We start from the raw sequence: 55,160 nt of genomic DNA, 5'->3' as shown, positions 1-55,160 counted from the left end.
TGGTGTCAGTTTTTGTTCCTATTTTACTTGCAACCTGAACTTCCCAGCTCTCTCTGCCTCACAGGCTAAATTCCTGCCCAGGATCATTGTCTCCAATGTCAAGAGAATGGTTTCGGTGTATGGTGTTCTGGAGAGGCTGGTGAAGTCCCACTTTTCACAGCCTCTAATAGGCTGATGCTACAGCATAGGCGGATTGGGCTTTAAAAGCAGGCATAGTTTCATGAACACAAGAAGGACCCACTAGGGAGGCAGAGCAGCCTCCCCTGTCCCATCAAGGGAAGCATCTTTTTGACGCCTTCCTCTAACTCTACCCACACCTCTATTTCCTCATTTCTCTATATTCAATGTACACCACAAACCAGAGCATCAAGGGTTAAAGTGGCTGTGGCCTCAGCCTTTAGCCTTACAGTCCTGATCCCAACCTGCAGTTGCCTGGTCAAGATGTTTTTCATGACCTGGACATGGCTGCTTACATGTGCTCCATGGTTGCCACGTGTCTCTCTTTACCCACGGACATGGATGCCCTGCTGTCATTTCAGAAAACGTAGCTGAGATTCTGAGTCGCATCTCCCCGAAACTCACCAGGCCTCCATATATACTGAGATGCATGTCTGAGCTCTTATCTTCCTTCAGGTATCTCTAACAAGGCCAGAGCTTGCAAGCATCTAGCCAGAAGCTCTTGCTAGGAGTTGGTAGCTGCAATCTGAGGGTCCATAGCTCACAGAGCACAGGGGGCCCCCAAACCCTTCCCATCTTGTGGGACATCCCCCTCCTTTTGCCCTTGCACTATAAGGTGTCTTCCCCAAGGCACCCCCATACCCCAGGACCTTTTCTTTCCTAAGTATCGCTACTGTCCTCCCCAGGATGGACTCATAGCTTGCTGACACTATGTGACAGAAGCCCCCCCACCCAGATAGTGAGTCCTGCCTACAGTTCACTGCCTGTGGTGCATAGATCTCCCTCACGTCATATTTTCTCACAACCTCCCTATTGAAGACACTTTGAAGTTGCCCTCTGTGGGCAAAACATGTGCTGTTGAAACTAGCCATGTCCTAAAGCCAAGCTCATTAGGGTAAGGAGCTGGCTATGGCCATGCTGGGCCTCGGAGAGGAAGTGCCATCCCTACTCCCCTGTGCTACCCTCAGTCCATAGAGCAGCAAAACTTGTAGAGGGTCCTTTGTACCCACAAGGTTACCCTCCTTTTCCCTTTTCAGAGGCCAATTACTCTGCAAGCCCAGACCTCTCTTAACCCTGCTGAGCTGTTATGGATAGGCAGGGCTTGGCCTTGGCCTTCTTAGTGAGCAAAGTGCTTGAACTTAAACGCGTGCAGCACTTAAACACTGGAGCTAAAGTAGAACAGACCACGGCTAGCTAACAGGATCATCAGCCTGGCGTCTTCTGTGGAGCTGTGGACCAGGCCAGCCACTCCTCATGGCTTCCTTTGCAAGTTGCTGTCTGTTGTATCTCAAAGGCATCTGATGACTTGTGACTAAAGGCTCTCACACGACACGTACAAAGCTGACTAGTTACCAAGGAGACAAATGTTAATATCTGGCTCTCTCTAGAAAAGGTTGGCCGATGCTCGTGGAGACCCCTGGCTTTGCAACCTGCTACTAGAACAAAAGCCACCTGCCGGCCTGCAGATCTCCAGGCCAGGGATCCCACACTAACCCAAGAGGACAAGGAATGTGCATTGGGGTCAGGACATCAGGAAAAGCACAGTTCCCATTGTGGGAAGCTGACATGACAGAGAGATGCTCCCCATCTGCCTTCAACTGCCCTTGACCAAAGGGGGTTCTGAGGTGGCGCCTACTCTTCACTCCTCAGCTGGCATCTTGGACATGGCCCAACTCCTTTTGTGAGCCTCCTACTGCTGGCTGCCACAGTTTCTCAGCATGCAACAGAAAAGACGGAAAAGGAAAATGACACGGCTACAGACAGCACCCACTCCGACCCATGGGAAGGACTGTACCATGCTGTTCATGGATGGTACAAACCTACCTTCATTCCACCTGCTCAACAAAGACACCAGAGTACCTGTCATTCAACAGCCCCACTCTGATACCCAGCCGAGAGCAGACACCAGCTTCCTCAGACCTTAATGGCTTCACACAGCTCAAATCCTATCACAGCTAGGATGTAGCTCAGTGACAGAGTCTCTGCCAAATCCTATGTCAGCCCCACCTCAGGCTCCCACAGCAAGCCTCCAGGTAGCCAGGGTCTTTCCACCATGTTCAGACACCTCTGACAGCAAGTAGCAACCAGGAGTTGTTGCTCCTAAGACCTCCTGAGTGGTCTTGGCAGACAGGCACTGGCACTGGAAAAGGGCCATCATGCCACTGGCAGATAATGGAATCTGATCAGCGCTCACTGGTATTTCCAGGTTCTTGTTTCCCGTGAAAAGAAACGGACAGGGACATGTGACTAGTAGTAGAAGCAGAGATGGTTTATTAAGGAAGAAAGCGCCTCCAGGGGAAGAAGTCTGAAGAAAGGTCAGAAACTCAATGGTGCCAGAGACTAGCTTTTTGTGGGTCTACTATGAGTTGGCCTTGGAGGGGATGGACTCAAGTCCTCTCTGCCAATTGGTTTCTTTCATATGCTAATGCTGGCCTACCTCTCTTCCCTACTCTCCTGACACAATCACTGCTGTCACTAAGGGCCACAATGACTTTCCTTTTCCAGGTTCCAGGTCACGAGGCCAATGCCAGTAGTTCTGCATGCATATCAGCAGCAGACTTTTTTTTTTTTTTCAGTGATGTGATGAGCCGTTGGATGACTTTTGGATGACCCCTATTTGGACTGACAATGTCACAAAGACAGAGGGACTGGGGCCTGCGATTCCACAGGCACTTAAGTGGGCAGTGTTTGACACTATTTCTCAGAGGTAGCTTCCAGGCTTGGACCCATGAAGACTGGTCCTTGGGTGGGTCACTTTGGGGATCCCTGGAAAACAAATGCCTTTTCTGCCCCCTCACCCAGGCCTACCCAGGAGCCTGCCACCATGCTCAGCTGGGGAGATGGTGAGACACACAATCCTCTCTGACCCACAGTACTCCCTTGCAGAGGGGCCACCCCTGAGAACTGTGTTAGGAGGTGACTGGGCCCTGCCGTCCAGCACTGGCCCAAGCCTGAGCACTCTAGGAGCTGGTTCTTCTGGGGTGGCCACAACAGTGAGTCCAGCTAATAAGGCCACGTCCTAAAATTTTCTTGGCTCTCACCCAAGGGGACAGATGCAGGGCAGGAAGTTTCTCTCCTCTTTCTGGACATGAGCAGCGGGAAGGTGGTTGGTGGTGGGGTAGGAGCCTCTTGATCGGGCACAATGGATCAACCCCCAATGGCCCAGACACACAGTGGAAGCTGGCCTTCTGCTCGCAGAACTACTGAGACCTAATCAGGCGTCCCCAGGGATCAATGCTTTGGTGGTCAAGGTCACCACAACAGTCTGAGGCCATTGGGGAACTACCCTTGAGTGAACAGCATTTACAAAGGTAGCCTCATAGGTGAACAGTATTCATATAGGACTTCTATACCTTGCCCCTCCCTCCGGGCTGGGCTGGGCTGCAGAGGTACAGCCTCCCTGGCCCCACCCAGATGTCCCTGTGCAGCTGAGGGTAGAACAAGAACCTAGAGACTTTGGCTAAATAGCACCGATTCCTCACTTTCAAGGCCCAGGATGAGGGCCTGGCATCTACACCCTAAGTACTTAACCTACCCCAGCCGCCTTCAGGGCTGAAAGTTCAGAGATTAGTCATTGTCCTACACCTGATTCCAGGAGCAGCCAAGGCTCTCGGGACAGGCCACTTCTCAGAGGAGGGCGATGGCCTATGAGGAAGAGGCTGTTCCTTGGCCAGGACTGCTTCATTACACATAGCTCCCCCCCACCCTGCCTCCAATTCTGTTTAAACCTAAAGCTCATGTCAGAATCCCAAAGATGACTTGGGAGCTTGCTAAATCCATTCCGCTTTCTATTGTGGCCACACTGATTAAAATTTCTACTTTGTACCCCTGTTTGTTTCATTGGTGTACCAGTGATGATTATGGGTATCGGGGTTTGGTGGGCACCTCTGGAGGGCTTCCAGGTTCTTGTATCCCATAACAAGGACTTGGACAGAGGTACTCCAACACAAACAAAGCAAGTAAGTGTATTAAGAATGCATCTCCAAGGGAGGAAGTGTGCTGGAGCAGAAAGAAAGCTTAGAAGTTCAGCATTGGCTCACAAAGCATTTGCCTCACCTACCTAGGGTGAGTTTTATGGGCTTCATTACGTATAGCACCTTCTTTGTGGTTCATCTGTGGATGCTTTTTCTATGCATCCTGTTCCATGGAGATCATAAAGAGTTAAGGTCACTTTTGAATATTCTGGAATGCCTCTGTACTTGTTCCAGTAGCTTCTGCCAGTTCTAGTCAGCCCTGGTGGTGGATGGAACTGGTGAAACCTTGTTTTCACCAATGCCATGAGGTATTTATTTCTCATGTACTATCTTTGCATTCTTTTTTGTAATGCCTTCCCGATCTCACACTATACCTAACTCTCCCACCTGGACTCCTTCCTAAGAGCTGTGGTCCCAGAAATCTTTACAGGGGGCTGGAAGACAATGATACATGCCTTTTTATAAGTATTTCTTGCTGTGAAGGGGCAAAATCTCTGCCTAAAAGGGACCACAAAACTCCCTATTCTAGTCAGTGTCCGGGGAGATTTGGACCCTAGGTAGTAGGAATTTGCTAAAATCCCAATCTCCCAGTGAGCTTATGAAAACCTTAAGATAGCCTGAATATAACTCTGTTTTGAAATAAAGATCTTGACTGGGAACTGAATTCAGGTACCAGGAAATAGCACAGAATGTACACCTGGCAGAAAACAAGGTTAACTCTTCTAGCAACAGCCTCCAGAAAATATAACAGAATAAACGCTTCATAAAAAATAGAGACAAACTCCCTGGCAATAATCAATGGGAATCGGTTGAGAATCGGGTGGGAAAATTCTCCCCAATGTTTCAGATGTGGTTTAGAAAAATAGCCACTGTGATTATATGCCTTAGCCATTGTGATTGTGTGCCTCAGAAAAGGTCACCTCGCCCTGCTAAACTTCACCCAATTCTGTAACACCAAGGCTTGTTCCCCCCTGCTTGCTGCCATGGAAACCCCCTGCTCACAGACTTTCCCTTTAAAAATTCTGTTCACTCAGAACTCGAGGTCCCACTTCTCTACTGCTGCGCCAGTGAGACTTGGGTCCCGAGTTCGATCGCTCTTGTAATAAAGCTCTCTTGCAATTGCATCGAGTCATCTGCTGGTGGTCTCTGAGGGTCCCGTAAACCTGGCATAACACTTAGTCCTGTATCCTAGAAGACACAAAGTTTATAAGGAGGTTAAAAACACAATATTCAAATAATATGGTTGTGCCCATCAATGACTCCTAATGGGGCGAGAGCCATGAAGGCTATGACTGTGTATGTGGTCCCAGGAGTGCCATCCTTGTATAATGTGGTCCTGAGTTATATCCCTAGGTTGTTCTTTTTCTTCTTTAATACTGATAGTTATACACTGAGAATGTGAGAAGGCACAAAAATCTAAGAAATATAATTGTGAAATGGGTTAAAAGAAAAATAGCTGGGGTTGTAATCATTATACAAACAGTGCTAAAGAAAAAAATAATGAATGCACAGTAATTGCATATGCTAGCAGATGCATTAATCTGTCATCTTTACATTTAAAAGGTGTTTTTCTTGATTAGAGTAAATGTTTAATATTTTTTAAGTTTCCCAGTATAAGTGTCTTTCAAGATGCTCTTGAAGCTGTAGAGACTCAGAGGAAAGAAGTTGTATTCTAGGGATGAACTTTGCAGGTCTATGTGGAGTAGATGTCCTGGGAAGATGACAGCAAACATCAGAAGATATTTACTTCCTGGAAGAAGGTTGTCCTTCACATTGCTCTGGCTGCTCTAACCCACATGGCTATAGTTTATAAGCATCCCAACTATGTACATGCTGAGGGTTGAGCAATGTCCCCTAACTTTTGAGTGAGGATGCCCGATGTTAAGGCCTATTATTAGAGCAGTAGGGCAAGTCCCTAACAGGAGCGCCCCTGTATTAGGACAATTAGGCAAGATGTCAAAGCTGAACCCTCAGGAGCAATAATACCCTGAGACTGAAGCCCTTCCCTTGAGCAATAGGGACTCTGGAAACTGTCAGTTGGGGCCAGAATTGAGGCAGTGATCAAACAACACTTTGACCATTTATGCATACCTCTGATTCTCTGTTTCTCTATTTAAATTTAAAACTGGTGTCAGGACTGTAAATATGGATCTGGGACCACTAGATTTCTCTGTTTGCTTTTTTCAGCATGGCAACATTGATTAAACCTCTTTTCTCTGGCTCTTTCCATCATTTCCTATCAAGCTACCAACCAGGATTTTTGGCCAAACACTCCACTGTGAACTAAAAGTAAAAATTTCAATTTATGGGACCATTTATAAGCTACTTGGATACCATGTGAACAATATACAAACCAAACACATGTATAATACACAGTCACACAAAAACACAAGTATAGATTTAAATGCCAAAGATTTTATAGCTTTAGATTTTATCACTTTCCAGTTTTTTAGTCTATTGATCTGATTATTTCCTCTGTAACATTGAGCAATTTTTAATCCAAAACTGCCCTTTCAAGGACCTTTAATGGAAACACAGGAGGGCTTAAACCTTAATAACAGACACAAAATTGAAAGCAGCCCAGTGCTATGGATACAAGCATAAATATTTAGGAGGCAATTTGACAGCATGGCCACTTAGTAAAATTAACAACAGGTTCTTTCTATCCAGGGCCTATGAGTTCCTCAGCCATGGCTTTTGAACAGGATTATAGTACCAGGCATTTCCTCACGTAGAACAGGCCACAAATCCAGTCAGAAGGCAGTTATCCCCTATGACAATCCTGCCAATATTGCCCTTGTGGGCACAACTTGCCAGGCAAATTAAAAAAAACAAAACAAAACAAAAAAAAAACAAATGGGTAGGAAGGGTTTTGTTTCCATTTCTATACTGGACCTCTTGCTCCAGGGTGTATCTTATTACCTGGGAGAGTAAATCCACACCCTCTAGGATGGAAGAAAGTGTGAACAGTAACTGAACAGAAAGAACTTGACATATGTAACCACACTCCTTGATCTGTGTGTGGGGTTGAATTTGCAAAGATAAGAGCTGGCAGCTCATTTTCTTGGGATGTAAACTGAGGCGAGATATCAGGCCTCTTTAGGAGATGGTAACTAATCCTTTAAGGCATCACAAGCCATTAGCTTGTGGCCATGCTCCAGGCTATCAGGGTCTGATCTTAGAGAATGGGGGGATGAGGTCAGTTTTTGGTTTCAGCTTTTTTTTTTTTTTTTTTTTTTAAATCTCTATAGTCCCTCTGACAATCAGCGGGGTCACATCATAAAGATCTCCTTCCTTCTGGAACTGCTTCATAAGGTGAAGAGACCCCGCTAAGGGACCTGTTTGTTGCCTCTGACACAAAATCCTAGGACCATAAGGCTAAAAGGATTGAGCAGGTTATCCCAGGAATCTGAAGGTCATCCCAAGATGTCATCAGGAGGTCAAGGGTCCTCATAGCAGTGAGATGGCAAGGATTGATAACTCTGAAACAATCCCATCTAGAGCTTAATAGCCTGTAATCCAAAGGTATCAAACATACCAGAAGGTTAAAAAGAAGCCAGTTCTCAGTAACTTTCCTGTTGGTAAAACACCTTTACCTTAGGAGAGTAGTGTTTACTTTAGCCGACATACCCTTCCCTGTGAGGAAGTCATAGTAGAAGGCACTTGAAATTAAGTAAAGAGTTATCACAGTATGCAGACTCCACCAAACTGAACCACCAGGAAGTAAACAAATGTCACATGTCTGGGAAAGCTGAAACAAAGTTCACCAGGGCCCTCCCTGGAGTTACAGAAGCAGTGAGCTAGGAAGTGGCTGACCAGCACTCAGGTGGATCTCTGTGAGTTTGAGGGGAGCTTGGTCTACAAAGTGAGTCCAGGACAGCCGCGGCTGTTACAGAGATACACCTTGTCTACACACACACACACAAATCAGAAACCCACTTGTTCACATCCAGGAATCCCACAAAAACACTAAACTGAAAGCCATAATATACATGCAAAGGACCTGGTGCAGACCCATGTAGACCCTTTGAATGCTTCCTCTGTGAGTTCACATTAGTTTGCTTATGCTGATTTAGAGGGCCTTGTTTTCTTGGTGTCCTCCATCCCTCTGGCTCTTACATTCTTTCTGTCTCCTCTTCCTCAGGATTCTCTGGGTCCTGAGGGGGAAGGATTGAACAGAGACATCCCATTTAGAGCTGAGTGTTCCAAGGTCTCTCACTCTCTGCATAATGTCTGGCTGTGGGCTCTATACCTGCTGCAGAAGAAAGCATCTCTGCTGATGGCTGAGCAAGACACCGATCTATGAGTATAGCAGAATGTCATTAGAAGTCACTTTATTGTCTGTTGTTGTTAGAACAGTAGTATTTAGTTCTACCCAAATTCCCTGGGCTATCTAGTTTCTGGTTCTTGGTCACCCACGTAGTGCTGGGTAAGGATCCCATCTCCTGATGTAAGGTCTTACATCAAATCAGATGTTGGTTGGTCACTCCCAGTGCTTTGTGTCACCATCGCCCTAGTATTTCTTGCAGGCAGGACACCGCTGTAGAGGAAAGTGTTGCCAGATGACTTGGTGGTTATGTTTCTCATTTGCTAGTGCAGAATATCTTCTTGTACCAAAGATGCTAGAATATAGGGGTGAAGGCTCTGTACAGGCACCAGCTTGGCCTCTCCATCTTCACTGAGCTGTGTAGGTATTGGGGCCTTGCTGTCAATTTGTGGAGAACAACCTACAGTGTAGGCAACAAACTGGGTTGGGGGGATTTCCATGAGATCCCTTTGGCCAACAACTAAAATTAGTTGTGATCCTATCCCTGTACTGGAAACTGGTGACAAGAGATGACCTCTTGGAACTCTGTTTCTCCCATTATTTGGCACTTTCATTCAGATTGCCCCCATTTGTGTATATATTTTAGGAAGCTTCCACTGTCTCTGGCTTAAATACTACCTGTTAAATTGTCCTGTCTTTCCCTATGTTCCCTCCCTTTCCCCCCACTCCCCACTTGATTCTCCCATTCCAGCACCTCCATTTACCCATAACTATCTATTCTACTTCTCTTTCCTAATGGATCTATTTGTATCACCTAGTCACTTACTATATACTTATCTTCTGTGGTTCTACAGACTATAGCTTGATTATCATTCACTTAACAGCTAATATTCACATGTTTTTCTAGGTCTGGGATACCTCACTCAGGATGATGGCTCCTGGTGGGGGTAGGGATGTGCTAATAGTAGCCAGTGACTAGAGAAAATGAAGGACGGAGAAAAAAAGACCACACACACACACACACACACTAGATGGATGAAGTAAGACAAGCTCCAAGCAAGTTCCAACAAACTTCAACAACTTTACATGGGCAGACAGACAGACAGACAGACAGGTATATGTGTACCTTCACACACTGGGTGGATGGAGAAAAGCTTCAATGAGCAAGCTCCAACCATTTTGCATATATACATATACACATACACACATCCGGTGGGTTATTCACAGGCACCTATAACTTTATTTTTTTCTCTGCAGCTTATATATCTCAGCAAAATCTTTCAAGCACTACAAAAATCACAGTGTGGCTACATTCCATCTTTAAGTTAATGATTACTTACATGTTCCTCAATTCCCTCACGTATTATGGGTGAAAAAACAAATGTGAAAACAAATTATTCCCAAGAACCCATATACAACTTGTTATAGATTAACAAAGTGTAAGCAAGCAAGGTAATTGTCTCACCCAGTTTCTCTTTACTGGCAGGCTGTAATTTGCGGTTACAAAGAAAGAATCAATTAGCTTATAAAAGTAATCTTTTAAAATCTAAAAAGAATCACAAATCTAAACTTTGATATAAAAAACAATCAGCCATTTCTACTTTAAATCCTCAAGGTGCACATCTTCTCACTAACAATTTTTCTTAAATCATTGAAGCTGAGGGCAAAAACGGGTACAAAAAGTTCACCTTGAAGCTCAGCTTCAGTGAGAATAACGTCAGCTAGTTTTAATTTGAGCTATTGTCCTTGCTCCCTAACCTCAAAAAGTCCCTAGCTCAACCATTAAGAGTGTACTTTTCTGAACTTCAGATTGTGTCCTCAAGATTTTCTACATCAGAGCCACTGAGGAGAAACACCTTTGCCTAGCCTTATTAAACAATCTATTTTCCTAAATTCTTTCTAAGGGTAGTGGTCACTGATAACAATCTGCATTTCTAGGTTTTTCCCAAGGGTGGTAGATGAAGCATTAATCCGCTCCTGCAACAATGCCTGAAAGAGATCAAGCATTATTATTCTGATTACTGCCCAGTAAGGGGCACAGCTCCCACATTAGGAGGGATGTGGTAACCAGAGGCCAGCAAGCAGAACAATGCTCAGGACACACGATCCTCAGGCTCTGCCTCCTCAGCACATTCAGCAGGGTTGTGCTAACAGGTGGGCCGAATTCCATGAGTTCTAAAGTCCTTGGTTGTTGTTCTCACAGGGGCCTCAGTATATCTATTTACCTGTGAATTTCATAATGCCGTGTGTGTGTGTGTGTGTGTGTGTGTGTGTGTGTGTGTGGCTTTTTGAGACAGGGTTTCTCTGTAGCCTTGGCTGTTATACTCCATTATGTAAAAGTAGCACATTTTCTTTATCCATTCTTCTGTTGAGGGATGTATAGATTGTTTACAATTTCTGGCTATTCTGAATAGAGCCCACATTACTTACAGGCCAGTCTCACAGGCATTTTCTCAATTGTGGTTCACTCTTTGCAGATGACTCTAGGGTGTGTCAAGCTGATTTAAACTAACTAACTGACTAACTAAAACAAAACTAACCAATACACAGAGTAGGCGTTAGGAAAGTTATTTGTATAGCATGAGCTTTCTCATGAGTTTCTGTCAACTGCAGTTTTTAATAAGTCACAGGTTACCTTCCAATGCTCTGGAGTGTGCCTACTTCACTGGTCCTGACCAGTTCTAGTTGGCCTTGGCCAGGAGCGGTATGAGGTTCAGCCTTCCTTTTGCCAACAAGTTTTTCTAGTATATTATTTTTAGCATTTGTTTATTTATTTGGGGTAAGTACAGGGGCCAGAGGACAACGTGTACAATATGGTTTTCTCCTACCACCATGTTGGTTCCAGGGCTTGAGCTCAGGTTCTCAGGCTTGGTTGCAAGCACCTTTGCCAGATGAGCCATATCACTGTCTCATCATTTTTTTTTTTTTTTAACTGTAATAGTTTTGCAGCTTTTGTGCCGAGACTGTCCTTCACTTTCCGGCCATCCTTCCGCACCATCAGGACAGATGGCTAAGCCTAGCCTGTGGGAACACAGGATTTTCCCATAGAGCTGAGGTTACTTGAGGAGGGTAGAGTTCTGTCTTCGGTGGGGCTCTGCTGGGTCAGTGGGCAGGAACCTCCTACCACACACCAAGAGTGGCTGCAGGGGTCCCAAATGATCTGTTCCTTCCTCTTCTGATGCTGTCTCCTCTGACAGTCAAGCTACTTAGAATAGTGTCTGTTCTTGTCCTCCAGAGGCAAATACTCAGAAAGGAACCATAGGTTCATGCGTATATATCATATACTTTTACACTCTATAGATACATCATCCCTTACAAGGTGAAGGCTCAGAGACTATTGCAGAAGAGAGGGTGGAAAGAATGGAAGAACTGAAGGAAGAGTGGCTGAGAGAGGTAGAAAAGCCATTTCCTCCAGCTTAGGATGAGCATCAGCCATGAACAGGGAAACTGCTGCTGTGATCCCCAGCCACGGCAGTGAGACACGCACAATGCGGCTGTGGCAAATAGATTAATGTCGGTCATGAAGCTGTTAACGCTACCACTTAGCGGGACACAAGGGCCAGTGGACCTGGGGTCCCAGCCATGGCTCCCAGCTGCATCAAGTCTGGCACAAATGTCTGCGGTATGTGCGAGGTGCGAGTGCACTAGGAATTGCTAATGTAGCAGTGCGGCTTTGTGACTGTGGCCTAGGCTGAGTGCGCCTTCTCAGTGATTGAGCCACCCAGAGTCACCAGGCTTCTGCAAGTAACTCCAGTTAACTGGCTCACCAGTCTATACTTGGATGGAAGCCTTTCTTAGTGTCTACAGGGTGAGCAAACTTGGTTTCTACAGAAAAGGCCATACAAAACAGACGTCAATTAGGCAGTAAACACTGGATGAAGTGGGAGTGGGGAGGGTCAACCACCAGTTGGAGAAACTCTGGCTCTGGGTATGACTGCAGCATTTGGGCCAAGACAAAAGACAAAGCACAGAGAGAGAAGGCTATGACACCTCCAAATGTGCAACTGGCTTTGTGGCCAATCCTTGTCTCCACACACTCTGGGGCCACATCCTCAGAGAGTGCAGGTTCCAAGCCAAATGTCAACTTTCCTCACAGCCAGACTCCAGCAGACCACTCCCACAGCCATTGGCCTCATGATCAACAAACCACTGTACAATGGAAACACCACCAGGAGGCTCAGGACTCCAACAGCCATGTTACTGCTCAAGTGCGGCTTTGTGACCGTGGGGTCTCCGAGCTAGAATCTTCCTGAATACAGAGCCAGAGCAGCATCGACAGCCATGGGCCTTAGAGGACAGACTTCCAGATCATGGCTGCTTCCCTCTTGCCCAGTCCTACACAGGCCATGAAGTTTGGAGGTCCCAAAAGGAAGCAGCCATTAGAGGGTCCTCTGAGATAATGTCTCCTGGCTCCTTGTTCCTTCTTTGCCTCTCACCACTTGGATCTGGGTGCCACTGAGGGTGCTTTCTTCACTCCAGGAAGAGCTCTAGATGAACTCAGTGGCTGGCCATCAAGGCCCCACTCTGTTGCCCCAGGGGGTCTTGATGTGGGATGGCAGGTATGTGGTCTTGTTCCAGGGCCCTTCAAGTTGGACTTGAGAGTCTCAGTGCTCTGGCCCTTTCTGGATGCAGCCTCTCTAGACCACCTGGGTTTCTCGAGTGTTCAAAACCCACAACAGGTTCAGGATGATTTGGGAGGGTCCTGACTAATATCACAGGTTCCTCTGGCCCATGGCACTTGCTTACTTCTTCTAGGTGAGGGTCAGGCTCTGAGAATCTTGGCTCTTGTGGGGTTTATTAGAGAATGTGGCTGGCATGGATGCCTCTTGGAACTCCTTGGCCATGTAGTAGTAGCAGATGGCATCCAGACAGCAGTTGACGTCTGAGATCTTGCCTGTGATGGCCAGGGCACGGCTGAAGGTGTCACGGGCAGCACAGGTGTTCAGGCCCAGGGAGACCTGCACTGTCAGGACCACATGCAGTGGCAGGAAGCAGATGATGAACACTGCCAGATTGGCCCAGACCATACGGGTGGCCTTGTGGGTGGCCTCTGCCTGCCCTACATCCGTGGCTGGCCTCCGCACCAGCGCAGTCACCACCTGTAACGAGCAGAAGACCACTATGGCCAGCGGTAGGTAGAATCCCAGCAGCGAGAAGATGGTGGTGAAGTTGTGCCTGCTGGGGCTCCTGAAGCAGAAGCCACCCTCCTGCAGCCCCAGGCGCCAGCGCACCACGAGGGAGGAGACCACCACCACCCAGAGGGCCACACACACTGCTGCGGCCTGTCTCGGGGACCGCAGCTCACGGGCACGGATCGGATGCCGCACTGCCACGTAGCGGTCCATGGCGATGGCGGTGACCAAGCTTATGCTCATGTACCTGTTGGCCAGGTAGATGCCCTGTGAGAGCTGGCAGACGGGTGTGTCTGAGGTGTGTCTCAGGGAGTACAACATGAATGGCAAGGAGCAGAGCAGGCAGAGGTCAGCCACAGCCAGATTGGTCATGTAGACTCGGGTCTCTGTCCACTGGTGCATGCGACAGCAGAACACCCAGAGTGCCAGGCCGTTGAGCAGCAGGCCCAGCACCAGCAGCAAGACGGAGTAGGTGAAGAAGATGTAGTTGACTGAAGAAGGCCATGTGAGGGCTTTACAAGTTGCATTCATGGTTCTAAGGATGCAAAAGGGACAGAAAGTAAGGGTAGGTGGAGGGAAGAGTCCCAGGGTAAGGCCCTGCCCCCGTGCCAATGCCTGCCCATCTTTCTGTAGTTATTCGGGAGCAGGCATGCAGCACACTGTGTCCCTCCTCCAGACATCTGAAACTCCCCCTTTCAAAGAAACCATAGAATTTCTAATATCAGAGATCAGACCTCTACTCTTGCCTGATGCGTCTAAAACAAAAAGGGGGAACTGTAGAGAGCTGCGGAATGCTGTGCCTTAAAGATGGAGCTGGTTTCCGCCTTCCACCTTCCCGATTTGAGTGCTCTCTGTCACGAACAATTCCACATTTGGCTAAGGCTGAGGATCTGGCTTGCTTCCATGTATGTGGACCTATCTGCATTGCCCACGTGGCACGCTGGGGTTGGCTACCCAGAGGCTATTTAAGCTGTGGGCTGGCTTTCCCCAGGGTCAGATGATTGTTCAAGGTTCCTGAATAAACTGCATTGAAAAAAAAAAAAAGAAACCATAGAAACTGTAAAAACCTCAAATTCACCCTCAAGGCCCAGCCTCTGCTCATTGGACAGGTAAACCAAAGCCTCTAGAAATGATGGGAAGACCTACTGCTGCTGTGACCAGCCCAATGCTAGAGGCAGAATGACCCCTCCCATCTCCCTAGCCCTCCTCTCCTTCACCAGCCTGTTTCCGGGGAGACAGGGGCAGGCAGAGTATCTACAGGTCTTGTCCAGGAAACACCCAACTCTCTAGAGCTCAAGTCCTACGCAGAGACCAAAGCCGACCAGCCTTACCCAGCATGCAACTCTGAGAAGGAAGACCTCAGAGGCAGCTCCACCTATGGGCCTAAGGATCCCAAAGCGGGACCTTGTAGTTTTCTGCTCCCAACCTACATCCAATTCACAGACGTGGCCATCACTTAATCTGCTTGGCCTGTCCCCCAAACACAGGACACAGTATTACAGCTCAAGGTTGCCTCTGGAAAGCTGTGGGAAATTCTGCTCTGCCACCAATAGGTCTGCAGCAGGTCGAGGGCCCATCCCAGGCTCATGTCTGAGATCAGGGTGTCTACCTGAGCTCAGAGGTACACATTTCCTAGTGTTAGAAGCCCTGTCCTCCAGGACCTGGATATGCTCAGAGGCTCCTGCTACTGCCATTGTCAAGAACATCCCAGGGCCACCCTCTGCTGTCCACACTGGCCCCTTACTTCCTTGTCCACTCTCTACAGTGAGGCCCAGGAGGATTACTGAGCTCATTAAACCCCGCCCAGGTGGGTTGGGCAGTGGTCTGACATCTGCACTCAGATGGTGGCACAGCAATCAAATGCCCTCACCCATCTTAGTCTTGGGCCAGCCTCAGCTACCCCACCATAGGGGTGCTGCTGTGACTTCACAACACTGAGTGGAAACTGACTCAAGAAACTGCCAGCAGGCGCTGAGTCCAGGCATACTGGACATGTTCCTTGTTGAGTACCAGGACCAGGAAGGGCTGCAGGATTGGGTGGGTTGTAGGTCTAGGGTTTACTGCAGGGGCTTTCTGCTGGGAAAGATGACAGAAAAGAATTAGGTTCACCAGGGAGAGTCGGGGCCAAGCTGGCTCTCTGCCTTGGAAACATGGGAGGCATGTGTCTTCCCCAACACAGGAAATGGACAAGCACCCGATCAGTGACTGAAGACAGGAAGGGTAATAAACACTAAATTGAGCCAGGGCTCATTTCCTCTTTGGTCCCCAGGGAACGTACAAGCCCACAGTCCATTAGAGAAGCCAGGCACAGATTCCAGCTGAGATGAATATTCTGCTATCATATTTTTGTGTCTAGATTCCATATCTGCCAGATTAGGAAGGCCTATTTGCCAGCAATCACAGTTTAATGAGCCCTGTTTTTCCACCCTTCAATACTACCCAGAGTCCTGAGGCCCCTGGGGGGGACCCTGAGCCAGGCTGAGCTCTAAGGACCTCCTCAGAGTCTCTGACACGGACTACTACGATGTTCCTTTCTGCTCCTCACTCCCAGATACCCTCACCCAGAAGCAAGCTGTGGAGCCTCCAGGTTGATGGCTGGAGTTTGTTCAGTATCCGAGAGGAGCCCCTAGGAACCTGGGCTGCCTATGGGGAGGGGCCCCATCATCCCTCCCATCGGAGGCCTCTGCTCCTGAGAGCGTGGCACCGCACACACGCCTCACTCTCTGTCTCTGGGCTTGGAAGAGGCAGCCTGGCTTCTGAGCGGCCTGAAGCCCGTGGAGGTGAGCTGTAGGACCGCTGCTTGGCCTCTCTCCCACACGGCTGCATGGAGGCCCCCTGTGACACACCCAAGCTCGAAACTGTCAGGTTGGTCTCAACATGGCCAGCACTTTGTAGGGTCAGGTCAAAACCTCTGTCTACTTACGACAGCACAGAGCTCCAAGGAAGAAAGACTCGGACATTCCAAGAGGCCAAGGTGTGCACACAGCCTGGAAGAAGCACGCTGCTCAGGGAGCCTTCAGGACATGCTACATTCAGGAGTTCAAGTCCCAGGGCCTACAGCCAGCGTGTCCTGGCCTTGCCTCAGTAGAGCACAGGGGACTGCAGCCAGCACACTCCCAACTGCCTCAGAGTCGGAGGTGGGTTGCCATCAACAGGCACTTGGCATTCATCACACAGCCAGGGCTTGGATGCTCACAGCTTCTTCTGTTCGGAGAAGCTGCCAGTGGCTGCTGGCTGGGGAGATGGCACTTTCTGGCTATAGTAACTTCCACCCGGTGTGAGCTATGAGGCTGATGTGGGGAGGGAAGCCAGTGTGCACAGGGCAGTTCCTTTCCTCCACCTCCACTGGCAAGATCGAGTTCCCTCATGTACAGGTGAAGCAGACGCCTGTCCTGTAGGTTTAGCACTGACCACCTATGAAAGAAGCCTGTAGAGGCAGATGGAAAGCCTGAGCCCACCTGAGCCCATCCCTGGGCCACTCTGATGTCTGAATAGGGACCCACAGACCCCCGAGTGCTTGTCTGCTCATAAGCAGGCCTAGGGGCCCACCCACTGGCTGGGGACAGGAATAAGGCACTGTCAGTAAGATGCTGCAGACGCTCTGAAACCACAGGGGCTCGAGCCTGGACCCCTACAGAAGTGCCGCAGGCATTTCAAGTGCAAGACACCACATATAAAATAGACTTTTAGGTCTCAGATGCAGTCGGCACTAAGGCCTGGAAACATCCTGAGCATACCACAGCCCAGTCCCTACTGTGCCCAAGCATACCCACCTGACACAGCCCAGCCCTACCTCATCTGACAGACCCCATCTCTTCCTCACCCTCACCACACCAGACAACCCCATCCCAGCCCCACCTCATCTGACAGACCAGCCTTACCCATTCATCCTACAGCCTGCAGCCCCGCATCAAGTGATAAATCTCACGCAGCTCTGACCCCTGTGGAAGCCTCCGGTGACATCTTGTCACACACCTGTCCTCCCTGGGGCTGAGGATGTCGAGCCTCACAGCTGTGTGTCTTAAGCCTGCCCCTGACGTAAGTTGAGTAGGCTGTTGGGCTTATTGACGGCAGCAACAGGGAGGCGGCAGCTCCCCGCCCCCACTGCCTGCGCTGCTTTTACCAGTCCTGAGGCCAGCCTGCAAAGTGGGGATTTCTGGAAGGGAAGCTGATACCTGCCACCTCTGCTGACACCTACAGAGAAGCAGCAAAGGATGCATTTGCTCTGGAAACAACTTGAAATGGCTAGCCAGGCATCTCAGCCCCACCCAGCTTCCTCTTCCTTTGGCTCATTTCATTCTTTCTCATCACCACAGGGTGGGCCCCTGCAGTATCAATGATTACAAAATGGCACCCTGCACCCTGCTCTCCGGCTGGAGGCAGCAATGCTCCTCCTCTTCCATGCTCACAAAGATGTTTTTGACAGTCACGCCACACATTCCTACCTGACAGATGACCCAATCAACATGTATAGCTATGATAGAGGTAGGTCTGGCTCAGATAGCACAGAGACAAATCCAGACAGCTTACTCCTGACGGGCTACCAGCCTAACCCAGTTCCTCAGAAGCCGTTCCAGGGCTCACTCTCTTAGACCAGAATATTTCCTTATGCCTGTGAGCCTTGGCAGGCTTTCTTTGCCACAAACATCTTCATCCAGAGTTCAGGGGCCACATGCCAAACTCACCTTCCCAGCCCCGACCAGCTAAGTGCTGATGACCCACAGCCTCTCTCCACAGATAGTGTTTCTGTCCCCAAAGACCCAAGGGGCTAGGAAGAGCTTCATTTCCACCCTCCCCATTTTCCAGAGGCGGGAACTGAAACCCAGAGAAGGAATTTATTAGTGTGTCATGGTTGGTGGCAGGTTTGGGACCAACACCCTAGGCCCTCGTCTCTCAGGCTGAGATCTCTGCACAAAGGGAAGACAAGCCTTAGTTTGGCCTCAACCACTTCTTCCACTGTTTCTACGGGCACAGCCTATGCCATTGATCACCTTTCCAGACCTCAGCCCCACCACTCAGCCTGGTGTGGAGAATCCTACCAAGGGCCACAGTGCTTCCAGGAGAACTGTCTCTTCTCTAGGCATGGGACTGGGTTTTCATCCTCGCCATCTGGCCATAGGATCTGCCCTGTGGGTCAGTAGAAGGTGCTGCTGGGTGGAGGCTTGGTTCCCTACCATCATGCGGACTGGCTCACAGGGCAGGACATCACTCCAGGATAGTTTCTCCCTTTGGATAGAGAGCTGAGACAGCAACAAGCAACATCAAGACCTCTGCCCCCTCCCCACTGGGCTTCTCCCCAGCAGCAGCCTGGTGACCTAGATGGTTCTATATTCCGGAAAGACACTGACCATGCGGAGGTCATGCTGGGCTCTGAGGCACCATTTTCTTTTGGATAGGGCACAAACTGCCCTCAACCCTGTCTCCACACCCCACCAAGCCACCACTTGTACTCTAGCCTAGGCTCTCAAAGGGACTCAAGGCAATACATTCAGGCTGTTCATGGGGCTGCCCAGCCCTTTTCTCAGAGGACTTAGATCTCCAGGTCCCAGAGACCTGGCCATTGCTGGTCAGATTTCAGTCGAGGCCAAATCCATACTCGCCCTGCTGGACAGCCTTAGAGTCATATCTGACTGGTGCCTCTTGCCTCTATCAGCCTCTGATCCTGGGTGGCGCTCTCTCCCTGAGGCCTGCCTGCCCTAGCTGGGGTCCTGCCTTGGCTGTCCTCACCTCCTTCTCGTATGATGAACCTGCTAAGCCCACACCAGGCTCAGTCTCTCTTTCACTGCCTGTAAATCAGGTTGTAGCTCCAGCTACTGCCCCAGCGTTGTGCGTGCTGCCATGCTCCCTGCCATGGTAATAATGGACCCTCTGAAACTCTAAGCAGGCCCCAGTTAAATACTTCCTTTTCTAAAAGTTGCCATGGTCGTGGTGTCTCTTCACAGCAAAAGAACACTAGCTAAGACAGGTGCTCAGGCCTGCAGGATGTTGGAGCACAGTGCCCTCCCCTTGAGGATACTGTGGCCACGTCCAGAGCCTGAGGCTGAGGCTGGATGGCGCTTAACTTCCATCCATCTCCCTGGGCTGACCTAGTCCCTAAGGCAAAAGAGACACTAAAGGCGACCCTGTCTCTGTCTAAAATGTTGACATGGATCTACACAGACGTTTTCACATTTGTCTCACTAACTCAATGCCTTAAGCATTGTTTTTCTTTCTTGAAGTTTATTTGTCTTAGGGCTTCAAGTGCTGTGCCCCAGCTAGTGACCATTTGACCACACAGATATGACACAGCCACAGGAGACATGATCAGAAGGTAGGACTCTCTGTGTCCTTGACCCTGGCTGTGCAAAATAGGGCTAGCAGGAGGATGTGAACTATCCCCCAGTACTATGCTGGCACTTTCAGTTCTCTCTTCACAGAGCCAGGTCTTGAAACAACATCTTCCTGAAAGTGCCCCTCCCCCACAGCTGTCCCAAAGCCAGCAGCCTCTAACCTCTAAGCCTCTATTTTGCTGAGGGGTTCATGGACTAGGATCCATAAGGGGTGGGTGTGGAGTGGAGATATACCCTCCGCTGTGAACCTCACTCATCCATTGGCCCTGGATGGTCCAGCCTCTCTCATTTTCCATTCTGCACTCACTCCAGGTCCTTCCTGGAGGACACCTGTCCTCAGCCTGCCAAGGCCACTTGCCTTTACTTCACAAGTCATATCCCCATTTCACAGGACAACAAGGTGCCAGAAACAGCAATACCCTTGCGCTCCACATAGACTGAAGCCCCTCTCCATCTCAGGACCCCAAGCTTTCCACCTCCTCAATAAAATCCCATCTGGAAGCCTTTTCTGCTGCCTGGAAGCCCCCAGCATTCAACCTGGTATCCTTTCCAGGAAGTGGCAGTGAGGCACCCTGGGCACACCCTTGCTCCATCATTCCCTCCATTGTGAACCCAGCAGTCCCTCTGCAGGACGAGCTTCAGTGACCCCTTTGAATCTCGGTTGTCTGCTCTCTCTCCAGCTCTCCACTGGGGCTGCCGGGCACGTGCTCTGGGTGGTTTTGGCCCCTGCTGCTGTCCTCCTCTTTGGGCTTGTGCGTTTGTCTCTCTGCAGCGTGACCCTGACAAGGGGCAGTTAAGCACCAGGGCAGGCTGTAACTTTCACCTCCAACCCCAGAACCTGGGAAAAGCTGCCATCTTGGTGCTTGCTCTATAGGTCTTGTCAGGCAGCTGAATGACATGGCCCAGACTTTTGTCTGGGGACAAACTCTTACAAAACTCTTATCTGCTAGCAAGGAGGCACTCAAGTATCTGATAACAGTGGCAGGATCTGGGATGCTCCTGAAAGCCCCTGGTAGAGTAAGGCTGGGGGAAGTTGGATCTTCGTTAAGCAGATGTGACAGCGGTGACCCTGTAGGGATGGGACATTGTTATCTCTGCCTTAGCTCTGAGTTTTCTGTGTATTTGAAAATTTCCATAAGTTTACATGAATAAAGAAATGAGTATGCATACATGAGATATGAATATGAGATATGAGTCTGTGAATAGCGAAGTCTGTCTGTTATTTAGACAGACAAAGTGGTCAGGCAGTTGAGGGACATGATAACACAAGGCCAGTAACTTTGTTGTGGGGTCCCTTCAGTCTGAGACTTGCTCCATATGGGCTCTTGATGGCTGAACCCCAGCCTCTCTTGGCCTTCCTTAGCAAAGAAGGCCCCTCTGGCTCCCCCAAGTTCCTGCTATGGCAGAAACTAGACCACTGAAAATGGTTTGGGTTGTGAGTGGCAGGAGAGGCTTCCTCTGAGTGTGAGGTGACAGGAGGAGGACTGGTTACACAGGAGCCACGTTCTGTATCTTTTCCTAAACAAAAGTGCCCTAAGGCCACCGAGAACTACGCTGACCACACATACAGTCCTGATTCCATGCCTGCCGACCACACATACAATCTTGTATCCATTCATGCCTTCCACAAAGCTCTGGAAGACAAGGGTGGGAACAGGGAGCTGAGAGCGCAGGGTCTGGCTAGGCCTGGATTCACTCACCTTCTTAGGTGCTGCCATGCCACACAAACACGAGTACTGAACTGTGGCATCAAGTTCAGTCTAAAGGATTCTGGTGGGACAAAAATGCCAGCTCATGCCGGGTAACGGTGGGGCACACCTTTAATCCCAGCATGTGGGTGGCAGAGGCAAGAGGATCTCTGTGAGTCTGAGGGTAGCCTGCTCTACAGACAAGACAGCCAGGGATACACAGAGAAACCCTGTCTCGAAAAACCAAAAAACAAAACAGTAACGACATACCTCTGCCCTCCAAAAAAAACCCACCCCAAAACCAAACCAAACAAACAAAAAGCAGGCGCACGAGAGTTGTGCAGTGAACATCCTACTCTGCTCCAAGTTGAATGATCGCACCAAGAAGCTGACACTGGGCAGAAGGGGGCCAGTCCCTTGGTGAGGGACTTTCTTCCATCAGGGTACAGGTCTTCTGCTTGGGCAGACTAAGGGGATGTATCTCAGGTGGACCAGGAATTAGCTTAATTGGTTCCCCAATTAAGCTGCTGGGGCATACTGGGGCAGCTCTCTTGGGAAACCCAGAGCTAAGGGTTCTCACATCACCCCTTCCTCCACCCCAGGGCCACCAGTTCACTGAGATACTTCCCTTGAGGTTGAGCAAGATGTGGCTGATGATATACTTAAAAACAGAAGAAGATATGTGCATAGACTGTTAGAGATATGAAAAAAGTATCCATCGTAATCAAGACAAGACAGGCACAAATTACAGCTCTCTACAGCACCATGACTACTTTATCAAACAGGCACACATCCAAAAGTCTGATAATCTCAGAATAACCTTCCTCTGGCACGAGTCATTGCTCGCTAAGATGTTACAAACACCAGTGGGGCACTTGACCATGTTAAGCAAAATGAGAGCTGTATTTATTAGTTGACCCATTAACCCCATATCTAGGAATCTACTACAGACAGTGAGAAAATGATGAGCATATGCTTTAGGAGCAGCACTGCAGTGCAGACCTCCAGAGTGGCAATAACCCCTAAACCTCAAACTTCAGCCTTCAGGGCTCTGACTGAAGGAAGGATGCTGGCTCCGTGGAGGACTGCATAGCTATAAGAAGCAAGAGAATATTCTGTGTCTAAAATCTACTTCTAAGCCAGTTGTGCACACTTTTAATCCCAGCACTTGGGAGGCAGAATCAGGAGGATCTCTGAGTTTGAGGCCAGCCTGGTCTACAGAGTGAGTTCCAGGATGGCTAGGGCTACACAGAGAAACTTTGTCTTGAAAAACAAACAACAAAATCTTTGTAAGTGAGAGAGAGAGAGAGAGAGAGAATGCTAGAATCTCATGCATGTTCAGTGTTCTACCATTGAGCTATAATGCAAACCCTCTTTTTATCTTTTATTTTTATACAGGATCTTACTAAGTTTTCCAGGCTAGTCCTGAACTCACTCTGTATCCCAGACAGGACTTGAACTTGTGATCTTCTGGTATCAGCCTTTAGGTCAGCCTGGGAAACATATCTGTGACACAAGATCCAGACAACTTACGTACTTTTATTTTTATTTTATTCTTTTTCTTAATTTATTTTTTAAAAGACAGGATGGCAGTGTATAACCTAGGCTAGTGTGCTGGCTGGTCTTATGGCAACTTGACACAAACTAGAGGTATTCTAAAGAAGTGAACTTCATTTAAGAAAATGCTTCCGTAAGAGCTGGCTGTAAGGCATTTTCTTAATTAGTGACTGATGGGGGAGGGCCCAGCCCACTGTGGGACCACCCTGGGCTGGTGGTCCTTGGTTTTATAAGAAAGCAGGCTGAGCAAGCCATGGGAAAGTAGGCCAGTCAGCAGCACCCTCCACAGCCTCTGCCTCAGCTCCTGCCTCCAGGTTCCTGCCCTGTGTGAGTTCCTCCCTGACTCCCTTTGATGATGAACATCAGTATAGAAGCCCAATAATCCCTTTCCTTCCCAATTTGCTTTTTGGTCATGGTGCTTTGTCACAGCCAACAGAAACCCTAAGACAGCTAGCCTACAACTAGGAGCCTCTGCCTCAGTGTGCTGAGATTGTAAGTGTGTAGCACTGTGCCCAGATAATTTACACCTTGTTTATCTGGAGCCAGGAACATGTGAAATTTTCTTGTTTGCTTGTTTGGTTGGCTGGTTGGCTTTATTTCTTTTTTGAGATTGGATCTCACTATGTAGCTCTAGCTGTCCTGGAATCTATAAACCAGGCCATCCTAGAACCGAGATCCACTTGCCTCTATCTGACTGCTAGGATTAAAGGTGAGTTATCGCCATGGCTGGCTTTACAAAAGTAAATTTTAAGGATCCCTAACAGTGAAAGCAAAACAAAGCTAGTTGACTTGTATTATCAGTAGACAGTATAACCTTCCCACTCTTAAAAGTGAGTATGGATCCCAGTCATTTCAGCCTGCTTGCAAATAAATAAATAAATAAATAGATAGATAGATAAATAAATAAATAACTGCTGTTTTCAATAATCATTTCCAAATATTTTAAAATTATATTTTGCCTATATATGAACGCATTCCAAAAACTAAAACATTACCCAAATCTGCACCAGTTTCAGCAATCATGGTTGGCATGTGGCCCTGTTACCTAGCGCTGTTGTGACTGAGAATGAGAGAATTGAATGACTGAGTACTGCTGAATATTGGGGTGGAGAAATCATGTATGAGGTTAAGGTCATTGTTTAGACATGAATTTGAACCAAACGTGTCTGTTTATACTTATCTCATCTTAAAAATAATCAAGATATTTCTTAGTTCTGTCCACTGACAAGACCTAGACACAAAGGCTTAACCCAAAAGTAACAAGTACTCCTGAAGTCTATACGGCAATCTCTGAATACCATATTATTTGTGGAGCAAGAGAAATTCTCCTGAAAGGTAGCCTAGGATGAAAAGAGAGTAAGATGAGCCTGGAAGGTCTTTCTGAGAACCAAATGGTCACAAAGATGACAAAGGCAATACCCATAGGACTCAGGCATCAACCCAGATTGGCTGCATCAGACAAAGAAGGGACGGTTTGGGTATCAACAGGGTACATTTAATGAAGTGGAATATAACAAGTTTAAATCTGTGAATCTGCGATCACCCTTTAAAAAGCTGTCACTAACTTTGGAAGATGCTAAGAAAACAGTTAATTTTGAAAGCTAGTCTCTGAAAATGGTGGCACACACCTCTATCCTGCCCACAACACTATGACCAAACAGCTCCTGAGGAGGCTTCCTTACACACTGTGGCTAGCAAATGAAGGAGGATGTGGGTGTGGCCGTCTTGCAGACTGACTGACAAATGAAGCTGGCGTCAGCACTGGTGTCTTTCAGAGCAGTCACATTGCTACACTCACACACACAAACTACCCCTAAAGCAAGAATCTGAGGACAACAAAGATATTATCACCCATTTTTTGTGGGTAAGGAGTCAGGGCTCAGGCAATTCAGGGTCTCCAGGTCTCATCCAAAGCTCTGCAGGAAGGAGACCTGCTACGCTCACTATGGGACTGCCTGCTGGGTCTCTTTCTCTACAGGCTGCTGGACATATCCTAAGGCAAAGAAATAATAAACAAAACCACTGCCTCTGCTACAGAAGCAGCTTGATAACTGTTTAAAACTTTTCTCCAGTGATGTCCCTTTGTCCTCCCTGTGGCGATGGGGGAAGGTGGGGGCGGGTGGGAGTGGAATAGTTTTACTCCCCAACCCCAGCCCTTCCCTGGAGAAAAGACAACTTCTCTGTCCTTGTCATCAGCTGCAGAATGGATGTTTCCAGGAACTAGTTCCTAGTAACTCTCATCAGTAGTCTTTGGATTAAACAGTTCCCACTCGCAATGTCAGATGTGACCAGCTGTCACCTGTTATTGTACCTCTGATCCTCTATCTGATTGCTTCACACAACTCTTTATAAGGCAGTGCCTGGAGTTTGTGGCATGGAGGCATCTTTCCTCAGAGGGCCTGCTGGACCAGGCTCATGGCTGTTATGGATCAAGCTGGAAAGATCACACCAAAGATTCTGGCCTGAAGCCAACACCCCTGGTCCTGGCTAGACTATAGAAATTGTTCTTTCAAATTTAAGATAAGACTTGATCCCTGCCTCTTTGTACTCTGCTACAAACATACAAGGTGCCCTCTTCCAGCTATGGTAGCCATGGTTGTGAGGGTCATGTAATTTTAGAAGTCTTTCTCTTTTCTCATTCTGGGCTGTTTGTTGGTGAAATGATTAAAATAATCTGAGCTAGTAGAATGAAGGCATAGAAGTAACACTGGTCATGATTTGGTCATCACCAACATGAACTTGTGGGGTGCTAAGCATGACAGTTAATAGTGGCTATGCTGGGGCAGTGGTGGTACACACTTTTTAATCCCAGCACTTGGGAGGCAGAAGCAGGTGGATCTCTGAGTTCGAGGCCAGCTTGGTAAACAGAGTGAGTTCCAGGACAGCTATAGAAAACTCAGAAAACACAGAAAACTCAGACTCAAAGAAAAAAAAATAAATGAAAACAACAGCCTCTCCAAAATATTGGTGATCAACTTGACATGATCTAGAATCACCTAAGGAACAGAAGCCTCCTCAGGACCCTGGCTGGGTGGGTCATTTGGGTGCTTGTGTTTGTACTTGTAGCCTCAAATCTACATTGTACAGTGGGGAAGAATCACAGACCAGGAGAGCCAGACACTGGCTCAAGTTCTCAATGAAGTGATAGAAGGCAGAAATGCATGACCAGCCCAGGCTTCCTGGCTGAGAAAGGAATAACAAAGGCAGTGGAATACAGCAGATTTTACAAACTATGGAGAAGTGAAGGTAGCTGTGTGCTGAAGGGAGAACAGGTTGGAGTCCAGAGACAAATCAGAGATAAAATTCATCCTAAATGTGATTAGCTAAGGGGCAGGCACTGCAAAGTGCTACTGAAAATGGTTTTGTTTGTTTTTGTTTTGCTTTAGATTTTGGAGACAAAATCTTGAGTTAAGATAGAAAGACAGGGCAAAGTATAGACGCAAGAAGGAAAAGAAATCCCTCACCCCAGAGTCTGGTTGAAGCTTCTCATCAGCTGAAAATCAAGAATTCTAACATAGTGTCTTAGTTTGGATCTTATGACTGTGAAGAGACATCATGACCACGGCAACTCTTATACAGGAAAACATTTAATTGGGCCTGGCTGACAGTTTCAGAGGTGTGGTCCATTATCATCATGGTGGAGAACATGGCAGCATGAAGGCAGACACGGTGCTGAGAGTTCTACATTTTGATCCAAGGGCAGCAGAAAGAGACTGTGTGTCACACTGGGTGTAACCATATATGAGACCTCAAAGCCCACCCCCCTGTGACACTTCCTCCAACAAGGCCACACCTCTTAATAGCACCACCCCCTATTTGCCAAGTATTCAAACACATGAGTCTATGGGGGCATAACTATTCAAACCACCACATTCCACTCCCTGTCCCCCATAGGCTTAGAGCCATAAAAGTCCAAAGTTCAAAGTCTGTTCTGAGATTCACACAATCTCTTAACTGTAATCCCCTATAATATCAAAATCAAAAAATGGATCACATACTTCCAACATATAATGGCACAGGATATACATTACCATTCTAAAATGGAGGAAAGGGAGGATATTGAGGAAATACTAGACCAAAGCAAGTCTGAAAACCAGCTGGGCAAAATCCAAACTCTGTATCTCTATGTCTGATGTCTCTTCAGATCTCTAACTCTTTTCATCTTTGTTGATTACTCATAGTAGCTTTCCTTGACTCCTTGACTCTGGCATCTCTAACATTTTGGGGTCTCCAAGGCAATCAAGGCTTCACCTTTACAGCTTCACACAATAGCCTTTCTGGGTCTCCATGAGGGACACTCCTGACACATTCCTGGCCTCAGTGGCTTTCCTTGTTTTCAGAGGGAGATTCTATAACCCCTTTCTTCTGTCTTTGGTTCTAAAGCCAGAACAATGTGGCTGAAACTGCCAAGTTGTGCTGCTTGCTAGGGCTGGAACACAGCCTCTTGATTCAGCTACATCTTCCCCAGCTTTCTGTTTTCCATGGTTTCCTTCACTGCTTAAACTTGGCTGACCTCAAACTCAATCTGTAGACAAGGCTGTCCTTGAACCCAGAGATCTACCTCTGTCTCCTGAGTGTTGGGACTAAAGGCACGTACCACCACACCTGTACCTAAAACTAGTCTTAAATTCCTTTCACAAGATAGAAGCTTAGCTGGGTGGGATCTTGCCCTGAGGTCACCACTTCCTTATTCCATTTAATAACTTTAATCGGTTTATCTCCTTGATATATAAATTTTGTAATTTTTCTTTGCTCAGCTTGCTTCTTTTTATAAAAACATTAAACACTAATAACCATACTACAGTGTCTATACCAGGCTGTTTTGACATTTTCTTTGCCAATCTAATTAATATAAATTAATCTAAATCTCTTCTCTTTAGCTTCAGGTAGTCTTTGGACAAGGGCAAAAAGCACTCACACACATTCTTCACCAAAATATCACAAGACCAGTCTCTAGGCAACATACTAAAATTTTTCTTCTTTGAAACCTCTTGAGCCAGTCCACCACAGTTCAAATCACCCTCAGCACCATTGTCTCCAATGATTCTTCTGGTACAGCCCATTAATCAGCGCTTAAAGCATTCCACAGCTTTCCTAACCTAAAGTCCCCAAATCCACATTCCTCCAAAAAAAAGCATGGTCAGGCCTATCACAGAAATACCCCACTCCTGTTACCAACTTCTTAGTGACAGTGAGCATCTGCTAAAGATGTTCCTCTCTCTCTTGTGACTTTTTAGGAATCCTACCAGAATTGCCCTTTCCAGTAAAACATGTCCTAACTGTTGGGCTTCAGACCCAATACAAGCAGCTGAGGCAAATATTTAACATACCAAAGTGAACCTGGCCTCCAAGTTCTCCCAGAATCCTTCAGTCCCTACCTATTGTTTACAGGGCATAGCTGGCATGCCTTGCCTTCCACCCTGAACTTTCTAGCCCTTGGGCTGGCCTTCCCTATATAATTTTGGTTTCCTCCCTCTCTCTGCAGTTTCTCTCTCCCTGTATGCACACACTCTTTCTCTCTTTTTCTTCCCCTTCCTCTCTGTCTCTCTCACCATGTTGACTTCTTTGGCCTCATTCCTTGGGACCAATGAACCCACCCAAAAGATGCATCCAGTAAATCTGTTTTTATGCTTTAATCTGATTTGAATTGGCTCATTTAGTCAGTGGAAAAAACCTACTACTAACGCCCTTGTGTAACCCTAGTAGCTACTGCTTTCATTTCACCATCTTGTATTCCCATCCAAGGGAACATTCAATCATATAATCCCGTTTATTAAAAACTAGGAGAAAATAATTGCTTAGTAACCCTTTGGAACGTAACTTGAAAGCCACCAAAATAGTAAGTATGGCTAATGCTCAGACACTTAATTGCGACTTTCTCTTGAACAGTCATGTTTGAGTGCTTTATCCCTTCTGTGTCTCTTGTCTTCTTAATCATGTGCTTAAAATCTATGCTAAAAACTGCCTTTAAATAAACTGCAACTCCTTGAGAAGCCCACACTCATGCTCTCAGGTGTGTCTTCTTGCCTTTAGCACCTTTCTAGCTCCACACCTACTAGATACAGGCTTGTCCTAAAGTTCCTTTGTGTATCAAAGCCAATGAACTGGTTTTTACCTGCAGCTAGTCCCGGAACTCCTCAGGCTGCCACAGGTGACAGATCAGCCGATGTCTCCATCCCAGCTAGTTCTGACAATTTCACTCTATAGCCCAGGCTTACCTGAAACTCAAAATATCGCCCAGGACTGCCTTGAACTCATGACAATCCTCCTGCCTTAGCTTCCCAGGTACTAGGATTATATGTATGAACCACCCACCATACCTGTCTCTGTGAAGAATGTTAATTCTGTGACAGGTATATATTGTTTGTGTGTGTCTAGGGAGATAGCTCAATAGAAGAGTGCTTCTCTTGCATGTGAGATGCCCTAGATTCAACTTTCAATACAGCAAAACAAACAAATACCATTTGGCTAGAGTTAACCAAGGAGTCACTTCTTTGACAACAGGCCAGATTGTCAACAGGGCAGCACAGCTGCTTTGATCCCTTCATGGATGCTCCAGCTACAAACTCCACCGCCATATCTTTTGCTTTGGGGCTTGCTCCAATCATGAGTACTCCAGCAGCCTGTAGTTGTTCTGGGTCACTATATTTTGGCCAGGAAAAGTCTTGGTTGGTGTCTCAGTGACTCTGTTCATCTTTCTACTAGAGAAGCTTAGGGAGAACTCCCTTCCTTGTTTGCTCCTGAGTTGCACACACTCAAGGCTAATGGTTGGTATATATGTTGGGTAGTGACAATAATGGTGGGTTTGAAAGCTGTACACAAACATAGCACATCCCTTTACTGTCTAGATTATACAGCACTGTTTCTGCTTTTGGAGGTCAGTCCTGGAGACTTCTCTTTCATTACCAACCACTGGTGTTGTGTTACAATATGAAGGCCAAATAAAAGTTTTTAAAAATGGTCTCTTGCCTACTTGTGGTAGAGTAGTCTGAACTGATTACTTGGGGCAGACAAAAACTCACCTTAATTCACAAGGTCCATTTCCTCAACTCTTTCAGCATTGAAATGTGGATTGCATCACAAACCCACTGAAGCTTCAGTCCTTAAGGTCCCTGTGGACTCCCAGGTCACTAGCCCTCAGTGCATGCCAGGTAGACACTACCTTCTTTCTCTTGAAATAGCATCTAGCAAAGTTAATATGGCCTCACTTTGGAGACTTTTTGATAAACTATTTTAGTGAATCTCAGGATTATACAAGTGAGTCCCTGTTACCCACCATGAAAATTAGGGATAGAACTTAAAGTGACCTTGGAGTCTCTCTTGAACATTACCCTGAAATCCTCTGATGCCCTCACCACCACAGAGCCACTTCCTCTGTGGTAACCATGACACACATGGCACCTCGATTTATTCTACTCTCACCTTTCTGATGCCCACACCACCACAGAGCCACTTCCTCTGTGGGAGCTATGACACACATAGCACCTTGCTTTCTCCTTCTATGACCTTTCCTCTCACATTGCCACTGTCTTCTCGTGAGCTCCTCTGGGTACTGGGCCCTTTTCTTGCCATAGCATACTCTCCACAAGCAGATTCTCCTGTTCCTATTAATCTCACCATTACCTATGCTTCTGGCTTGAGCTGGGTCAGCCTAGATTCTGGCTTGAGCTGGGTCAGCCTAGATTCTGGCTTGAGCTGGGTCATGCACAGGTCTGCCTAACAGGTGTTTTCTCTCAGATGCCTCCAAAGTCCTTTAAAATCAATTGGTGAGCTAGGCATGGTGGCACACACCTTTAATCCCAGCACTTGGGAGGCAGAGGCTGGCAGATCTCTGTGCGTTTGAGGCCAGCCTGGTCTACAAAGTAAGCCCAGGATAGCCAGGGCTACATAGAGAAACTCTGTTTCAAAACGACAATAGCAACAAAACAAAATCAGTTTGTGTCCAGATGACCTCATCATCTATCCTTTTCATCTCTCAAAAGCTAATTTTCTCTAAAATTTGCCAACTCAGAGTAATGTCTCTACTGCCTACACCAGATATGTGAATCTGGTTCTTCAATCTTCCTTCCTTACCTCTTTCCTACTTCCAATTAATCATCAATAAATTAAAGACACATGTGATAAATCCTACAATAATCACTGAAAATAGGACAAAAAGGTAAGAGGACCTGATGAAGGAGAAAAATGGAAGAGAAAACAAGGTACTAACTATCCAGAATAGGGAGAAAAAAGAAGGGACAGGGCAAAGAAGGTAGATGAGACAAATAGAAAGCAAAGATGCTCACCTTAAACCAAGTAATACCAACAATTACTTAAACGTAGCCTGGTATGAACAAGCCAGTTAAAAAGCAAAGATAAGCCAAGGAGATGGATCAGCAGGTAAGAACACTCGCCATGAAGCCAAGAAAGCTAGATGATCTGGGTTCTCTCCCATGCAAAAATCCAAATGCAGTGTCACACGTCTGTATCCTAGAACTTCTATGGGAGATGGAAGGTGGAGACAGAGGAAGAGCCCAGAAGCCCATGGACCAGCCAGCCTGGAACACGCAATGAAGCAACAAGAAAGATCTGCCTCAGAAGAGGGTAAAAGGAGAGAGCTGATCCTAAAAGTTGTCCTCTAACATCTGTGCATGGCACATGTTCACCTAACAATAAAATTAAAAAATTATAAAAGTGCATTTAAAAACAATATTCTGGCTGTGTGATACACACTTTAAATACAAAGAAAAGTTAAGAGTAAAAGGAAAACAATATAAAACAGTGGAGAAGTTGTAAGATTTGAGCATGAGTTGTAAGAAAGCCAGGTTGGGTGTAATGCCAAATAGACCAGCACCGAGTTTTAACGTTTTCCACAGGAACTCACCAAAAGTTAGTCAGGACATGTGTGGCACCAACTGACCTGTCACAAATAGATTTATAGGACACCACACCTAGCAACAGCAGACAAACAGGACAAGGATTATCTTCAAATGCATATAAAACATTCTCAAAACAGGCCACTGTCAGGCTGTAAGGCAAGTCTCTGTAAAATTAAGGCTTTGAGTCTGGCTCTGTGGCATATGCCTGTAATTCCTCACACTCAGGAAGCTAAGGAAAAAGGACCACAAGTTCAAGGCCAACCTGGGCAACAAAGAAGAGCTTGTCTCAAAAACTAAACCAAAAAACACTGAAAAGGCTTTCAGTGGGGCTGGAGAGTTGGCTCACAGGTTAAGAATATGCACTGTTCCTTCAGAGGACCTGAGTTCAGTCCCCTTGTTGTGTGGCGCATAACTGTCTGTGCCTCCAGCTCCATGGGGACCCAAACCCATGCAGTCATACACACATACATGCACATGCATATGTGCACATGAATGCATACACACACACACACAAACACACAGAGTCTTTTCTAAAAGGCTTTAAGTTATACAGAGTATGTTTCTGAAATATAGCAAAACTTAACTAGAAATCAGTAACAAAGCTATAACATCTAAGGAAAGCTCACAAAGCTGGGTGTGATGGCATGTTTGCTATCCCAGTACATGTGAGGCTGAGGCAGAGGGATAGCTACAAGTCCAACACTAACCTGGGCTATGTAATGAGACCCTATCTCAAAAAAAAAAACCCCAAAACATATATATTTATATATTTAAATTTTAACTTGAAAGCTCCCAAAACAATACATTTAGAAGCAATTCAAAGATCAATGATAACTGAAAGAACATTAGAAAATACTTGGAACTAAATGACAATGAAAACGGAATTCATCAATGCTTGTGAGAGAAGTTAATGCCATGCCTACAGAAAAAAAATTATACCTTTCATGTTTATTCCAGAAGATAAGAGATACAGTCACTGAGCTGAGATTCCACTTTAGGAATCTCCCAAAGAAGCAGAAGAAAGGAAACATGAAAGAAAGAATGGGAATTTAATGTGGTAGAACAAAACCAGAGCTGGCTGCAAGCTGGGCCTGGTGGTGCAGACCTGTAACCCCAGCTTGCTTGGGACTTCTAAAGGAAAGTCATGAGTTCTGCCCTGCACAATTTCAACAGCAGCCTAGACAACTTAGTGAAAACTTGTCTCAGAAAAAAAAAAAAGCTGGTTATTTATGAAGGCAAACAAAACTGGCAATCTTCTGGCTAGACTGGTCAAAGCAAAACAGTTACAAATCACTATGAGAAGTGGAAGAAACAATGAGAGACTTCCAACATTAATAAGAGTTAAAAGGGTATCAATAGCTTTAACCAAATACAATTGACAACTTTGATAAAATGATGAATTTATTAAAAGTCACCCCTTGCCAAAGTTAGGATCAGAAATACAAAATAGATGAGATCGAGTGTGTTCAGAGTGGTATGGCCATAGACCAGAAATATAAAATAGAATAGCTTACATCCATTAAAGTTCTTACGTTCATACTTTTAAACCTTCCTACAAAGAAAACATCCCACTTTGACAGTGTCCTTGGTGAGGTTCATCCTGCACTTAAATATAAAGGGAACTGGATCTTATTCAGAGTATCAGAGAGGACAGTCCACAGAGCACCTTCCATGGCAGTCTCAGTCTTCTCACTAGAACTGGACAGAGGTGTTAAGACCAATGTCACACATGAACATGGACATGAAAATCATCCCAAACCCCAGGAAACCGAAGGCAACAATGTATACACTGAGCATGTGCCGTCAACCAGAACCCTAGGAACGTGATGTGAGTTCTCTGTCAGTGGGGTTCATCACTCAACAGGAGGAAGAAATTTACATAATCCCCTCAATAAGTGCAGAAAATATATTTGACAAAACTTCCTGCTTCTCACAGACAAATCCCTTAACAATCTAGGACTGGAAGAATACACCCCACACGTGATAAAGGACAGCCACAGGAAGCGGACAGGAAATGTCACACAAGACAAAGAGGGGCTAAAAGTGGTTCCTTCGTACTCAGGAACAGAGTAACTCTTGCCATTGTGTTCAAAATGGCACATGAGACTCAGCCAGAGAGCACAGGGCAGGAGGGAGGGGATGAAGACAAGAAGCTATAGTATTGTCACCTAGGGCTGAAATGTGCATGTAGAACCCTTAGGGGTTTGCGGGGAGGAAGGAGGGAACGGAAAAAAGAAAACTACCAGCTGAATTAGAAAATTATAGCATACTCTAAACAGGCCAAAATAATGTATCTCTATATAGCAATAAACAATTAGAAGCTAAAACTACAGTATCATTTATGGACACTGAAACATTTAGGAAAAAGTGTGAAGCATGTGTTCTCAAAGCTATAAAATATTGCTAAGAGAAATTAAGACAACCCTAGATAGATAGGAGACAGACAGCCAGCTACTGCTTCTCCTTAGACTAACCTAGGGGATGGGTCCAGTGCATCTCACTGGTTTCTTGGCTGCACTGGATCACAGCCTCCCACTCAACCCAGGCACCACCCACATGTCTACACAGCCTTCCAGAGGCTCGTAAGACTTCAGCCAAAGAGAACTCACACACATGGTAACTCCCTACTGCCCGTGAGGTTAAGACTCAAGTTTTGAAGGTCTACCAGGCCTTCGCCTGCCCCTCCCCCCTCATCTGTGTGTGGCCGTTGCTCTCCCCACACTGCAGGCCCAGCCCTGAGGGGGCCAGCCCATGCTCTTCCCCTTGCTGATTTACCACCATGCTGGTGTTCATGCACCAGCTCGTTAGTTGGATGCTGAGGCTCTGATCACTAAGGGATCATGGGCTCCAGGTGGGGTGCAGTGTATCTTGGCCACATCTAAGGCACTGGAATGTGGAGTGTGCCAACCTATCCACTTCAGGATGAAGTGAGGTTGGGAAATGAAGATATGAAGTGAGTGACCCTCCTGCTAAGCATCCTTGCTGGGCCTGGAAGATGAGGGCAAGCCCAGATCAATAAGGATACAAAGTCATAGGGACAAATACCAGTGCCCTGACATGACACCTTCCCAGGCCCTGGGAAGAGCACAAACACTGGTCCGTGGCCCTGATGCCCCCACCAGCCCAAGCTAGGCACATCTTCCTGGAACATGGACTCCTGGCCAGCTGCAAAGGAGCAAGTATCCCAGGACCTGAAGGTAAGCTTAGCCCGAGGCATGGTCTGAGTGGGGGAAATGCAGGCATCCTTGACGGAACTTCACACCAGCATTCCCCTCCCCTGAGATGCAGGGCTAATAGGCCATGTGGCCCAGCCCAGACCCAAAACAGCACTCTGAGCGCACTGAACTCTGAGGACAAATGAGGAACTGCCAGGGGGCTTCAGCACCAAGGGAATGACCCCAAGTTCTGCAGATGTAGTTTGAGCTCCCTTTAAGGGAAACATGTAGAAAGTGCTCCCAGCCAGCAAGGCTAGCCAGCCTGCCCTACTAAAGCAGAAACCACCCAGCCACCCAGCCACCCAGTCACCCAGCCACCCAGCCACGCACCCATCCAACCAACCTCTCTGACAGAGCAGCCCCACCCAGACCTCTGTAGTGGGTTCAGAGACTGCAGTGTATTTCCAAGAATAAAATAATTTTTCCATTAATTTCAAATGGAGGCAAATCTGGCAAATATGAGAGGATTAAAAAAAGACAAGAGAAGCAGTGGGGTATGGTGGCATGTGCCTGTAATCCCAGCACTCTAGGACGGAGAGGCAGGTGAATCTCTGTGAGTTCAAGGCCAGCCTGGTCTACAAAGCGATTCTAAGACAGCCAAGTCTACACAGAGAAACCATGTCTAAAACAAAAGAGGCAGAGAAACACACCTAGAAAGCTCTGTAGGCATAAGGCTTGCTTATGAGTGGGAGAGGTGAGGGGGGAAGAAAAGGAGATAGGGGAGGGGAGAAGGGATCATGAGAGTGCAGAGCATGAGATCTACTGGCTGGCCTCTATGATGCTCACCAAGGCTCTCAACAGCCCAGCCCACTGTTTAGTCGTCTGTCCCACGAGGCCCCTCCATGACCACCTGCTCTCAAGGACAGGCCTCCGTACTCACCCGAGATGCTCTGGACTCTCAAGATTGACAGCCTGGGAGGACACAGAGGTGAGAAAGGACAGAAGAGGGAGAGCCAGGATTGGGCAGCACACAGTGTCATGAGGCATTTCCCTACTACCCTGGAACAGGAAGTATTGCTGGGAAGGGGCTGGGCTGGTAGAGTGGCCAAAGTCTCCCAGGAAGGAGACATTCTCACACAAACACACCCAACCTGCCCTTCTGGATCTGCCAGGTCCACCCTCATCCCTTCCTGCCAACAGGCACTGTGTGGCTCTGGACACCTTGGGAAACAAGCCCCATTGGGAAACCTCAGCTTTTCCTAGAAACCTGTTGCTCCTATCAGGGTTGCTTTATATAGCAAGTGTTTATAAATAAGAGACGTCTCTGGCACTTCTGGAGGCTACAACTCAAAAAGCAAGATCTTGGAGATGCAGTGGCTGGTTCATACCTGGTCATCTTGCTGCAGCCTCATATGACAGAAGAGGTAGGGGGCTCTCTAAAGTTCCTTCTATAAAGTTACTGTATTACTTTTCTCATTGCTATGATAAAATATCTCATTTGAGACAGACAACTAAAGGGGTAGATTTATTTTGGTTCATGAGAAGTGATATAGTCCCTCACGGTGGGAAGGAGTGAAAATGGGAACACAAGGCATCCAAAGTCAGGAAACAGAGACAAATTCTGGTATTCTGCTGCATGTCTTTATTCATCTGGAACTCCGGTCCATGGGATGGTGCTCCCCACACTCAGCATGGGTCTGCTTCCTTCAGTGTTCCTGGGTGGTTCTAAATCCTGTCAGGCTGACAACCTAGATCCCACCAAGCCGTCAGGTCTGCTCTCATCCTAGCTCAGCTAGTTCGGCAAACCAGGCGATAGTGGGACTGCCGCTACAGGGACTGCCAAACACCAATATTGTACAGCCTCCACCTGTGTCATAAACACCTTCCCAAGGTGCCAGCTAGGGAGGGCAGATTTTCAGGTCACCATAGCCTTGGAGTGCCACTCCTTGCTAGCCCTTCAGCACTTCTCAGAGTCTACAGTGGCCTCTGCTCACCCTTCCACACCAGGGCTGCCTTGAGAAGTAACGGATGGTGCCAGCCCCTAGTCCCTGCCTGAGCTAGGCATCTGAACTCCCCCAGAACACGGCAGCTGAGGTCTAGCAGAAATGGCCCCGCAATCCTGAAGGGTGAGCCACAGCTTAAGTGCGCCTCCTGCAGGTCACTGGAGTGATACACACTGAGGAGAAGCAGCCTGGTATTATGGCAGTCCTCAGAAAGCTTCCCTCAGGAGCTACGGCAAAATGGGAGGTGCTGACGCCTGTGAGATGCACAGTAGCCATGGAACTCTGGGCAAGGGTGTCAGGATCCAAATGCCTCCAACCCCTAAGCATATCTTTGACTCCTCTATCACCTGGGGAAAAGATCATGAGTGGAGGCTTAGATATATTCCTTGGGGGGGAGGGGGATCTGAGGTGACAGACACTCCAGGGCTCGTCCTGAAAGCTGTCAGGTAGAGGGCGAACCCTCTTCAGGGTCCCCCTAAGATGTCCCAGGAGCTATTACCAAAATAGACACAGCTGAGAGGGGAAGGGGCAGCACACAATAAATACACTGGCCCAGGGGACCTCTGGGCAGGGCTGCTGTGGCAGTGTGGAGGCAGCCTTGCTCTCAGGACAGAGTGGGGCAGAACCCAAAGCCCAGGGGTTTGGGTTCTTCCATCCTTCTAAAGGTCCTAAATCCAAGGCTGGGGCGGCCCAAGTGTCTCAGGAAGAGAGTTTCCTCTTTCTACCCAAATCCTGTTTTACTTCTGGAAAAAGGGGGGTCAGTCTGAAAACACACACACACACAACCTAACACTCTAGGCTGTGGGACTGGATTACTGACTGTCCACGAAGAACCAGAGTTCATCACAGGTCATGGGGTGACTGTCCTGTCTAGTCCAACTGCTATTTGCCATGTTGTTGCATAAGGAATGCATGGGAAGGGTTTGTGATGGTGGACTCAGGAGGGGTCCCTGAGGTGACAGGTATGGCTGCCTAGGAAGCAGCTGTAGACAGGCAGGCGGCTGCTGTCGAGCTCGATCAAAGCCTGCAAAGGTCATTTTCAAAGGAAAGACCAGGTCACATCCTGTCAAGCCCTCAGGACTGCTCCCACCCTAGTCAAGTTAGTTCTGCAGACCAGGAGATGGTGGAAATTGCTGCTACAGGGCTTGGTAAATACCAACGGTGGTGAGGTCAATTTCAAAATTAGACAGGCCAGGTGATACCCCTTTAATAATGGCACCAAAAATAGCTACCCTAGGAAGTTATGATTTATCAACAGGGGTAATAAGGAGGGCCACCAGCCAGACATTTGACCAAGCCAATTACAGATGGAGAAGGTAGCACCTCAGTATGGTCCAAAGTCCTGCCTACAAGAGGTCAGACTTGCTGTCCACATCAATAAGATCAGAGGTCTCTCAAGAAATTGTGGGCTTCTCCTCCATGGCTGTGTACTGTGCAGGTGGGGGTGGGAGGTTGTTCAGGCATCTGAAAGGCCTATGGGCCTATGGGCCTTTCAGTGGCAGGCCCATGAAAAAGCCTGTCACAGTGGGATACAAGAGTGGCAGTTTGTAACAGTCCACCAAAGACCAGCTTGTACAGTCCAGGAGGCCTCCTTACTGGAGCCATTCCATGACTCCATTCAACTGAGGCTGACTTGTGGAAATGATTAGTACCCTCAGCACATCAATGGGATCGAATGTCACAGTCTAGGCAGAGATCAGTTAGGAAAGCCAAAGTAGGATGCCAAAACTGCCAAAATCCTTTGCTTTCCATTCCCTACCTCCTCCAGAGTCCACACTGCCCTCACCCCTCTTGGTTGCATCCTCCCAGTTGTGCAGCTGGCTACTAGAATGAGAATTTGGCCTTGGATTTTGTGGAGCAAAACCAATTCATAAATTACTCATGTTTATTTATAAAGTCATATCCTAAAATATTTCAAGTAATAAATAACTTTCAACATTTGTCACAATCTGCCTGCCTGGTGTAAGGCTTCTGAAGTCAAAAATGGTATGTGAATCCTGCAAAACCTTCCATAGCAGGCCTGGGCCCCAAGAACCTCCTAGCCTTCTCTGAGGAATGAAGATGCCATTTGGGAGTCCTAGGCCTGCCCTGCAGCAACCACTGGACCCCAAGATGTCTTCTGTTTGGGACATTCAGCCTACATTAGCCTCAGGTCCACAGCCAGCCCTTACTGCTGATGAGCAGCTTAGCTCACAACTGGCTGGAGATGTGCCTCGATGCTGGGTGCAAGGGGTGGCAGCCGCTCCAGGCCACAGCAAATACCCAGGTACTTGCACTCAGGCTTTCATCACTGCCGTGAAGGAGACCTGCAGGGAGGAGAAGGTGAGGTTTGGGCCCTCTGTTCCCCACTGTTCTTCCAAATACCACCTGAGAATGAGACTTAGCCCGGGCTCCCAGGCCCCTTGCAGGCTCTGCCTTGCAACTTTACAAGGGGGCCACAGCACTTTACATCTCAGGTGGAGGCCACTTGTCGTAGGGTACTGGGAGGAGGGTGAGGGAATTAAGGCCCCAAACCACCAAGCAGATGTAGGCAGGAGAGCCAAGCTAAGGAAGGGTGCAATGTACAAACCTCCTCGAGTAGCTGGCCCAGCATCTCCTGGCTGTGAATGGACTGCCTGTGGAGAGAATGTCAGGTCATCCCTTAAACCTGCCTTACACACCTCCCACCAAACCCAGGCCCAGGCCCAACTCTCAGGCTTAAACAAACAAGAAGTCCCAAAGCCCACAGGCCCACCTCTTAGCCCTGCCAGGAAGGCGGGAGCTTGGACATGTGGACCAAGCAGGGGACTCTTACGAAAGAAGGGGACAATGCTGAAGACCCTGATCCTGCTGGTCTGCAAGGCAGGGAGCCCACCTGTCTATTCTGGTTGCTATGGTCACAGTGAAAGTGCCCTCTGTATCTGGCAGGTAGGTGGAGGGCACAACCCTGTAGGTTCCCGCTGACAGGAGGCAGAGGCGGCTCACTTCCTGGGCATAGCAATGTGGCACACAGCTTAGCAGTGGCTCCTGGAGCAGCAGGGAACATGCATCCTGGTTCTTAGCATCTGCTGGAACCTGGGGCAACAGCGGAAATCAGCATGCAGAGACCTATACAGGGTGCATGGTTTGTTCTCTCTCCTCCCCCCTTTCCCCTCCCCCCATCTATACAGCACCAGCTGAGGGCATTCTACCCTGGCTTAGGTGGGACACCTGATGCTCTTAGTTCTGGAGCTATTGAACCCCTATGCCAATGAGGAAAGCCATGGAGCCAGGCCATCCTTGCCAGAGGCCCTGCTAGTGGTACCCAACCCTGAAGAACATCAGATCATCACAGGCCAGTTTTACACACACTAACCAGGCCTCTACACAAAAGTGCTCCAGAGTACTGGATGGGCTCTGGGCAGAGGCACTCTGTTCAGAGCTCCAGCTGGGCTAACTCATGATTCCAGGAGTCCAGTTTTCTGGGATATATTGACACTCCTCAACAGAACCTTCCTAATGAAAAAAATCCTGTTCTCGCCTCCCTATGTCACCTGCATTCCGCCCACTACAATGAATCCTGATGCAACCCAATACTCTCAGCCATGCTCACTGTGAAGGGAGGCCCATGGGATGAGAACAGCCTCATGGGATCGGAAGTCTCATTATTGTCATCATGGAATAACCCTTGACCTCTAGCATAGCACTTCTCTCTTCTCTCCCATTTCTCCAACTAGAACTTTGCTCAGTGTGCTCTCTTGCCTGCTGGCTAAGAGACAGAGGTGGGTAAAGAAGCACCCTGAGAGCTGAGACCCACTGAACCTTCCCCAGCCAGAGCAGCCTGGCAGAGAACTAGTGTTCAGAGCTCCTGGGCCATTGCAGAATCCTCATGCTGAGGCCCTTTTGTGTGCCCTCTCCTCCACTTCCTATGGCTACCCTGGGTTGAGAGCTTCAAAGCATAGTTCCTAGAGTACATGTCTACAAGTCCTGAGCTTTTCCTCAACCATGCTGGTATCGATCTGGAATCTTCTGGGCTTGCTGACTGTGGCTGGAGCACCTGATCACCAGGCTGTCCTGCCACTGTTAGTGGCCAAGCACAGGTCTCTCCTCCCCTGCCTATTCTTTTGGATTCTATGGCCCTTTCCAACAGAAGCCCAAATGAGTTCTGTTCTGCTCTCCTGACCCTGGTATACAATAGCTCCTGCCAGTCCCACTTGAACACTGAGCAACATGGAAAAGGACGGGCTGTGAGACTTGGTACTGCCCATGTGAGCCCTGCCTATGGTATGAGTGAGCGAGGCCTCTATAAAGTAACTGCTTAGGGCCACATGCACCTCAAGGTGATGCTGGGCTTCTGTCTCAGAACCCCTAGGGAGGATCCAGAGCCCAGGGTCAGAGGTAGGGGCCATTCAGTGGAAGGAATGACCTCAGATAGGGTGTGTAGAGTGAGGTGAGCTGCTCAGACGACTCCAGTGAACACAGACTCTGTGAAACCTGCAAGTAAGTCTTTCCTGAGGCCAGCCAGCTGAACCACCAGACACAATGACAGAATCCAGGCTCTGTGTCACAGCAGCAGGCCTCTCTTCGAACCTAACTCACCTGAAAGATATGGAAACCAATGGGGTGGAGCTGGCTGTCACTGAGTCGGCAGTGTTGGTGCAGGGTGATGCGGATGTAGCGGGGACCAGCACCCTCAGGAACAGAGAAGGGGAGGCAGGGATTGCAGGGGTAAGAGGCAAAGTTCCTGCTGCCCCCAGCTGTCTGGCCAGCCCTCCAGCAGCCCCGCAGCTGCACAGTTTCCCACTCGCCTGCAGGCAGGGCTGTTCCAGGTGATGCACCCTTGGTGGTGGGCCTGACAGCACTGTTAGGAGGACAAGCACAGAAGACACTGGCAGCCTTATCCAAAGAAGCCTGTCCAAGTCCTATCCCCTCACACCGAGCACACCCCGGCTCCTCCCCAGGCCTCAGCACATGTGGAGGAGACCCAGCTAGCACTGGCTCCTCACCTGAGGGAGATTTTCCCAGTGGAGAAGACTCGGAGCAGGAACTGCCCTGGCACATCCTTCAAGAAGGTGCTAGGGACAGCCAGGTAGTAGCCTGGGGAGAGCTCACAGCGCAAGTGGACCTCACGGTCATACGCATGGCATGCAGTGCCAGCCACAGGTGGTGCAGACAGGACTCTGGGGAGGCTGACTTTCCGTTTCTCTACCTGCACAAATGGAGGCAGGAAGCTCTGAGGAGAGCTGCACACATGTACTGGGCCTCTGCCTCCTTGCTCCTCACTGCTCAGGCAAAGCTCCCCTAGAGAGAGCCCACAGCATCCATCCTCTTGAGCAGGCGGAGATGCCAAAAATCCAGGGCTTCCTTCAAAGGTGCAGAGCAGACAAACGTAGAACTATGTTCAAAAAGGCCCATGACCAGTGCAGCCTGGGGAATGCTGGAGAAGGTATATTCCAGCAATGTTTTTTTTTGCATGAGGTAGGCCACACTCACAAATGAGCAGTGATGTGAGTTGTCATACATTATCAAGATATACAAGATTAGAATACAGCCATTGAGTAAGCAAGCAGCAGTGCCTAACTCACCTGTTCTAGGAAATAGATACCAGCTCATAAAATTAACCAAATGAGACTGAACATACAATAAGCCTATACACATATATGTTGTAAGGTAAGAATCAGAGGATAGCAGCTAGGTGGGGTATATAGGCAAGCATGAGCCCTAGTATGATGCTTGGGGAAGATGGGAATTGGAGGGATCAGGATAGCTTCCACCTCTGGGGTGGGATGAGTGGGCTTTGAATCAGCTGCATCTGCTGATATACCGGAGGCCTGAGGCCACAGGACATAGGAAAATGAAGCAATGGCCAAGGACGGAAGCTCCTGGGACCTAGGCCTCCAATATGCCTACATACCTTTCCACCATGGGGCCAGCAGACAGGAGTTACCTTCCAGATGTGCAGGCCCACAGCTTGGTATTCCTTGCCTGGGAGGTTTGCTGGTGTAGGGCCGGCACCCATCAGTGCCCGGGTCTGGCCCACTAAGCGCCTCCGGGGTCTCTGGAGGACAGCCACACACACCTCACTGGGTTCTAAGAGCCGCAACCAGAACTTGGGGTTGCAGGGGAAGCAGCTGTTGTTCCGGCAGCCTCCGGCTGACTGCCCTGTGACCCAGGCACCAGGCAGTGTCCGCATATGGCACAGCACCTTCTCTAGTGGGAGAGCGCATGAGTTAGTTTGAGAGAAGACCTGGTGGGTTCTGCTGTTCCCACACACTGAGGCAAGCACACTGGCAGCACTCAGCTCACCCTCCGAGAATCCCACCCATCCCCTTCCCCAGCTCCCCAGTCAGTCCCTGGTGAGCCAGCCTATGCAGGCTCTGGGCTCCACAGAGCAGAGGCCACGCCTGCTGGCAGTCCTACCTGTGTAGAGACTCTGCAGGTGGCCAGCCTCCGTGACGGGGTAGCCAATGGTGACCTCGTCGAACTCCCTGAGAAACTCCTCCTCCTCCACCCAGAATTCTCCCTCCTGGAGTTGTGCCAGCAGCTCAGACTCCTTAGCTGGCTCCAGCTGGCTCCAGCCTTCACCCCTGCAGGAAGTCTCATTTGGTGCCGGCTCAAGGTAGACCAGCAACTAGCACACCAGGCAGCGGGCCTTGGGCGTGGAGAGCCTTGGACTCTGCCAGACCCGGGATGGCCAGCTGCATGCACGCTCCCTTGCTAAGTGTCCCACAGAAGGTGCCTTCTATGCGCTGGCTGTCTCTCTGATCCTCTCCTTCCCAGAGAAACCCCACACCTGAGACCCTGCCTTCTGCAGGCCATCACACCTGAGCCCTGACCCTTTAGTCTCTGAAGGAGCTGTTATGTTGAGTAGAGAGCTGCTTTTGGTAGCACCAGACCCAGCCTGGACTCAGAGGGTAGTTGGGGTCCAAGAGCCTCCCAAGGTCTCAAGGGGATATCCTGGCTCAATCTGGTCTTAAAACTGAACTAAGGACTCTAGCTGCAGGTTACCCTCAAACCTCTATTCAACCAAAAGCCTGGCCAGGTTTAGAACCTCTAGGTACCTAAGACAAAACCCCATAATTTTTTTTTGCATGATCCCAGGTCTTCCAAGACCTAGATAAAGCAAGCAGGTGAACAAATAGATACAGAGTGAGCTTTGCTACAGAAAATCAAGCATTATCCTGGCAGCTAGACATGAGCACAAAACAGGCCAGATGGGCCCTGTGGCATGGATGCCCCAGAATATCAAGCCCTCCTCCCACATGCAGCCCCGTCCTGGTACTTACCCCTCTCTCCAGAGGCCCTGCCAGCAACGCCGGCCCCAGGGGTTGTGAATCCGCAGGAGGAGGATACCCTGGCCAGTCCGACTACTGAGCTCCTGCAGATCTGAGATGATGAAGGCATGAAACTCCCCCAGCTCCCTGGCACCTGTGAGGACAGTTCAGTCATATGCAAGAACAGCAACACAACGTCCCCAAACTGGCAAGACATAGATTCCTGCTTTCTTTCCTGTGGAAGATGCCCTGGGTCTCCACAGAGCTAAGGAGGTCTGTTCCTAAACACAGCCAGCACTGCACTACTTGCAGTGCCCACTGGCATTCTGTGCCATGAAAGGCTGACAACTGAGCCCAGGCTCACTGCCGCCAGGCACTGTTCCCTCCTGTGGGCCTCAGTTTTAACTGTCGGTGCAGGCCAGCTCTCAAGCATGAAGCCATTATTACTGTCACTGACATAGCTAAAAAAACCCTCCCCTACCTAGAGCTAGAGAGAAAAGGAACACTTGGACCAGAAGTCAGTGTTGGGGCCAAGAGGAATTCCACCTGGAGAGAAACCACAGAACAAAGGGCCCTGACATGGATGAGCAGAACAGTGCTATCCCAGGAAGGGTAAAAGCCAGAAAGAGGACAGGAGTGCCTGTGTGACCACAGCTCTAGCCCCAAAGGCTCTGCACCTCCTATTCTTGGTGTCCCCTACAGCCCCAGCCCCTGACACTTTGGTGGGCCCCAGCAGCTCTTTGCTAAAGAGAGGGGTTCTCCAAAACCCCAAGTGTCAGGAATCATCCTTCCTACACTCTGTTGCTGCCCAACACCAACAGTTCCAAGGAGCTGGCGGTCAGTGGTTGGCTCCTACCCTCAGGAGGCAGGCTCAGTGGAGCCAGCATGGCCAACACACCCTGTCCTTTCCTTCAACCCAGGACCTGTCTGAGGAGATCCCAGTCCAGGGCTTTGGCAACTCTTAGCTGTTGGTCTGGTCAATGTGATTAGCAACAAGTTCTGGGTTAATTTGATGTTTATATTTAATAAAATATATATTTATGCCACGAGACAGCCTTGGTGGTCTTCCTCAGGAGCTGCCCACCTCATTTTTTTGAGACAGGGAGCCAGAGTTCACTGATTTAACTAGGCAGGCTGGCCAGCAAGCCTCAGGCACTCTCCTGTCTCTACCTCCTCAGAGCTGGAATCACAGGTATACATCATGCCTAGCCTCCTGCCTGGGTGCTGAACACCCAACTCAGGTCCTCATGCTGAGCAAAAGCACTTCACCCACTGAACTATCTCCCTAGTACCTAATGTCCCCATTTTTGAACCAGTCATATTACAAAAATGTTCTTAAATGTGAATAGAAAATTATAAAGGTATTCACTACAGTATTATCACAAAGATCTAGCTGGACATGAATAGTGCCAATGGCCTCAACACTCAGGGGTCAGACGCAAGAGAACTACCAGGGTTCTAAGTTCTTAAACTCAAAAAAAAAAAAGAAAAAAAAAAAAGAAAAACAACAACAAACAAAAAAAGATGTGAACTATCTAACATTATTGAAAGGATCAAGAAAACCACAGCAGGTCCAGCAATGGAGGAAGATATTCCAATTTATGTAATAACTGAGAAAATGGTATACACTAAAACCAGAAAAGGTTGTATACATTGATAGTAGTTTTATTTAGGTGAGCTTTTCTTATTTTTATACAAAAACTTTTCTTCATGAACCTTGATGTGTCAGTAAGATATAAAATGGCTTTGGACTTTGCTTGGTCACCAGCCAGGGCAGGGATGGTGACATGGTCAGCTTAGATGCTGTTCCCACCACTGCTTCTAAGGTGTCTGTGAGCAACAGGAGACACGATGCCTTGCCCTAGATGAGAGGACTGGTCTAGAAGGAAGAGGATAGCCTCTCACCAGAGGAGGGAGAACAAGAGGACATGAAGCCAAGACATCCCTCTCAGGGACTGATTTCTTTCTCTGTAATAAGATAATGGTGGAGGGAGTTGTAGCCACAAGCTGTACCTGTTCTGGGGCTGAGTACAGAGCAGCTGATCAGACACTGGTCCTTCAGGCGGAGTAGCTGCCGACAAGTCCGGCGCTCCCCTTCACTGGGTCTGTCCTGCTGGCCACTGGCTCCCACTATTTCCTTCAGGCTCCACCTTTCTGCCAGGCTTCCAGTGAGATCCACCAGGGCATCTGCCACCTGCCCTGCCCACAGATGTTCATAGGACCCATGCACCCTGGGGAACCAAGCACAGGCAGCATTGGCCTTGCCCCTGGGGGGCCTCCTGCCTCTCCTATTCCCACAAACCATCATACACCAAGGCATCCAACCCACCCTCCTGCTGCACCTGGACTGACCCTCTGCTTTGTATCACATCTTGACTCATCTGTAAAAGTCAAAATCTGCTGTGTCCCTGCTGTTCTCCGTCCAGGTTTAGACCTAGTCTCCCTCTAGCATGGGCAGCAAAGGACAAGGCAAAGGGGCTCTGAGGCTCTACATCTGAAGTTCAAACACCATGGTCCCCAGTATGACATTCTGCTAGCCCTCCCATCCTTCTATTCTGACACCTGGTCATTAGCCAGCCTCCTTCAGCAACACCGAGTAGGAGGGACAACTGTTGAGTTGGGGACTGAGTGAAAGCAGGACTGTATAGGCAAGTGTTCCATACCAGGCTCCTTGCTTCCCTGCAGCTGGGCAATAACCACTTGTGTTGAATACTCAAGAACATATGTTGGGCATCTTTGTGCTGGGACTGCGGAATGGAAAGGGCCTCTCTGTGAAGTGCTGGGAAATATGGGGAGCAAAAGAGTGGGCAGGGCAGACCACACTCCTAAAAGCAGAATGTCCATGTCAGGATCCACAGAACTGGCTGCCAGACCCTGAGGAATGTGTAGGGCTCTGCAGCCCAGGGTACATGAAATGGGTCTCTGGGACAGCCTGGGTACTAAAGCTACCCAGCCTAGCTGGCCCTGTCACCTCAACGTCATACATACTTAGCATAGGCCTTTTCCAGCAAGGGAAGCCAGAACACATCCTCTCTCCGGCACCGCGAGAAGCAGAGTCTCCCAGCAAGGCAAGGCAGACGGTCATCTACAGTCACCTCCTCCCACTGTCCAAACTGCCAAATTCGACAGCTGAAGAAGCCTTGGTACTTCTGGTCAGACCAGCCTGGCTGTCCTGGAGGGAAAACCTAACATGCACAAGGAGAGGCCAAACAGACAACATGAGACCAGCATCAGTGTGCTCCTCAGTTCCTAACAGTGAGGCCTTGACAGAAGCACTCTGCAGACACCTGAGGGCCACTGTCCACCATCACCTGTGCTCCTCAGTGTCTTAACAGTGAGGCCTTAACAGAAGCACTATAAGCACCTGCTATGAGCGGAGGGCTCTGCTGGATGTCACATTTGCATGTCCATGTCACAATAAACTCAACCACTGGACACAAAATCTAGATTTTTAAATAAATAACTCATGTCCCCAAAGCTTACAGCCAACCATGTTTTACTGCCCCAAATAAGCATTTGACCTGAATCTAAAGTTTTGGCAAACAGGGGTAACCCCATTTTTTTTTTTTTTTCAGACAGAATTTCTCCTCTGTGTAGCCTGGGCTGTCCTAGAACTCACTCTGTAGACCAGGCTGGCCTCACACTCAGAGATCCACCTGCCTCTGCCTCTTGAGTGTTGGGATTACAGCTGTGTGCCACCACATCTGGCTTCTAAACCCACATGCCTAGCAGCTATTCCCACTTCTCAAAGCTGAGTGCCAAAAGCTGGCCAGCCACTGGCCCGAACAGGCCCACTGCTAGCTTCTGCAAGTACACAAAAGCAGGCTCTGCACTAGAGAGACTAGTGTGGTGCTGGCTCCAACACTCAACTCAAAAACAGAGGGAATGTGATGACAATGGCGTCAGCACCCCCTTTTATAGGGAAGTTAGATGCCAATAAGGCTGTGAGAGGTAACAACAATGACAAGCTTAGCCAAGAGACCAGGACACACAAGTCACACATGGGTTCTCCCTTCAGTGCTATTGCCTTAACTGAAAACACTGAGCAATGAGGCAACCTAAAAAAGCAGCGCTGTGAGGACCCACAAGGCCTTTCTTTCTTGTGGGTCTGCCTGTATCAGAGGTCAGTTTTTGACCCTTTCCCTGTTGGTATTTAAAACCTATACATGAATAACTTAAAAAAGAAAGAACTCAATCAAGTAAAGAAAACAGAGACATGCGATGCCTCTGCTGACCCTTTTCTACCTGCCAGGGTGGCCTGTTTTTGTGCCCAAACATGTGGGTGGCTCCAGTCTGGTGGACAGATGTAACTGGGTCACTGTTGGTGCTTTAGCCTTTCCCACCACCCATGCTGAATGGCCACAAATGTGCTGCAGCAGGCCCTACTTTGGGAAGAATTTCCTGTGCTGAGCAGGTGAAAGGGATTGGGTGGGAAGAAGCCTGAGGTGGCCTGTACCTGGTCCAGGAGGTGTTGACTCTTCTGCAGGGCGGCACAGGCACACAGGAACCAGCAATCCCCCAGCAGCCCTTGCTTCACCTGTCCTTCCCATGGGTTATCTGGAAACAGTTGAGGTGTGGCACAAATTTCCTGAAATCAAGCTGTCCAGAGTTAGTTCACGCCTGTGGCTACTCTTCAAGTGAAGAACACAGGGATCCAGGACAGGCTATGGGGGCATTTCTAATTATTTGAGCTTCTGGGCCCAAATGGAAGAGGAAGTTACTCCTCCATTGTCCCTATCCTTCAGCACCTCCTTTGTTACAGTTCTCCCACGGAGCATCTCTACACACTTTCCTTATTGGCAAGACCTCAATTCCGGATGACCCCTTTTCAACAACTAGTTTAGAAAAAAGCCCTACTTCATAAATTCAGTGACAAATATCAAATGGCTCCTTTGTACTGCCAGAAAGTCTACTGCGTCTCCACAGGGTTCAATTCCCTCATCCCCGAAAATCTCAGACCTTCCCCTTTGTCTCTCTTCTCAAAATGGCCTCATCACCCTTCTCTGCACACCTGAGCTACCAACCTGTCTACACAAATCATACATGTTTGTGTGTGCCACAGTATAAGTAGGAAGGTCAGAGGCCAACATACTGGAGTGTATTTTCTCATTCCATCATGTGGGTTCCAGTGACCAAACTTAGGTCATTAGGCTTGTCAGTAAATGACTTTATCTGCTGTACTGTTTCAATAGCCCAAGAAATTCCTCTTGATTCTGCTTTGGCCTCCACTTCAAACAGCCACTCCTTCCAAAGTGTTCTCAAAGCTGTCTACTGCAAGGCCCCATCCACCCAGCTGTCAGGCTAGCCTCAAGATAATGATCAACTTCTAGCACTACTGAAAAAGAACCTGCATTCCTGCCCTACCCACCATTTCCTTCTCAGGAGTGAGTGTCTTTTCCATTGTTCTTTTTCTGTCTTGTTTTCTACTGTTGCTACAGTTATCAATAGGTGATACACTCACATGGCTACACTATAAAATGTATGTGTTAAAAAGAACAAAAAAATATTATCCTGTGACCTAGTCACCAAAGAGCATGCTTAAAACACTCTGGTGCACTCATTCCTTAATTGAAAACCCTCCACAGGTGTCTCATGACACCTAAACTCCATTTATTTTGATTTTATAGGAATGTTTTACTTAAATATGTGTTTGTGGACCATGTGCATGAAGCACCTTCAGAGGCCAAAAGAGAGCACCGGAGTCCCTAGGACTGGACATAAAAATGGTTGTGAGTCACCATGTGAAACCCATTTTTCTCTTTTTTAAGTAAAAACAAAACCTAAATCCCACCGGCACATGACCAACAGGGCTCCTCCTGCTCCGGTCCACGTCTTCTCTCCCTTGCCTCTTAGTGTTGCTCAAGACAACCAGATGCTTATTACCAATGAGGCAAGCAGTCCGCGCTGCAAGAGGGCTGGAGTCCACCCAGTTGTCACTGGTAGCACTATATCCATGTGGGGCAAGCTGTTCAAGAACAGCAGATAAGCCTCTTCAAAAACCACCACCACATGCTCACATGCCTAAGCATCCATTTGAACTGCACCAGTCCAAAACAGCCTCTACCACAGCTCTCTGTGGCTGTGAGGGGATGACACTGTTGTGAGGAGCATGTCTGTGTGAACAGAGCAAATGACCAAGACTGATGGTAGCTAGCGAGAAGAAAGAAAGCGGGGCTGCGCCCATCATAATGACCCGGTGTTCCATCAGCTCTTGCTCAGCTCCACCTTGAGCTCCTAGGTCAATAAAATCGATTCACTTCTGCAAGTTAAGCTGTGCAACTGGAATAAACTGACCAGCAGATTCAGAAACTGTTGATTGGTGGCCAGAACTTTCCTATCTATTTAACAATACCAAGTGCCACCTGCCTGTAACATTAAAGGGAGTCCTGAAAAGCAGCCCCTTGGGTTAACCACAATGATCCCTCTGTTTTGTGTCACTCCTCAGTGCTCATATCCCAACGCCAACTACTACAAGAAGAAATGCAAACAAAGAGCAAAGCCAAGGAAGATTTGTCATAGCACAATGAGTTACACCCGACCAAACTTAGGTGGTGCTTCTAATCCCTTCTCCACATCAGAACTCCCTACTAGCTGCCTAGTAGTGGTATATTTTAGTACAAACCGAAAGACAACATCTAAAAGACAAACCGTTCCACTGCTTCTGTCCTCCTGAGCTAGAGTAGCTACTTCATCTGAATTTCCAGGGTTAACCAGCGCCTCTTCTGAAGGGGCTTGAAGAACTACTAGAAGGGGCGGCGGGTCCTGCTACCCCGGAGCCCATCTCTGTGGGAACGGTATTCGCAACACCCGCCCAGGAGAGAGACCCGGCTGCACCTGGGGCCGTCTCCAAGTGATGTCCTCCCGAAACTGGGCCAGAGGCGTGGACAAGTTGTAAAAGAGCGAGGAGTCCGAGGCGGGGAACGCGGCGTCCCGGAAAAGCTCCCGCGCCGGCGTCTCGGCCCTGACCGCCCGCATCTTCGGCGCCCTGGGCTCCCATCTGCGGCCCGTGAACTCGGTCGCCGCCCGGGAGCGAGTGCGAGGCCGTCGCTGCAAACCTGGTCAGCTTAGCCCGCGAGAACTACTGGTGCAAACCCGCCCGGCGCTGCAAGCTCCGTTGCCTAGGTAACCCGACTGCAGCCAATTAAATGCCGCGCTCTGGTCATGTGCCACAGCTACCCAATCGCGCACGCGCTCCAGCTCCGCGTCCAGGCCGAGACTCGCAGGTTCTGTTATCACGGGGGCAAGTTGTCTCCTCGTTTCTCCGCGCTACCCTGGTAAATCAGAATGCTTTATTCTTGGGATGGTGCTGCTGAAATCGCTTGAACTTGAGGTCTAGGGGACCACAGGAAACTGAAAAAACAAAAAAACAAAACAAAACAAAAAACCCGCTGTGGCTTAGGTCGCTTTGCACTACCTATCCCAGCATGCAGCGCCGTTCCCAGCATACGTCGCTGGTCACCAGAGCCGTCTACTACCCAGCATGCCTCGCTTCTTCCGGTATCAGGCAGGAACTTGTCTTACGCTTGGTTCTTCCTTGTCTTCTGAAAGACCTAGTGAGGAGGAACTGGCTCGGGAAGGCATTTTGTGACCCCTCCGTGACTGTGGTGTTTGTGTTGTCCTGGAGAGGCAGAGGTGTCACCGGGGTTGAGTCTTGCCGGGCTTGGGCATTCATCTCAAAACAGTTGGGTCTCGGACTCTCTGGATCCTCAACAGGGCCAGGAAATGGGGCTGGGCATTCCTTGAACCCCTTAGCCCATGGCTTTGTTGGCTGGTTGTGACCACCTGGCTCCACGGAAATGAGGACAGTGACCTATGCACTCTCCTGCAGGGACCCGCCCTTCAGGTTCCTAGAAAGGACCGAAACTAGCCAGGGCCTGTTCGCTGTTGCTTTTCCAACTGTACTTCGTCAATGGTAGAGTCTGCATGCAGGGTCAGTCAGGGGAGGTGAGAGGCCTCACACATTCTAGTGACTGCTGTTTGCATCTGTTTAGAGCTGCTCTGACTGTTTGCATCCTCCGGGCCACTTAGACTTAGCCTTGGATAAAGGGTAGTCAGGGTGCAGTTAGGTAGGACAAGTACCGGTTGCTAAAAGAGGCACAGCCTGGTCAAGCATTTACACTTAACCTGCTGCCTCAGAACCTAGACAGCTGCCCCTTCTCCCAGTGAGAGGCTGCTCAACTCCTGCAGCAATTGTTGCTGTGGCATGATGCAGCTACCTTGGCTCCACTAGGCCTCATCTCCATGATTTGAGGCAAGAGTAGCCACTTAGTTCGGCATCTGTTTAGAATGCCTTTACTTAGTACTTATGGTGTTGACCCAGGTGATTCTGACTTTGGCAGGCTGAAAGCAGTACCATAGTTGAATCATTAATGGCCTTAGCTCTTTTCCTAGAAGTCTTGAATAATTATCCCCAACTCAAGAGTCACATACAAATGGTTCACTCCCAAAAGTCTCAGGAGAACAGCTTCCTAAGGCCACATCCATATCTAGGGCTGGGCTATGACCAGAGCCTGACCTCCAGAATCTGGAAGAAACAAGTGTCTTAGGGTTACTATTGCTGTAATGAGACACCATGACCAAAGCAACTTGGGGGACGAAATGGTTTATTTTGCTCATAGTTCCATGTAACAGTTCATCATCAAAAGCAGTGAGGGCAGGAACCTGGAGGCAGGAGCTAATGGAGAGGACATGGAGGCATGCTGCTTACTGTCCTGATACTCCATTGCTTGCTCAGCCTGCTTTCTTATCAAACCTAAGACCACCAGCCCAGGGGCGGCACCACTCACTATGGGCTGGGCTCTTCCCCACTGATGACTAATTAAGAAAATGGCTTGCAGGAGGATCTTATGGAGGTATTTTCTCAACTGAGGCTCTCTCTGATGACTAGCTTGTGTCAAGCTGACATAAATCTAGCCAGCACAGACAGGAAAGGCAGCTGCTGGTTAGGCAGTAGCCTAGGCCTGCAGGATGGTTGTACTTTAGTCAGAGATGGTGTTAGGGCAGCTTATTTATTGACTTGTTTTAACCCTCATTCTAGGGCCCTGTCTTTTTTTTTTTTCTCCCCGCCCCCCCCCCCCCGGCCCATCTTCATCCCTGGGCTTGGATCCTAAGATACCAAATGGACTAGAAATTGTCTAGGTGGACAGATGAAGAGGGGTGTGAGCCAGGCATGGTGGCACACATCTGTAATCCCAGTACTCTGGGAGGCAAAAGCAGGCAAAGCCCAACCTGGTCTACAAAGTGAGTCCAGGACAGCCAAGACACAGACAAATCCTGTCTCAAAAAGGAAAAAGAAGGGGGTGTGTGTGGACACAGTTGGCTCTTGGTACAAAGTCCTCACAACTGAGGCACTTGAAATCTGAGCCCAAACTGGCTGTGGTGGAACACCTTTAATTCCAACACTCAGAGGCAGGGTCAAGAGGATTGTGGAGTCAGCCTGGGCGTAAAACAAGAACCCGGCTCAATAACAAAAGCCTGTAAGCCAGAGTTTTATGCAGGGAGCTTCAGCTCCTGTCACAGCATCATGTGGGAGCCCTTCACCAACACGAGCTTGACACTTCAGCTCCCAGCGGGAAGACTGAAACAAAACTTTTTTGCAAGCCCATGGATGTCTGGGGGCCCTTTAAAACCTGAACCTTTCTTGCTGCTTTCTGAAACCTTTCAGCCTGCCCTGGTATTTCAAGGGAGTGTCCCCTGGCTTTCTCAGGAGATCCTCTTCTGAACCCTTATCACAGCTGAGCACTTCTCTTATGGTCATTGCATTCCCATGGAGATATAGAGATGGAGAGAGAGAGAAAGGATCGGCTTTCAAATTCCCCAGGTTAGGTAGAGGGTAATGGTGGGGAACAAGAGGTAAACAGCCTTGGAGAAGGGAAAATTGAGGTGTCCTCTGTGAAGGGACAGATAATAGCTTCCAGAGAAGACAAGGAGTACTGAGCCAAGGGTGTAGTTTTTGGTAGACTATCATGTTTGTTGGGGACTCACCATACAGCTTCTATCCTCTTAGAATAACACAGGTTTCAGTTCTTTGTTTTCTGGTAGCTAAAGTCATCTAGGGAGTCTGACTTCTTCCTAGCTCAGAGGTCATAAGTTTAGAAAGGAAGGTGTGCCTGAGCTCTAGATCGTACGAGTAGTTTGGGATAGATGGCTTCAGTAGTAAGTGCTTGTTGCAGAAGTGTGAGGATCCCAGTTCCATCTCTAGTGCCCACACAGAGAGCTGAACATGATGGCATGTTTGCTGTGAAGAGATGCCATGACCATGGCCACTCTTATAAAGGAAAATATTTAATTGAGCTTACAGTTCAGAGGTTTAGTCCATTATCACCATGGTGGGAATGGCGGCATGGCAGGCAGTCATGGTGCCGAGAATTCTGCATCTATATCTACAGGCAGCAGGAAGAGAGTGAGACAAGGGGGCCTGGCTTGAGCATCTGAAATCTCAAAGCGACATACTTTCTCCAACAAGGCCACATCTCCTAATAGTGCCACTCTTGATGGGCCTATGGAAGTCATTTTCATTCAAACCACCACAATGTTCTTACAATCCCAGTGTTGGAGAGACACAGATTAGGAACCCTTAGCTGGATGCTAGCTCAGCTTAGTCTAATCCAACAACCCTCAGATTCCAGTGAGAGACTAGGTCTCAAACAAGGTGCATGCCTTAACCTATTCCCTAAAAACTTCACTTCACTACCCACACACAGAGCTAAGGGCCAGTTACCTGCTTTGCATCCAGTTTCTCAATCCTCAGAACTGCCTCAGGTACTACAATGAAGCTGTAGATAAAAG

The 55,160-nt window shown here is 48.4% G+C and overlaps 2 protein-coding genes across 8 annotated transcripts; both read right to left on the bottom strand.

Moving 5' to 3' along the window:
• Window positions 1–9,635: 9,635 nt before the first annotated feature.
• Window positions 9,636–36,349, bottom strand: Gpr35 (G protein-coupled receptor 35). Of its 3 annotated transcripts, none has more exons than XM_021632088.2 (2): window positions 36,078–36,349; window positions 9,636–14,085 (listed from the first exon to the last, which is right to left on the bottom strand). In XM_021632088.2, the coding sequence occupies exons 1-2, from the start codon at window positions 36,182–36,184 to the stop codon at window positions 13,170–13,172; spliced, it is 1,023 nt and encodes a 340-aa protein (XP_021487763.2). In that variant the 5' UTR covers window positions 36,185–36,349; the 3' UTR covers window positions 9,636–13,169. The 3 variants fall into 3 exon arrangements, with proteins under 3 accessions (XP_021487763.2, XP_021487764.1, XP_021487762.1); XM_021632089.2 differs by lacking the exon at window positions 36,078–36,349 and adding an exon at window positions 35,984–36,070; XM_021632087.2 differs by lacking the exon at window positions 36,078–36,349 and adding an exon at window positions 17,432–17,704.
• Window positions 36,350–39,011: 2,662 nt separating this feature from the next.
• Window positions 39,012–51,782, bottom strand: Capn10 (calpain 10). 5 transcript variants are annotated; one of them, XM_060368882.1, is made up of 12 exons: window positions 51,207–51,781; window positions 48,829–48,960; window positions 47,361–47,557; window positions 46,386–46,603; window positions 44,385–44,526; window positions 43,519–43,685; window positions 43,013–43,308; window positions 42,105–42,307; window positions 41,698–41,959; window positions 40,105–40,194; window positions 39,710–39,755; window positions 39,012–39,446 (listed from the first exon to the last, which is right to left on the bottom strand). In XM_060368882.1, the coding sequence occupies exons 1-12, from the start codon at window positions 51,345–51,347 to the stop codon at window positions 39,331–39,333; spliced, it is 2,010 nt and encodes a 669-aa protein (XP_060224865.1). In that variant the 5' UTR covers window positions 51,348–51,781; the 3' UTR covers window positions 39,012–39,330. The 5 variants fall into 5 exon arrangements, with proteins under 5 accessions (XP_060224865.1, XP_060224864.1, XP_021487729.1 ...); XM_060368881.1 differs by having other exon boundaries at window positions 39,995–40,194; window positions 48,829–48,929; window positions 51,207–51,780; XM_021632054.2 differs by having other exon boundaries at window positions 39,995–40,194; window positions 51,207–51,778.
• Between the last annotated feature and the right edge of the window lie 3,378 nt (window positions 51,783–55,160).

Source organism: Meriones unguiculatus, chromosome 15 (assembly GCF_030254825.1).
Source record: "Meriones unguiculatus strain TT.TT164.6M chromosome 15, Bangor_MerUng_6.1, whole genome shotgun sequence".
In the NCBI taxonomy this organism is placed as follows: Eukaryota; Metazoa; Chordata; class Mammalia; order Rodentia; family Muridae; genus Meriones; species Meriones unguiculatus.
The sequence above is the reverse complement of the archived record's forward strand: the minus strand, read 5'-3'. Positions and strand labels throughout refer to the sequence as shown.

Coding starts and splice junctions, on each gene's coding strand:
- Capn10 (XM_021632054.2), bottom strand. CDS start 51,347: ATGCGGGCGGTCAGGGCCGAGACGCCGGCGCGGGAGCTTTTCCGGGAC. Junction 46,604..47,360: donor CTGGAAAAGGCCTATGCTAA/GTATGTATGACG, acceptor TTGGTTCCCCAG/GGTGCATGGGTCCTATGAAC. Junction 40,195..41,697: donor TTGGTTTCCATATCTTTCAG/GTGAGTTAGGTT, acceptor CTGTTGCCCCAG/GTTCCAGCAGATGCTAAGAA.
- Gpr35 (XM_021632088.2), bottom strand. CDS start 36,184: ATGCCTCATGACACTGTGTGCTGCCCAATCCTGGCTCTCCCTCTTCTG. Junction 14,086..36,077: donor GAGAGTCCAGAGCATCTCGG/GTGAGTACGGAG, acceptor TTGCATCCTTAG/AACCATGAATGCAACTTGTA.